The sequence below is a fragment of the Xenopus laevis genome, chromosome 9_10L (genome assembly GCF_017654675.1).
Source record: "Xenopus laevis strain J_2021 chromosome 9_10L, Xenopus_laevis_v10.1, whole genome shotgun sequence".
Lineage (NCBI taxonomy): Eukaryota > Metazoa > Chordata > Amphibia > Anura > Pipidae > Xenopus > Xenopus laevis.
Genome location: NC_054387.1, coordinates 131,007,877 through 131,079,965, shown reverse-complemented (window position 1 = coordinate 131,079,965; position 72,089 = coordinate 131,007,877). Strand labels below are relative to the sequence as shown.

The 72,089-nt window shown below is 38.4% G+C and overlaps 1 protein-coding gene and 1 pseudogene across 1 annotated transcript; both read left to right on the top strand.

Annotated features, from left to right (window-relative positions):
* Nucleotides 1–23,898: 23,898 nt before the first annotated feature.
* Nucleotides 23,899–33,628, top strand: LOC108703902 (annotated as a pseudogene).
* A 10,560-nt stretch (nt 33,629–44,188) lies between these two features.
* LOC108703879 (serine protease 33) lies at nt 44,189–61,664 on the top strand. The gene is made up of 7 exons (XM_041577002.1): nt 44,189–44,253; nt 46,728–46,757; nt 55,304–55,469; nt 56,139–56,407; nt 59,398–59,540; nt 60,434–60,690; nt 61,034–61,664. Exons 1-7 carry the CDS (start codon nt 44,208–44,210, stop codon nt 61,074–61,076), a joined length of 954 nt encoding a protein of 317 aa, XP_041432936.1. The 5' UTR covers nt 44,189–44,207; the 3' UTR covers nt 61,077–61,664.
* Nucleotides 61,665–72,089: the final 10,425 nt, after the last annotated feature.

Here is a 72,089-nt window from a genome sequence, read left to right as displayed (position 1 = left end):
ATTACAGAGAAAAAGGAAATACTTTTTAAAAATGTATTAAAAAACTCAATCCCACTGGAATCAGAATCACAAAATGTACTGTAGCACTTACTGTATCTCAAAAACGTTAATAAACAAAATACAGTAACTGCCATTTTCAAAAATACACCTCCCTTCTACAAAAGCTCCCCGGCTTTTGAGTCTTTTTCTGTTTTGTTTGTTATTTTCGCTTAATCGTGAATATTTGCTTTCGAAAAGTCAAATTGGTTAAAAATAGTCAAGATCACATTTTTTTTGCCACTAAAACTAGTATTGTGGTAAAAACTTTGTCTTGAATGTTATCTGTTATCTTGAATGTTATCTGTTGTCTGTTTTTTCTTTTCAAAAAGGCAGCTGACATACACATCATATTCAGAATCCTGATCATTTATCCAGTCTTTGAAATTGGGACTTCTGGAGGGTTACCAATATGTATATTCATTATTGTAAATTTAGGGCACTTAAAATCACGTATTTTTATTTAAAATGCATTGGTATATCTTGTTTCCACTAATTGATATATATCATCAAGCTGGTAATGATTTCGAATGTGCCATTGTCATTATATTTCCATGCATGGGACAGACGATCCATTGATGTATTGATTTATTTTTAACAGGGTGACAGTGGAGGGCCCCTTGTTTGTTCTTATGAAGGAAGCTTTTATTTGGTTGGGGTGGTGAGCTTTGGAATTGGTTGTGGAAACATGCCCTACCCTGGAGTCTATACAGTACATATGTGCCTGCATTTGGGGACTGGATTGGGAAATATGTCCCTAGTGTCTATAGTGTCTCTAGTCTACTCTCAACGAAAATAGGATTAATATCTGGATTAACACTCAAGGGCTTGAGCTTGATGTCCTTCATCCATTCTCTCTGCTGGTAAGTTTCATTCTTTATTTTACTTTTTTGTTATTGTTTTTTATCTTTCACCTGCTTTGATTAGCAATTGCCACATTTCATAATTTTTAATTGTTTCCTTGGTGTTTCTATAAGGTAAAGCAGCTGCTTCTTTCCTGCATATACTTTAATATAGTGTATAACGTAGGCCTTCAAGAAGTTCATTGATCTTATAGATATAGGAAGTTAGATATATAGTTGGGTCAACTCCTAACTGCTAATGTGTTTCAAGATGTTTTGAGTTTATTGGAGGCAGGGTTATTCTTATGGTGCTGCACTGAAAAATTCACCATTTATAAGTCTATCCGTATATTGGGTTATACAGGTCATAGACCTGGTGATACCATTGTATCATGAATGTTCAGCCTACAGCCCTCTTTAACAGTATAATGTTATATTTGCCTTGGGCAAATACAATATTAGGGGCAAATTCATCAAGGGTCTAATTTCGAGGGGTTAAATGCCTCGAAATTCGACTGGGGAATAGAATCGAATAGGCAATTCGGGCGAATTTACGCGCTGGCGAATAGTCAAATTGGCGAATATTCGCCAGGCGAATAGGCGCTCGATCGAATATTCGCTCGAAGGATTTTCATTCGATCGAATGCCTTTTTATTCGATCAAAAACTTGGAAAACAAGCCTATGGGACTTTCCCATAGGCTTTTAAAGCAATTCGGTAGGTTTTAGGTGGCGAAGTAGGCAGTCGAAGTATTTTTAAAAGAGACAGTACTTCGACTATCGAATGGGCGAATAGTCGCAGCGTTTTTACGCTCGATCCAGTACTTCGACTATCGAATGGCAAATAGTCGCAGCGTTTTTGCGCTCGATCTATTCGAATCATTCTACTCGATCTATTCGAATCATTTACGCCAATTCAATAGTCCAGAGCACAAAAATTCCAAGTTTTTTTACTTTGAATCCTTCACGCGAAGTTAGTGAATCGGCCCCTTAGTGTGCTAGTGTAAGACTAATAGAACACAGATATAATCATTATTGGTTACATTTTTTTCTCTTCCTTTTTTCTTTACAGGGTGATACTAGGAGATCTTGGGTTTGTCATAATCATTAGCATCACTACTTGGATGAGGTGTTGAGGACTGGAGTTGTTTATGAGAAGTTGCACCACTCCGGATCTACAACCGTGGAGAATGAATTTAGTATTGGTCTTCTAGAGCCTTATCTGGGGGCAAATTCATCAAGGGTCGAATATCGAGGGTTAATTAACCCTCGATATTCGACTGGGAATTAAAATCCTTCGACTTCAAAGTCGAAGGATTTTTGCACAAATAGTTAGATCGAACGATCGAAGGAATAATCGTTCGAATCGAACGATTTTAATCCAACGATCGAAGGATTATCCTTCGACCAAAAAAAGTTAGCCAAGCCTATGGGGACCTTCCCCATAGGCTAACATTGGGTTCGGTAGCTTTTAGGTGGCGAACTAGGGGGTCTTTTCTTAAAGAGTACTTCGAATAGTCGAACGATTTTTAGTTCGAATCCTTCGATTCAAAGTCGTAGTCGAAGTAGCCCATTCGATGGTCGAAGTAGCCCAAAAAACACTTCAAAATTCGAAGTTTTTTTACTTCGAATCCTTCACTCGAGCTTGGTGAATGGGCCCCTTAATGTACATATTACTTGTGGGATCTTGCAAACAGACAAGAGGTCCTCTGCACTCACCCATTATTAATATAAATAAAACATTAAGCATTAAGCTATGAAAAATGCCCTCCCATTTTATTGTATTCTATCTTTCCAATAAATATTTGAAAACATGTATTTGTATCATTTATTTATTTGGTGTATACACAACCATACTGAGCTCCAAAACAGTATCATGATTACATAGCCCCATAAAATGAAGATCACAGGTTCTGGGGTTCAGAAAGAAGTATTTCTTGTTGTGAGACTAAACTGGTCACTGCCTTAGTAGGTTTATTTGACTGAAGGGTAATGGTACACATGGCTATTCCCAGAGTTTTGACACTTACAGGTCATTATTCAGGCAAAAAGCTTGGAATCGCCCCCTCCTGTGGCCTGAATGGTAAGTGTCTGGACCCTGATGATGAACGGATGATTATGGCTTGTAAATGTTATTGCCACATTTTAGTGGGATGACCACCGGACCCACAAGAGCCCTCGTAAAATCTTGGTGATTGCCATTCAAGTGAGTGGAAGTGCTTAGGATGGCCCCTTGTGACAGATGGGATCAGGCGACCCACCTGAATCCCAATAGAACAATAGAGGATATATTTTCTCTTGGATTCACATAAACTGTTATCACAAATCGAAATGGGCAGCACTCCAGAATAAAGATAAAAATGCCTTTATTCACAAACAGCAGGGCAGCATTTGCAACGTTTCGAGCCTAGCACGGCTCTTTTTCGCATAAACTGTTAGACAATGTAAATCAAACTTCTGGGGGAAGAGGTTCATTGAAGAACAAATCTACCCAGTCAATAAGGCCCAGGCTTAGGTACAGAGTAATGAAGATATAGACAGGCATATCCTCTACAACAGGGATCCCCAACCTTTTGAACCTGTGAGCAACATTCAGAAGTAAAAGGAGTTGGGGAGCACCACAAGTGTGAAAAAGTTCTTGGGGTGCCAAATAAGTACTGTAATTGGCCATTTGGTAGCCCCTTTGTGGATTATCAACCTACATTGAGGCTCTGTTTGGAAGTACACCTGGTTTTTATACAAACAAAACTTGCCTCCAAGCCTGGAATTCAAAAATAAGCTCCTGCTTTGAGGCCACTGGGAGCAACATCCAAGGGGTTGGAGAGCAACATGTTACTCACAAGCTACTGGTTGGGGATCACCGCTCTACAAAAAGGGACCAACTGCTGCATATTCACATAAAAATATAAATTCTGAAATGGAAAACCTCCTATTTATAGCCTACCTCCAAAAACACTCAACGTTGTCCCTAGGCCTCACCTGCAGACAGGCCATTTACAGTACCTGTCTGCACAACAATCTGTCTGTATCTTATAACAGCAACATGACACCCAAGCCTGGGCTGTCTTCCACAGGGAGAGATTTAAGAAAGTTCACTACTTGTAGGCTTCTTTATGTGCAACTTCATGACCCAATGTTCTGCGAATAGCATTACACTTTCTAGAAGAGTTGCAATTATGGTGCCTCAATTGGAGAGGTCAACAAATATTCACAGTCTTTATAGCAAATGAGTTAAGTTAAAACAGCATGGAGACAATATAGGAAACAGTCTGTTGTCACATTACAATGTTTAACTTTTGAAAAAGGCACCAAGATAACAATTCCTTATATCTACAATGTCATCTTAAGAAAGTTAGCTGGTGGGTAGATTTACACAGAATAGGTTCTATTGCCTATTTCTTTTGAAGACCGATATCTCTTGCTTGGATGCCATCAAGCCTGGCTTGATAAAGGGCCCGGGTGGTCTGAAACATTGCCTTTTTTCTGTATGTGTTTGGGGTGAATAAATCTTACACTTTTTCAACATTCAGGGGCCGATTCACTAACTTCGAGTGAAGGATTCGAAGTAAAAAAACTTCGAATTTCGAAGTTTTTTTGGGGCTACTTCGACCATCGAATGGGCTACTACGACCTTCTACTACGACTTCGAATCGAACTATTCGAACTAAAAATCGTTCGACTATTCGACTATTCGATAGTCGAAGTACTGTCTCTTTAAGAAAAAACTTCGACCCCCTAGTTCGCCATCTAAAAGCTACCGAAGTCAATGTTAGCTTATGGGGAAGGTCCCCATAGGCTTTCCTAAGTTTTTTTGATCGAAGGATATTCCTTCGATCGTTGGATTAAAATCCTTCGAATCGTTCGATTTGAAGGATTTTATTGTTCGATCGAAGGAATAATCCTTTGATCGTTCAATCGCACTATTTGCGCTAAAGTCCTTCGACTTCGATGTCGAAGGATTTTAATTCCCAGTCGAATATCGAGGGTTAATTAACCCTTGAAATTCGACCCTTTGTGAATCGGCCCCCAAGTGTGCCACTGGAATTTCTCTATACACAAGTTGTAGACAACGCTATTTAACAAGTGTCTCAATGACGCTGCAATTCCTTGAACACAATCAGTCATTGTTGGTAGTGATGAGCGAATTTATTCGCTAGCCATGGATTTGCGCCGAAATTCTAAATTTCTCTATGTGCAAATATTTTATCGAAACTGCTGTGAAAATTTGCCACAGAAAAATTCCCCAAGAAAAACTGCCCATTGACTTTAATGCATTATGACAAAAAAAGTCGCCATAAGAAAAAACGCCATTGACTTTACTGCATTAGGACAAAAAAAGTCGCCATAAGAAAAAACGCTGATTGGCTTTAATTCATTAGGCCTTAAGAAGAAATGCCAACTGACTTTAATGCATTTGGAGCATGAAAAATTGTCACGTGCGTAAAAATTGACGCATGTAAAAACTGGCATTGACTTTAATGAGTTTTGTAATATTTTCACAGTTTCACGAATTTATTTTGCAGTTTAGCTAATTTTTCTGTTATACGAAATGGGACAGATTTGTTCATCACTTAGGGGCAGATATATCAAGGGTCGAATTTCGAGGGGTTAAATCCCTCGAAATTCGACTGGGGAATAGAATCGAATAGGGAATTGGGGCGAATTTACGCGCTGGCGAATAGTCGAATGGGCGAATGTTCGCCCGGCGAAAGGATTTTCATTCGATCGAATAGTCGCAGCGTTTTTTCGCTTGATCTATTCGAATCATTCTACTCAGCCGAATTTACGCCAATTCGATAGTCGAGGAGCACAAAAAACTACTCGAAATTCGAGTTTTTTCCCCTCTATTCATTCACCCGAGCTTGGTGAATGTGCCCCTAATTGTTGGTTAAAACCATGGCAGTTTACATCCAAATGTTTTGCTTTGCATAGAGTGTTGCTTTGTTAAAATATACATTATATACACAACACAATCCAACACTGCTTTGTCTAGAGTTTACTGGGAGCAACTGTTGTACGGTAACTGTATGGATTCATTGGAATCATTTCCTTAACCCATCACATGTTTGAACTACTTATTTGTCATTTTCATTACTAGTCAGGGTCAGACTGGACCGGTGGGGCACCGGAAAAAATCCAGGTAGGCCCCACTAGCCGAGATCTGCAGAATTTATTATTTAAAACATAATGCACATGCGTGGCACAGTAGCAGGGGCCGGAGGGAGGCTCTGGACAGCAGGCCCCCAGTCCGACCCTGTTACTAGTTATAACAGTATGTGATTAATAATTTCTACTTTCCAATGCAATCATTAGCTGTTTGTGCTGACATTGCCTTTTGCTGAGGTGTTGATTGAGCTGCAGTGTCATTTGTTCATAATTGTGTCTTCTATTTTCTATTTCTCCTCTTCTACCACTAATTATAGCACATGTGAATCTTCCTGCCTGACGGGTACTAAACATTCATTATTGTCTGCAGAACCTCAAAAACAAATGCATGAGAGAGGGGTGTACCCAAAACAACCAGGGTTTTCAGGAACACTCCTACATTTCTGGTCACTGGCCCTGTGTAGGAGGGGGAACATGTATCTAGCAGAGCTGCTCTAAAACTCCAAACTGATGTAGAGGAATTGCATGCATGTTATAATTACTTTGGCTTTGAGGACAGAATTATAAACACTCTATGTTTTTGCTGAAGATACTAAATACCTTATATACTCGAGTGTAAGCTGACCCAAGTATAAGCCGAGGTACCTAATTTTACCAAAAGAAAATGGGACAACTTATTGACTCGAGTATAAGCCTAGGGTGAGAAATACAGCAGCTTTCAATGCTTTCTTTAACTGGACTACAGCTCCCAGCATCCTCCAGCAACCATTCAATTATCAAATCATAGGGGGCACTAAGTTTGGAAGTGAAAGGTTTTGCGCATGGATCTCCATCCCGGATCAGCTAGGTGCATAATTTTTGTGCAAGCAGGCCTGACTCAAGTATAAGCCGAGTTAGACTTTTTTCAGCATATTTTGGGCGCTAAAAAACTCGGCTTATACTTGAGTATATACGGTAGTGACTCTAGGCAGCATTATTCCTTGGTCGCTAAAGCAAATAAAGTTCTGTCTTGCATACAAATGGGCATAAGCTCAAGGGATGAAATCATAATGTTGCCTGGTAAGGCCTCACCTGGAGTATCCAGTACAGTTTTGGGCTCCATTCAACCATTCAGACTAGAGGAACAAAACTGTAATTTTAAGGAAAGTAGATGGTCCTTCACAGTGAGTGCAGTGACGTTGTGGAATGTATAGGGGGTAAAGTTATTATAGCAGATTATTTTCTTTTTCACCCTGAATTAACAATGTCGATATGTAATCTTTGAAAATATGTTAGGGTATATAATATAGGAGTTGTAGACGAGAAACATGAGGGTGGACCAACAGTCCTATGGAAGGTTTATGTTACCTTTAACAACTAGTACTCTGGAATAGTGGTGGGCAAATTTATTCAGCAGCCATGGATTTGCTGGGGGAATTTCCGCACCTCGCCACCTGCAAATGTTTTTGTGAAAATCCTGCAAAAACTTTCAGCAGAAAAAAAAGTTGTGCGTGTAAAAATTGTCACACCTAAAAACTTTTTTGATGCCCATTCACTTTAATGCATTTAGACAAAAAAGTCACGCATGTAAAAATTGCAGTGCGCATAAAAATTGCAGTGCCCATAAAAATTGTTGCACGTCAAAATAAGTTTAACGCCCATTGGCAAATTTTTTGGAGTTTCGCTAATTTTTTAGGAGTTTGGCAAATTTGTCAGCAAAGCGAAATGCGACAGATCCGCTCATCATTACTCTAGAGTGGTGTGTAGATTAATCCAAATAAGAAAAAAGAGAGAAAGACAGGGTGGGTATAAAGAAACAGATATAGAAAGCCTAGAATGACTATAAAATTGGAACATGGTATATATTTGATCAATGAGCAAATGATTCACTGACATTCCTATGGAATATGATCAATATGGAATAAGGAGACTGAGCACACTGAAGTCAGAGAACACTGCTGTGGACAGAAGAGATCCATGAACATGGATCTTCCAATCAGTGCTTGGCTCCTGGGGATTCTGAGTACGGTAAGTGTCTTTATATATTCAGGAGTTTTTTTTTTATGAATTACAGATTTGGAAACTGACACTTGCCCTATAAATACTAATTTTATAATCATTTGAGTATTATGATTGATTGGGTGAGAAGTACAATGTTGTAGTTTATCGTGTTGAAGGGGTTAAAGGGGACCCGTCACCCAAAAAAAACCATTCCAAATCCTATTTTATCACATTAGTCAAGCAAAATGAACTTTAATTACACTATATAAATTATTTGAATCTTGTTTCTATCAGTCTGTGAACTCATAATTATAACAAGCAGGCAGTAGCCATTTTGTGGACACTGTTATTAAGACAAGTCTTGTATCATCTCAGAATCTTGTTTGTGCACCAGAATGGGGGATCTGATGTCCATCCCCATGTCCTGGTTACACAATTAAATGGTAAAGAGAACTGGGGGAATGTGTGGAGAGCAGTGACATCAAGGAAGTGCTGAATGGAAAGTGAAAGTAATTGTCTGCCCCGCGTCTATGCCCAGGGCATAGAGGAGGGGCAGACAATATTTGATTGACAGCTGAGATGTTTAAATGAGCTTACAACAGCTATGAATGCTTTAATAAAAAATAGAAATTGGATTTCATGTTTAATTTGAAAAGGACTTTTATTATACAGATTTTTGTGTCTGGATGTCAGGTCCACTTTAAGCCATACCTGGGCCTATAAACAACTGCTGTCTAAGTCCCACCAGAGATAGTTGACAGCTTATTGGCCTGGGCATGGGGACCCACTGACAAGTCTGCCCAACTGATATCTGTGCAAAAGACCATATTTTCCATAGGGGCATGTTTTCTTCACTTCCCTAATTGTACTTTGCATATTGCACTGTACATACTCATGGTGGCCATATTTCTTTGGTTTTGGAGAGCACTGCCCCACCCTGAATCAAATGGAGTAAAAAAACATTTTAATTTATTCATTCTAACTAAGTATTATGGGTAGTTTTTACTGAAACCTTTTAGTAGTGAGCAACCATTACAACCATTTATTTGAAGCTTATGAACAATATTATTTACAAGGTTTGAAAATTTTCTTTTCCTATAAAAGTATAAATTAGAAATATGATTGTTAGGAATCTCTGGAATGACTGAAGCTGCCTCAAGTAAGTGTGAGATATACAGCTACAATGTTACCAGTTTCGTTATTAACAACAATCTGTATTAAACACATTTACCGAGAGAATATCCAACATTCACCCAAAATTGTAGACAAAAACCCCTCCATAAATTCTCTATTTTTTTCAATCATTGCAAACTTACTAAATTTTACTTGAACATTTTTTTTAAATGTAGGGCCAGATTTGTTAATTTTTTTGCATTAAAAAATTACCAAGCATTTTTGTCCACAATTTATATATTTAAAAAAAAATGTTCAGAGGCTTAGGGGCCCATTCACTAAGTTCGAGTGAAGGAATAGAGGAAAAATAGTGCGAATTTCGAATGGTTTTTTTGGCTACTTCGACCATCGAATTGGCTACTTCGACTACGACCTTCGACTTCGAATTGAACGATTCGAACTAAAAATCATTCGAATATTGGACCATTTGAAACTGTCTCTTTAACAATTTCTTCGACCCCCTAGTTCGCCACCTAAAACCTACCGAGGCCAATGTTAGCCTATGGGGAAGGTCCCATAGGCTTGCTTACAGTTTTCTGATCGAAGGATAATCCTTCGATTGATGGATTAAAATCCTTCGAATCTTTGGATTCGAAGGATTTAATCACTCGATTGAAAGAATTGCGCAAAATCCTTCGACTTCGAAGGATTTTAATTTGATTTTAATTAACCCTCGATATTCGACCCTTGGTCCCTTAATCTGCTCCCTGCATCCCTAAAAATGTTGATTGCAGAAAAAAAGCACACTTTCTCAAAAAAAGATAAAAAAAAATAATTGAAGTTGTACTTCCCATTAATTTCGATGGCATAGTTTTACCAATTTGATTTGATAAAACGAGGGGAAAAATGACGGGGCAGAAAAAAAGTGGTAGTGACTAGGAACTAGAAAATAAAGTAAATATTGTCTGCGAGGTACATTGTTGACAAATTCTGGCACCCCTCTTGTTCTTTCCCAGCCTACCAAAAAAACATCAAAGTAATTTTAACCATATAATACTTTTCAAAACATTACCCTGAAAGTGGAAACGTTGTTGTAAAGTTACTGCCCAGAAGCAAGTTTATAACTATTGTTACAGGCTGTGGAATACAGTACCTCCAGTAGTTACCCACATCATGGGGGGCCAGAGGGCACCTTTTGGCAAGTGAATTTGAAGAGACCTGGCTATTATCCTTATTGTGGAGAAACGCTTATCAGTAAGAAATTGGTCGTGAAGGCAGCCGCATGCATTCACAGGTTAGAGGGGTGGTATTATTGATTTTGGGAGGACTTATTCCTATTGAATCTCATATTTCAATGTATGGAACATATGAGTGAACATAGTAACATATTAATGTAGGTTGAATAAAGTGAAGTTTTTTGCCTAATGAAACCTGCCTAACCAACTAGTCCACCCAATAAATGGAGTGAAGCAATGGCTACCCCATGAACAGACTAGGGTGGCATAACTGGCAGATGATACCCAGTAAATCCCAAAGATTGCTCTTTGACATTAGTTGCCATGGATGAAAGTAGGGGTAGACAGAAGAGGCACATGCCTTGGGTGCAAGGGTAGGGGGGTTGTTGGGCCTCTTCTGCCTCTAACTCCAGCCCTGCTCTTAGTTCTTAGTTGTCCGTTAGAAAGGCGGCAGGGGAAGAGTTGGTGGAAGAGATAGTGAGCAGGTGGCTTGAGAGTTGTTAATGGAGTGGGGGTAACCCTGGCTTGCCTTGGGCACCATTTTGGGCTATCCCAGCTCTGTTATTTGTTAATTTATATTGGCACAGCATAACTTCTTTTCACTCACATATCAATGAATCCTTGTAACCAATGTGTTATTCTCTTTTTAGCGATACTAAAAGTACTATCAAAGTTGTTCTTGGACACTATGATCTCTATAAGACAGACAAGGGAGAACAGTCCATTACATTATTTAGCCATAGTACCATGTTGGATATCTTAATGATAACATCACTCTCTTGGAGCTTGCCACAAAAATGGAAATGAGCAAAGTTATCCTACCAGTCTGCATGCCTGACACTTTTGTGACATTCCTGGAAGGCCAACGTTGTTGGATGACCGGCTGGTGTCAAGTAATGAATTTCAGTGCGTATCTGTATGTGTTGCTTGGTGACACAGCCTATTTCATTACAAATGACTTTCTTCTCTAGAGTTAAAAGGTGACAAAAGCCAAAGTCATCAGTGATACAAAGCAGTAACCTGGGGCTGGTACACTTCTACTAGAGAAAATGTCATTAGAGTGCTGAATATGTGCCATCTCAGGGTGGCGTAAGGGACCATTGGGAAACCAGAAGAAAATAGTGGTACAGTACTCCAGTCCCACGGAACAGAACTCAACAAACTGGTACCCCACTGTGACTTTGGTGTTGTTCTTTGTTCCATAATTTGACAAGGTCTGGAATTCTATTAATTTGATGGAACACCATGAGACAAATCACAAATATGTTCTGAAAAAAGTTTCATAGGTGAAATGCAAAATGTCCTGCTCATAGTTAAGACTTGATCTGATAGGATAATAAAGACTTGAATTGATAGGATAGTAATGTTGGAGCCAGGGGGATTTTTGTTTTCTCCTTCAAAGAAAAAATGGAGATACATTAACAAGTGTTGGTTATGGAGATACATTAACTAGTGTTGGTTAGCATTTCAACAAAAGGCCGAAACTGATAGGTGATTGTTTTTTCGCACTTGGATAGGAGGTAAGGTTCCAGACCATACTATGTGAATAAATGTTTTTAAATGTCCTGCCTAAGTGGAATTGCGACTGACTAGTACAGGCACATGTAATGAATTATTCAACATCCTTGATGCTAATGGCCGCAAAATTGATGACGTGATGAATGACATGATGTATACATAGTTACATAGTTAACTTGGGTTGAAAAAAGACAAAGTCCATCAAGTTCAACCCCTCCAAATGAAAACCCAGCATCCATACATACACCCATCCCTACTTTTAATTAAATTCTATATACCCATACCTATACTAACTATAGAGTTTAGTATCACAATAGCCTTTGATATTATGTCTGTCCAATAAATCATCCAAGTCCCTCTTATAGTCATTAACTGAATCAGCATCACAACATCACCCGGCAGTGCATTCCACAACCTCACTGTCCTGACTGTGAAGAACCCCCTACGTTGCTTCAAATGAAAGTTCTTTTCTTCTAGTCTGAAGGGGAGGCCTCTGGTACGTGATCCACTTTATGGGTAAAAAGGTCCCCTTCCATTTGTCTATAATGTCCTCTAATGTACTTGTAAAGTCTAATCATGTCCCCTCACAAGCGCCTTTTTTCCAGAGAAAACAACCCCAACCTTGTCAGTCTCCCCTCATAATTTAACTCTTCCCTCCCTCTAACCAGTTTAGTTGCACTTAGTCACTGCACTCTCTCCAGCTCATTTATATCCCTCTTAAGGACTGGAGTCCAAAACTGCCCCCATACTCCAGATGAGGCCTCACCAGGGACCTATAAAGAGGCAGAATTATGTTTTCATCCCTTGAGTTAATGCCCTTTTTTATACAAGACAGAACTTTATTTGCTTTAGTAGCCACAGAATGACACTGCCCAGAATTAGACAACATGTTATCTACAAAGACCCCAAGATCCTTCTCATTTAAGGAAACTCCCAACACATTTAGTGTATAACTTTCATTTATATTATTTTTGCCAAAGTGCATAACCTGCATTTATCAACATTGAACCTCATTTTCCAGTTTGCTGCCCAGTTTTCCAGTTCAGACAAATCACTCTGCAAAGTGGATACAACAGGATACAACGAAGTCGGCAAAGGCTCCTGCAATGTGAGTCATGTTCCTGGTATAAGAGATGCAGCAATATAGTAATAATACAGTTATGAACATAATTATTATGTTTCATCATACATTTTAGGTATTAGGGCACTGTGTGTTCAATAATTACATATTTTCAGGGTGATGTTGGGGGGCCCTTGGTTTGTTCTAAAGATGGCCGCTGGCTTTTGGCTGGTGTGGTGAGCAGAGGAGAAGCCAAACTGCCCTGGTGTCTACACCCGACTGGGATGGATCAGAAGAGTTGCTCCTGAAACCTCTGTGAACGTGCTTTTAATGTGTTTTAGTACAAATTAGTGTTTACTAGATCAGTGCATAGATTATTTTAAAGTCCGACACATAGATGCCATATCTTTTTTCCATTCTGACTATATCGCAGCCCATTGTCTTATAGAGTTGTTCTTATGGAGTATAGCATAAGAACAGATAAAGAACAGGACAGGCACATTTTTGTTTGTTTGTGCAACTGCAGAAAGAAAGTTGATCAAGTATTTTTGTTACCATGATTTTTATATTTAATATTTAATATAACTTGAAGAAAAAATTGCAATGTAGTGATGTGCTGGCCGGCCTGATACCAGCGGGTCAAATTGGTTTGGGCTGATCTTGGCACATTATTTGCGGGTCATGTTTGGATTCCAGTTGAACGCTGCTCTTCAGAAACCCTACCATTGTGAATATAAACAAGCTGCTGTGTAGCAATGGAGGCAATTGAAATAGGGCTAAATGGCACAGGTTAAATAGCAGATAACAGATAGGCTCTCTAGGACACCATCATATTCTATAGAGTTTATCTGTTATTTAACCTGAGGCTTCTTCACTATAGTGTTGTTTCTGAAGCACACCAGTTTCAGGGCAACAGTACATTATATTTCAATTACTTTAAAATATTTTTAATTTTATTTTTGATGTTACTGTTCCTTTAAAGGGGATAGAACCCCCCTCAGCGCCCCCTAGTTTTCTATAGAAATTGATGAAGAATGTAATTAAAGATTCCAGAAAATTCACCTATGAGAATTCAACTGATTAAAAATTTCATTTTAAATGCAAAAGAAGTGAACAATGAGAATCCTGATTCCCAGCACTTTGTCAGGCATCTTGCTGTTATGTTACATATAGAGATAATTATGTCATTTTATTCTTCATTTTTGGAATGAGACATGGGGATAAAGGACAGACTTGTTCAGTGCTGGGAAACTGGGCTTAAAGCTTCCAACTCCAGTTGCAACCCTGATGATGCTGGACTACAGCTCCCAGCATGCCTCAGCCGCCTTCATTATATGTACATTAGTCTGGGATTTGTAGTCCATCAACAACTGAATAAAGTTTGATTGAGCAGTGCAGCAGGATTGATAGGATTACTGTAACTATTCAACTATTCTGGCTCCCCTTTAGTTGTACCCCCATCCAAGCTAACTCCATCCCTTGCTCATGACTACTTATAAGTAAATGAATAAATACAATTTAGATTTTTGGTCTTTAACATTGCTGGAAATATGAGAAAAAAAACCTATCTTATTGGTGAATTTTCTTGCATCTATAATTAGGGTTTTGGTAAGTAGAATTCTATTTGGAGATTTTTAATGCATCTGTCAATAAGTTATTGTTCTATAGACAACTAAATAGTAGGGCAGAAGGGCAGCTCTTTAGTTGGGTTTAGACCCTATTTACACTGCCTATTTACACTGCCAAGGGAAAGCAAAAAACCTCAAGGACCACAGAAGATAAATCTATGTTGGACACTCTTTGGAGCACAGGACACAATGACCACTAATGCCTATTTGCACTAAATGAAACAAGGTCTGAAAAATGCAGGGGGTGTTCCAGTATCTCCCTCATTACATGGGGCTGGTTGACATCTCTGACCCAGGATTATGCTGGGAAGCATTGTGGCAGTTAAAGGTATACAGGTATGGAATCCCTTATCCGGAGCCTCGTTATCCAGAAAGCCCTGAATTACCAGAAGACCATCTCCCATAGAATCCATTTTAATCAAATAATTAAAAATGTTAAAAGATTTTTCTTTTTTCTCTGTAATAATAAAACAGTACTTTGTACTTGATCCCAACTAAGATGTAAGATTTTTAATTGGGTGGTACCAAAAGCACCTTACCACACACCCCAGGCCGGTGCTCCTATCAAGAGAAAACTGCACCGGTCCGGTTGTTCTTCCAGTAAGCACCATGGAGTGATCAGTTTACTTCTTCTTCTGTCTTCAAAATTCCCAGTGCAGACACATGCACAGTAGAACAAAATATTGACTTCTTCATTAATGTTTGGCTTTTTACGCTACTACGCATGCACACCCACACCCTTTTTGGCACCACCAAGTAAATATAGACTTTCCTTCTCCTTTAATCCTTAGTGGAGGCAAAACAATCCTATTGGATTTATTTAATATTTATGTAACATTTTTCATATGGAGAACAAAATTATGGGAAGATCCATTATCTGGAAAACCCCAGGTCCCAAGCATTTTGGATATCAGGCCCCATTTCTGTATGCAGGAAAGATAATAATGGAAACCTGCAACATAGGGCTTCAGTTAAAAGCTTTCTTATTTATTACACTTCAGTAAAAACATGCAGCATACAATGCCTGATGCATTTTGGGGCTTCCCGTCTGTAGTCATAGGCATAACAGCAAGATTGGTATTCCAGAAATATATATATAGATATAGCTGACAGTGCCATCTACTGGCGCCTTCCGATACTAATTACTAATAAACCCAATTAAGGTCAATGAACATCATACAATATAATATATATTATGTATATACATACAAAGGTGCAGATGAATATACATGGCTTACTCCTGTTGTGGGTGTCCTAGTGCTTGTTTCCCCCAAACTTGTTTCCCCCAATCGGGGTCATATGGCATAAATCTTATATACCTTTGGAGTGTGGGATTGAAGTGGGATTGAAGAGGCTAGAAGGTCTGAACGTCCATGGTCACCCATCTGTACCCACACTCCCATTTACATAATTTAAAGGGGACCCGTCACCCAAAAAAATGATTCAAAATCCTATTTGATCACATTAGTCAAGCAAAATTAACTTTAATTACACTATATAAATTATTTGAATCTTGTTTCCTACAGTCTGGGAATTCATAATTATAGTAAGAGGGCAGCAGCCATTTTGTGGATACTGTTATTAAGACAAGTCTTGTATCATCTCAGAATTTTGTTTGTGCACCAGAATGGGGGACCTGATGTCCATCCCCATGTCCTGGTTACACAATTAAATGGTGAAGAGAACGGGGGAATGTGGGGAGAGCAGTGACATGTAGGAAGTGCTGAATGGAAAGTGAAAGTAATTGTCTTCCCCGCCTCTATGCCAATGGCATAGAGGAGGGGCAGACAATATTTGATTGACAGCTGAGATTTTTAAATGAGTTTACAACAGCTATGAATGCTTTAATAAAAATAGAAATTGGATTTCATGTTTAATTTGAAAAGGACTTTTATTATACAGATGTTTGTGTCTGGGTGACAGATCCACTCAGTGTCGGACTGGCCCGGCGGGACACCGGGAAAAAACCCGGTGGGCCCCGACCCTCGTGGGCCCCCGCCGGGCCAGACCCCCTCTAATAGTATAAAAAATTTTAAAAAGTTTTCGGTGATGCGCATCGCATCACCGCTTGCGCATGCGCGCCGAGAAGTGTGCTCGCGCATGCGCATAGCGGCGTTCGAGCGGCGCAGTAGGGGGGCGGGGGGCCCTGGACCAGCAGTCCCGGTGGGCCCCGGTCCCCCCAGTCCGACCCTGGATCCACTTTAATGTTGACAACAAACTACAGTAACCATATTTTTAAGGTAAGATATAAAATTAGTCCCAATCAGCTGGAGACAACAATACATCCAAATAGACAGACCCTCATTAAAGGACCCAATGCTGGACACGATAATACAGCCCTGAGGAGATATCAAAGACTTGTGACTCTTTGGGAGGTGGTGGAAAATTGGGGTAACAGGAAATTACTGAACCAGAAAGGGAATGTCCCTTGTATCCACCACCCGCAAAGACACACCAAAACTGATAAGAACTGCCACAGGTGGATATTAATATCAGGATTATTGTATATCTTTTTTCAAAGAAAGAACTTTATCCTGACTTACATTTAGTGACTATCTAAGACCCAAATTCCTTGCCAACCTCCATAAATCTTGCTCTATCAAATCCTGAAAGGTATTCGTTGAAGGACAACGTGAATTCATAGGATAAACACAAGAATTTTGTTTCTGTTTTTGATAGTTTATCTGACCTATTTGTGTTTCTTTCTATTTCTTTTATTTTTAGTATATTTATGTGCCTTCTTGTAAGCACATACATAATATATAATGTATTGAATTGTCCTTTATTGGGGTTATTAGTAGCTAGTATTGGTAGGCGCCAGTATCTGAAGCTTGGTGATGTGGTGTACCAATATTATCTTCTCTGCATGTATTACGGCTTTGAACACCAAGGGAGAACTGCACCTTTTATAATACAGGTATGAGATCTGTTATCCAGAATGCTCAGGACCTGGCCTCTTGGATAAGGGGGCAAATTTACAAAAGTGCACATTTTCGCCTCGGAACGCTCCACCACACCTTGAGCAACTTCGACGTTTTGTCAGACGAACGCTGGCAAAGTATCATCAGGGAAAATTCGTTAGCGCTGGCATTTCTAAGTAAACTTTCTGCTTAGCAAAACTTTGTTAGCACACATGGAGGCAAATTCCCTAAGTGGCGAAAATGTGCCAGCGATAGTTTCTCAGCCATCGCAACACTTCGCAAGACGTAAATTCGCCAGGACAATGCTAATTCCCTAAGCTGCGAAGTTGCATCCAGGGCACCGAACGAAGTTGCGCTAGCTTTACTTTGGCAAGCAAAGCGAAGTTGCGCTAGTGTTGGCTAATTTGCATACGGCGGGAAGTTAAAGTTAAATGGGCGTATATTTTGCAGCAAATACATTACACTACACAAGCCCAGGGAACCTTAATAAAATAAAATAGAGTTGTTATATTGCCCTACACATGAGCCCAGTGTATAGTTTATATTATATTGTTCTTTTGCAGGCTATCACTCTGAAAAAAGGATAAGACGCCAATGTTTTTTGAGACTTGGAAAATTTTTCAACAAAAAATTGAGGAAGTCCTATCCCCTCCATTGCACTTCGCCTGGTCTGAGCTGGCGAAGGCACGTCTGGCGAATGAGGTAACGTTCAGTAAAATCCGCATCTTAGTGAAGCGAAAGTTTGCCTGTTGTTAGAGTGCGAAGCAACGCTAGCGTCTATCTCCTTCCCTAGCAAAGCGATGCCTGCACCCATTAGGGAATCAGCGTAGTTACGAAATAATGTCACCCTGGCGTTAGTCACTTCGCCCTTTAGGGAATCTACCCCTTAGGCTTATGTAAATTTGAATAGGGCAGGTACATATAGGTCGTATATATGTCTTTATTAGAGATGTTGGTGCAAATGCTTGAAGTGGCCACTTATTATTACACATGTCCAAGGAAGCCAAATAAAGACAAAAGAGATCCTATAATGCCCTAGACATGAGCCCACCCTAAAACGGTGGAATGAGGAATGAGCAATGAGCTTCAAATGATTAAAATAAATTACCAAAAAAAAAAAATTTTTTAACAGATCTTTTAAACATGATCCAACATTAAAATATGAGAAAATACCAGCGTTTTGTCTTTTTTCATGACTTTACGGCATACAGGATATGATGTCACTGACAAGATTGTTGAGGATGTAGCTTCCTCTTATCTTTCACTAGCGAATTGTCCTCTACGCCTTTTAGCAAATTGGCAATGTCCTGCGAATTGTCATTTTGGACAATTTTCGCTAGTGTCAGCAACTTCACCCTTTAGCAAATCTGCCCTAAGGGAACTTTCTGTAATTTGAATCTCCATACCTTAAGTCTACTACAGGTTTTATATATATTTAGTCTATTTACCAGAGCAGCATTCCATGCATCACTTTGTAGGGCTGATTGGGTGCCTAGGAATGAAGCCCAAGTTGTAAAGAGAGCGTATGGGTGGATTTTTGAAAAATGTTTAATCGTGCACAATTTCGAGTCCATTTTATGGCCTTGCGTTTGTATTTTTATAGTGTTACATAAGAATGCAAAAAAATATTACATAATTTTAAATGTGGGGTGGAGGGTTGTAATTGAAATTTATACCAATTTGGATCAGAATTCATGAAATTGGTGGGTGTGGGATGAAAATAAAATGCAAATATACCATGTGTTCTTATTCCCTGAACTGGATCCTGAAAATCAAGTGGTTCCTCCTGCAGGTGAAACAGGGACATTTATCTAATTATAACCCTGCTATGTGCTAATAATATTCCAGGATAAAAATATACACTACTGTTATACAGAGTGATAAGAAGGAATGCAAGGTTCTGATCAGTTCTAAGGAATAACTTATTTAATCGAACAGGGTTTAGATCGGAGATTTTCCCAAATCGCTCAATTTTTTTCGGGCTTTTAAGGAAAACAAAACTTCCAAATAGGATAGGTTTTCATTTTTTATTATTTGTGTTTTTTGAGTTATTTAGCAGTTTCTTCAACAGCTCTCCTGTTTGCAATATCAAAAATCCAGTTGCTAGGGTTCAAAATACCCTAAAAACCCTGCGTTGATTTGAATAGGAGACTACAATATGAATAAGAGAGGGTGTAAATAGAAAGAGTAATAAAAAGTGGCAATAACAATACATTTCTAGCCTTACAGAGCATTTGGTTTTAGAAGGGGTCAACGACCCCCATTTGAAAGCTGGAAAGAGTCATAAGAAAAAGACAAATAATCCAAAAACAATAAAAATCGACCTCACAAGGTACCAAACCAAACTTGAAGGAGCTTCAATTACCCTGTTTGGCCCGATTTAATTTCCTTATTAAAACAATAGCTAAAAAGTATGTTCAGCATAAGTCCAATTCATTGCACCCATGTTGCACAGGGGATATTCTGCCGCATTAAACTGATCCCTATTGTGCTGTAATAATATATTTCATTATATAAAAGGTAAGTACAATCCACATTGGGGTTATAGATGGCTAAACATACATTTGAATGCCAGCACTTTGCTTAAAAATTACATTTAAGTTTATGTCATGAGTATGGAAGATTCTTATAATTATAATCTACTTGTTGGCAGTTGCACTGGACCAATCTTCGGAGGGGCCTGGCGCACTGCAAGTCCCAACTTCCCTTCTACTAAACAGCCACTTCCTGTCCACACCCCGCCCTGCTCTGATTCTCCCCGCTTCCTTCATCCTTGTTCCCCAACCAAAGGTAAGAAAGCGGCTGGGCAAGGGGGGTTCCATGTGGTTTGCCCCCCCCTGTTCCCCAGGTGGAGTCTGCTTCCTCTATAGCTTAGCAACTGCTTTTTGCCTATTACTTTAATCTGAAAAAATCTATGTTTTTTTCTTCAGCTAAAGTTAAAGTTCTTTAAGTAGAGAATTTCCAGTGTACAACCCCTCACTTTTCCCTTAGTTGTGATTTTGTCTTGTTGGCAGGGGTTCAATTATGAGGGGGTTATCCATGTACTAGAAATTGAATTATCTACCTTGTTTGCCTTGTTTAGCTCAAAAAATAAACAAAACATAGATTTTTCTTGATTAAAACAATGGGTAAAAAGAATGTTCAGCACAAGATCCATTCATTGCACCTATGTAGAACGTAAGGGTGTATAGTTTCTTTAAGGTGTTCAGGGGCAGATTTACTAAAGAGCGAAGTGGCTAACACTAGCAACAATTCGACAGCGTTGCCATCCTCCGGGACATCGCCAATTCACTAACAGATGCAGGCGCCAATTCGCTAGTGAAACAGACTGTCGCTATCGGTCATTCTCACTCTATCGCCAGGTGACTTTTCGCTTTGGCGAACGGTCGTTACTATGCAAACTCGCTAAAGTGCGGATTTTACTGAACGTAACTCTTTTAACAGATTAGACTTTGCCACCTCAGACCAGGCAAACTGCTAAAAAGAAGCCAGATCTTCCTCAATCTTCTGTCAATGACATCATATCCTGTCTGCCGAAAAATGCATGAAAGTTCCAAAAACGCTGGCGACTTTTCCTTTTTTTCAGCGGGATTGCCTGCAAAAGTCCCAACTTAAACCTTTTTTGGGTAACTGGTTTTCCCCATGCATTTTAAAAGATATGGAACAAAAATTTTACAGTGGGCTCATGTGTAGGGCATTATATTAACTCTCTTGCCTTTATTAAGGTTCCATGGACATTTGTAATAAAAAGTGGTAACTTTAATAAGTATTTTCACCAACCTTTGTAATAATAATAAAGACGTCCAAAAAGTTGCCGTTAGTAAATGTGTCCCATAGTGAGCAATTGTCTCTTTATGATCAGGATGTTTTGGATTTGTAATACTTGGTTTACACCCATAACACAGTATATTTATAACATTGGAGATTCAATTCCATGAGAAAAAGGTTTATCACGTGAAAACTAAAGGACGAGATTCAGAATCTAAGATGCAATTCAATTCAGAAAAACCTATCTCACAGTTTATCTATTGAAGTCTATGGGAAAAAAAACTGGAATTGAATTGGAGAGAAGTCTTTTCTCCTCAAATTGAATCCCTTTCATTCGTTTTGCCGTGAAAAACCATGAGATAACTTGTTCTCATTGAATTGAATGTGGCCCTTTATCATTTATCAACCTGATTATGATTCTGATACAATTATGTAACTGAAATTCAAGCCATTTTTTAATGCCATCATTATTATAATGACTGTGATTTATCAGCATAATTAAACAAAGAAATGACTGTACTTACTCATAGGTGTGTCATGTCTTGGCTGCTACTAATAGCTCCATGTTTAAAACATTACTATATTAACATTCATGCTTTAATTCTAAATTTTAGAGGCAATGGTGCTCAGTGGATGTAGTCACCCAATATCTTCATGCATATACTAGAAAAGATATTCTTTGTATACAATCCAGTTATATTGTGAAATGTATGGGATTTGTGGATGATATCTTCATCATCCAAATTCTTACAATAGGTTCTCATCATACTATGGAGGACTCTAATCAAGAGTGGAAGTCTTTGAATGTAAAGAGGATAACAAGATTTTGACAAGCCTATACTAAAAGCCCATGGATGGAAACAATCACCCTAGAATGCTACAAGACAATAACCAGAATACCTAGAGTATTTTTCTAGCATGACATGTGGTATTGAATAAGGGATGATTCCATGGATCACCCCTGCTGGAATAAAGCTCAAAAATACTTTCATATTTACATTTAATAATTTTGACTCAACAACCCTTCAACTTGAATGGAACTCAATATGTGTGTCTATAACATTTTGACCATAGTGTATCTTTGATACTCCCAGAGACAGCCAGGATTCCAAGAGGATGACACTCCAGCCAAACCGGTCACTGTCCCTGAGGAGTGGGGGGAAAATTGTATTAAAAAGTTTTGCTCTAAAAATCCACCCCTGATTGTGTTGACATTTTAAATACTGGCAATGTTTTTGCTGAAGATACTAAATCTTAACTTCAGTCAGTCAGTGGCTACTAAAGCAAATAAAGTTCTGTCTTGTATAAAAAGGGCATTAACTCAAGGGATGAAAACATAATTCTGTCTCTTTATAGGTCCCTGGTGAGGCCTCATCTGGAGTATGGGGCAGTTTTGGACTCCAGTCCTTAAAGAGGAAATATAGTGAAAATGACAATTTTTATATAAGCTTCAGCACACTGAAATGATATATATATATCTCAAAAATCTTTTGACCAGCACTCCCTTTAAAAGTTGAATAATTTTATTGTCATTCTGTAATATCCGACGTTTCGGTCCACATTTGGACCTTTTTCAAGGATGAAAAAGGTCCAAATGTGGACCGAAACGTCGGATATTACAGAATGACAATAAAATTATTCAACTTTTAAAGGGAGTGCTGGTCAGAAGATTTTTGATACATAAATAATGTGCACCCCGCCATTGACAACAGCTTTGGAGTGTGGATACTCATTGGAAAACATATATATATATATATATATATATATATATATATATACAATATCAAAACAGGGGGGTTGTGGGAGCACTCTAAAGGCTTTAAAGTATATATATATAAGTATAATAAATGCTATTGCATATGTACCCAAATAGGGGTTATTTTGTTACAAAGTTATGATCATAAAATTGATAAGCCACCATACCACGTCAAGGTACATATGCAATAGCATTTATTATACTTATATATATATACTTTAAAGCCTTTAGAGTGCTCCCACAACCCCCCTGTTTTGATATTGTATATTTAGCCGGAAGCTGTGGCATAGCTTCAGTGGTTGTAGCACCCCATACCCCCCCTTTAAACTAGTGATGATCCTATGCTTTTAAAATTGGGCGTTTGTTTGGGAATATCTCTCCTTTAAAAGCCTGATTGCTGGCTGGGGAGGATTTAGCCCTCAGTGAAAAAACAGCGTTCAACGGACATTGATTACAGGTAATGCTAAAAGGTACATAAAATATAAAACAAGTTAGGGACCGCCATTCGGGGTTTACCTTCACGTGGTATGGTAGCTTATCAATTTTATGATCATAACTTTGTAATAAAATAACCCCTATTTGGGTACATATGCAATAGCATTTATTATACTTATATATATATATACTTTAAAGCCTTTAGAGTGCTCCCACAACCCCCCTGTTTTGATATATATATATATATATGTTGTGTATATAAGTGTATAGATAGGCATGTTTAGATATGTGTATAGAAAGACAGGGAGAGTATAAAAAGACATAAAGAAAGTGTAGAGGGCAAGTCTAAGGGATTACATAAATAGGGTGTGATGTACATGTGGTTATTAAATATATAAATAATTGAAAAAACCAGTTCACTAACATTCCTATGGAATACGAGAGATATATAAGGGAGACTGAGCACACTGAAGTCAGACAACACTGCTGTGGACAGAAAAGAACCATGAAGATGACCCTCTCAATCAGTGCTCTGCTCCTGGGGATTCTGGGTAAGTGTCTTTATAGATCCAGAAGGTTATTTATATGATGCAAAAAAAAACATGAGTTAGCACAGAATTGGAAACTGCTGCTTTAAATACTTGTTTTGTAAGGCAATTAGCAGTATATTTACTATTTTAGCCATTTAAATAGTTTGCCTGATTGGGTGATACAATATTTAGATAGTATTTTTGGATGAGAAAATATTTTGGAAGTAATTTAGTTGCTGGCTCAGCCTGTCCAGACAAAGTCAGCAGTTTTTTGGCCTGTGTATAGGGCAACTGATGGGTCTGACTCTGTCCAACGGATATCTGGCCAAAAATTGGCAAGATATTTATTGAGCAGGTTTATTACCCGGTTGCTAGTTTTGTCTGCTCAATTTAGCCCAGCCTGTGGGTGATTTTGGCTTGGCTAAGGATTAAATGTGGGCGGGTTAGGGTCCTGCCCACACATCACTAATACTCTATACATGGCAACCTGATTATCCCTTTGGATTTGTTGGATTACGTTGCCCCCAAAAAAAAGTGATGTTTTATTTCTGATCATCTTGTTTTTTAGGGATCTTTGGAATGACCAAAGCCGACTCAAGTAAGTATGAGATCAATAATTTACCATCTTACTTTTTTTTAACACATTTAACAGACAGAAATACCCAGAATTTACCCAAAATTGTAGACAAAACCTCAGGAACCACAGAAAATGAAAGGTGATGTAAAGCCGCTGTAACACGTCCCACGAGGCCGCCAAGTTTTCTTCATTATATGACACTGGAATCAGACATGGGGATAAAGGACAGCCTTGTTCAGTGCTGGGAAACTGGGCTTAAAGCTTCCAACTCCAGTTGCAGGAACAAAGAACATGGAGCCACATTGATACAGATCAGCTGGGATTCTAATTGGAAGAATTTTTTTCAATTTAAAGCAGTCACTGATTTGGGGGAAAATGTTATTGTGCAATATTGCTTTAAGAATACAACCCTGATGTTGTTGGACTACTGCTCCCAGCATGCCTTAACCTTCATTATATGTTATATTTCTCTGGGATTTCTAGTCCAGCAACAGTAAAGTCTGGTTGAGCAGTACAGCAGGGTTTACTAGCCCTTTAATCTTTATTAGGCACACTTCCAAGTACAGAGCACTAGCCCCATTAAAGCCTAGGTGTAACAGTTACTGATTGGATCTTTCCCTGGTCAAATGGCAACTTACAGGGACTGTGAAGAGCAAGCATTTCATTAGGTTAATTTAACGTAGCTGATTCCATTGGGCAAATGCACTAAAGGTCGGATTTTCGCTGGCAAGGTTCCGCCACACTTTGCGTCACTTCACCAGGTGTAAATTCATTACCACTATGCTAATTCGCTAAAATGCAAAGTTGCATCTCTGTAGCCGAACGCTGGCGAAGTTTCGATAGCTTTAATTCTTCAGCAGGAGCATTTCATAGCAAAATTTCACAAGCGTTCATTTCTGCCTAGCAAAACTTCATTAGTATGTTGAAGTGACCACTTATTATTACAAATGTCTAAGGAAGCAAAATAAAGACATAGAGGATCCTCTTATGCCCTAGTCATGAGCCCACCCTAAAACAAATGTGGCATGACCCTCAAATGGTTGGGAAAGGAATCTTAGTTAAAAAAGAAACGTTGTAGTAACCTTGCTAATTAGCAAATTCACTTCCTGGAGAGAGGAAGATGTGAAATACTTGTGCAGAAATCAATTAATAACAAGAGAAAAGAAGTAAACCCCCACCTCTTTCCGAAACACAAAACCAATTATATACTGACCAGTGCTTTGGTGCAATAAATGTCTTATTTATTATCAGGTGTAATAATGTATAAGTTAACTCAATTAATTGTGAATAATATGATTTAAAGTGCTTGTGCTTTTGTTTAATTGCGTATAGAGCCGCTATAAAACAAGCCAATTATAATTCACTTTCTGCACATTGGCAATCTGAGATTGCAATTAATTTCAGCACTAGCACTTTAATTGTATTCATTTAACAGAGTGATTTATTCATGATTGCTTAATTTAATTCTAATTAATGAACTATTATATTTATTCCTTTAGCACATACCACTTTAAAACGGCTCTATATGCAATTAAACGAAAGCCCAAGCACTTTAAATCAATTTATTCACAATTAATTGAGTAGCTGATAACTTATTGATTATTACACCTGATAATAAATAAGACATTTATTGCACAAAAGCACTGGTCAGTATATAATTTGTTGGGTGTTCGGAAAGAGGGGGGTTTACTTCTTTTCTCTTGTTATAAATTGGTTGGGAAAGGAATGTTAACACAAAAATAGTTTTAGACAATCCCAAATATGAAAAAACACCAACTTTTAGAACTTTTATGACTTCAGCATACAGGATATGATGTCACTGACATACGATTGAGGAGGATGTTGCTTCATCTTATCAGTTCGCCAGGTCTAAGGTGGTGAAGGAAACTGTGGCAAAAGAGGTAACATTCGTTTTGCCTTGAGCAAAAATGCGAATAGAGAAAGGGCGCAAAACTCTTTCGCTAGCGAATTGTCCTCTATGCCTGTTAGTAATTTGGCAATGTCCCTGGGGATGGGATTTATTGCGAATTTTCGCTAGCAACGGCCACTTCGACCCTTTAGTAAATCTGCCCCCAGATGGGCAGAGACCAAAGTAAGTACTGCTGAAGATATACCTGACCCAGTTACCCATAAGATTTTACCATTTACAGACAGAGCCCAAAAAGCACGGATTGTACGTCTTTAGCTATTTAAAAGAAGCACCATTTAATGCTTTCGCTGAAGAAAGCGAACCGACTTCATTTGAAGTTATAAACAAGGGGGTTCCCCCAAAAGGGGCTGATTTCTGAAATTTATTATAAACTGACTGACATGCCTGCTAAACATTCATACATGGAAAAATGGGATAGTATAACGTCTCCGTCTATTATGGATAAGGATTGGGCTTGGTTACCTGTACGAAGCAGAGGCAACAAATGTATAAAGTCATGATGTTCTGGTTTTATACCCCTCAGAAATTGCATATTTCCAGATCATTCTCCTCTTTGCTAGAGGGGTTGCAGAGAAGTAGGTTCACTTTTTCATTGGCTTTCCCATACACTATGGGACATAGTAGTAAACATGTTTACTACACCAAGCAGTGGATCCAAAACGGATAACACCTCAACCCTTCTACTTTGGCTGAAAAACATTTGAGAATTTATAGTGATAAGAGGGTTGAATCTGGGCATTCTGAGAACTGTTGGACTGTATCCTAGCTATTCAACACATGGCTGGCACACATGTAATACCATAGCCGATGTTCACATGTGATTGTTTTTGAAAAACTTGTTTAAATTACACATATATAACCAAACTCACCCTTTAAAGGTATCATACGTTACTTTTTTAGGTTGATATTTAAAAATTTGGCTCAATACCTATGTATAATGGCAACATCTTTTTTGTTTTTTTTTCTCCAGGCTGTGGGAAACCTTTGGTCAACAGCCATATCATGGGTGGTCAAAAGGCGGCTATTGGGAAATGGCCCTGGCAAGTGAATCTAAGGAAACCTGGCTATTATCCTTTCTGCGGAGGAACCCTCATCAGTGAGACATGGGTTTTGACTGAAGCTTATTGCGTTTTGGAGTAAGTATGTGTTTTTATAGGGTGAAAATGGTTGATTGAGTATTTATTACTAAAGAATATCAGATTTTAATGTGTGGAACCTGTGAGTAAACAGTGAGTGAAATGTATCTACCTCACCGACTAGAAGGAATCTCCCAACAGACACACAATTAGGGGGTTATTTATCAAAGTTCGAATTTATCTCGATATTTTCGGAAAAATATTCTGACCAAATCTGCATGAGTTCTTTCGGCTTATTTATTAATACACTTTACCGAAAATATTGTTTGCAGGAAAAAATCTGAAAATATAGTGAAAAATCAGGTTTTCAGGATTTTTTGCGGATTTTTCACCCGAAAACTCTTATGTTTTTTGCCCGAAAACGCTGAAAACTTCGGGGGTATTGCACATAACCCAGTGCACATCAAAAAATCATTGGGACGTACTGTGCTTTCAGTATTATGACTGTTTGACCTATCTTTCTTTGAAAATCAATAAAATGTTCAAATGAAAAAAAAAAAAAAAAAAAATCATTGGGACGTCTCCCATTGACTTATATGCAACCTTGGCAGGTCTGAGATGCCGGATTTTCTGATTCAGACTTTTCCATCCTCGGGGTTTAATAAATTCCGAAAAATTGGTTATTTATCAAAGTCTGAATTTATCTTAATATTTTCTGAAAAAAATGAAATCCAAATCCTCATGGGTTTTTTCGGCTTATTTATTAATACCCTTTCGCAAATTTTTTTTTTTGCTTGAAAGATTTTTCACCCGAAAACTAAGATTTCTTTTCACTAAGGGGGTTATTTATCAAAGTCCAAATTTATCTCAATATTTTCTGAAAAAAACTCTGACCAAATCTGCATGGGGTTTTTCGGCTTGTTTATTAATACACTTTCCCGAAAATTTTGTAGCGGAACAGATTTTTCACCTGAAAACTCAGATTTCTTATGTTTTTTTGCCAAAAAACCCTGAACATTTTGGGGTATTGCACAAAACCCAGCGCACATCAAAAAATCATTGGGACTTCTCCCATTGACTTATATGCAACCTCGACAGGTCTGAGGTGCTGGATTTTTTGATTCAGACTTTTTCATCCTCGGGGTTTAATAAATTCAGAAAAAAAATTAGATTTTTTTTTCACTAAAAATTCAGATTTTACAGCAAAAAAACACACATTTTTCGGGTTTTTGGCAGTAAAAGTTAAGTAAATAACCCCCTAAGGGTTGCCACCTGCCACAGTTTGCTGGGTGAGCCGATGATATAAGGGGGCCCCAATAACATACACACACATTGACCACCCCCACTGACATACACAATTAGTGTATAGGGGCGCTGTAAATAAAGTCACGTAATTATGTATTCTTTTTTCATTTAGTAAAACTGAAGATTCTTTTCAAGTTGTTCTCGGAGACTATGATCTTGATAAGACTGACAAGGGAGAAAAGTCAGTTGCAGTTAAACAAATCATTATTCATCCTTCTTATGATGGAAATAGTCTCGAAAACAATGAATGAATGATGGATGAATGAATGAATGTTAGATGATTGAATGAATGATTGATGAAAATGTGCAAATGAGTAAAGTCATCCTACCCGTCTGCCTGCCAGAAGCTACTGTGACATTCCCAGACGGCCAAAGTTGTTGGGTGACTGGCTGGGGTGACATAAAGAACGGCAGTGAGTATCTGAATTTGTTGCTCTTTTGGAAAATCTATTTTATATTACAAATTGTCATTAAGTGCAGTTGTAACCGATGACATCACTAAGCACGGCTATAAGGATATCATTTGAAGGTTTTTCATCACTCGTGTGGATTATAATATATATATATATAGAGATACTGTATAGGTGGCATCTAGCCTGGGTTCCCTATATGGCATTTAGAGTAATGTGCCAATCTCTGTATGGTTACCGCCAACTAATTGTTACTTTTTTGTGTAAAATTGATCTGTATGTCTGTGATGGGTCCCAGTATTTACAGGTTAATGTTAATAGTGTACATTTTTAACTTTGGCCCCAATGTGTATTTAGACAGCTGCAATTAAGACATGTGGCTCAGGTCCAATTTTCAAAGTTTCTTCTCTGGTTCTCTATAACTTTATTACTATACTAAACTGTTACCGAGACCCTTTCCACTATGAGGATATAATTTAAAGGTTATTCATGTACTATATATAGAGAGATATAGGTGGCATCTGGCCTGGGTTCCCTATATTATGTTCCCATCACTGTAGGGGTACCACTAACTTATTGTGACTTTTGATTTCCATGCTTGTGTACTTTTTGAACCTGGGCCCCGATGTATAAATCAAGACATGTGGCTCAGGTCCAATTTTCAATGTTTCTCACATGTTACCAGGGCCCTTTTCTCTATATATCGACTAATCATGCTCCCAAGCAATCAAAAATGGCTCCAAGATATAACAGATTTGAGGCAGGAACAATGGAGTGAAGCAAGGACACAACGGCTACCCCCAACTATATTGCCAATAGACAGATTAATGTACATGATACATTTCTAAATTGCCATTTCATAACCCCTGAGCTCCTCAAGATCATGAATCCAGCAGAGCACTTGGTTCCACTTTACTTGGCCCTGTACAAATATATGTGACTCCTACTAGATCCAAATTTCCTCATATAGACAGTATGTATAACGGTGGTGCTTCCAATAGAACCTGATCCAGTCATGACATTGCTAGGCCTATTCAGCAGGACAGTATCCTTCAAAGCAGAACCTTCAGCAGAACGTTACTTCAATTACTACTAAAAACTCAAATGATTACTAAATGGAATAGACTCAATCCAACGGCAGTATCTTGTAAGATTGGAAAGAGTTAATGAGCAAGGTACTGCCATATTACAAGACTGCAGGGGACTTGGGGGTTTTAACCCTGACACCAATAGCCCTCATATTCTATATAAAGTCAATTGAGTAACCAATACTGCTAATATCTTGGTTGAGACTTCATAACTGACCGATGCTTTCCCTTTTCTCTCTACTGCTTTTTCTTCCCTTCTCTAACATTTTTCTATTGTTTAATTCTTTAGACCAAGAAAAGCAATTAAAAAAAAAATCCTTATATTATTTTTGGGATGCATGAAATGCATAAAGTTGAGATTTTACCCAATACTGGGGGTCATTTATAAAGTTCGCGCAGCGCATATTTTTCGCAAATGGTTGTATTGTGCATGTTTTTTCCTGAACGCTAATATATTGCACTTCTCTGCCCATCTTTCCGGTTTTTGCGAATTCGCAGGGTGAATAAATTTTCGCAAATGGCGCGCAAATGAGACAGGAGTTTGCGCAAGCGCACCCAATGTGCGAGGTTGTTGTGCGCGAAAATAGAGTTGAGAGTAACTTAAATTCGCAGTTTGCGAAACTGTTTTGCGAATAGTTTATCCGCCACCAAAGTTTTGGCGTAATTGAGTCGCAGAGTGTGCGCATAAAGATTTGCAATTTGCGAATTGTGACATATTTATAAAGCCCCTTTAGACATTCGCATTGTGAACAAAAAATTTGCAAGTCTGTTTGCACCCTCTTATTCAGCTTTATAAATATAACCATGCGCAGGGCAAATATATTCACTTTGCGAACCAATCTCCCCTGTGCAAAGTTTATAAATGACCCCCACTGTGTCCTGGATTTCTAAATTATGTACCAAACCTGAACTACTGTTCAAAAGTTTAAATTCAGGAAACTGAATCACTTCTGAATAGTTTCTGTTCAGCTGAACAAGAGCCTGGATTGGGCGCCTCCCAATTTGTAGTACAGACTAATGGAGTTAGAAAGGATTTTATTTTTGTGTTTCTGAAACAAAATGGAGACAACTGCTACTTCATTTGGGTCAGTTCATTTAGAGCATTTGAGTAACAGGCTGAAATCTATAGGGATGCACCGGATACAGGATTCTGCCTTTTTCAGCAGAATTCTTCTGCTCGGCTGAACCGAATTCTAATTTGCAAATTAGAGGCGGGGAGGGAAATCGCGTGACTTTTTTTTTCACAAAACAAGAAAGAGAAACGTTTTCCCCTTCCAACCTATAATTTGCATATGCAAATTTGAATTCAGATTCGGCTTGGTATTCGGCCAATTGATTATAAAGTGAACGAGTGCTTAAATCAAAAATACCAATTCATCAAGAAAAATTCATATACTTGCTCATATTATATGAAGTAGTAGGAAAAAGGAAAATAATAGTAGTTGGAGAAGTCCCGTTTAGACTTTCCTATCTTTTTTCTACCTTCAGGAACCCAGAAAGCTGGAGAAGTCAGGGCTTCTTGGACTGTGGTCTCAGTATTACCTTATCTAACTTATGTAAGAGCTAGCTATCCTGCAAAACCACAATTCCCAGAGCGCTAACGAGAGAAAGCAGATTGCTTAGATTAAGAAATAGATTTTGAGCAAGTAATAAAGGAAACAGTTTCCAAGATTTTTTAAAACAAACCCCCAAAATTAAGTTAAAGTGGTATAACCGTCTATATACAGTATGTTGGGTCCCGAAGGTACAAAAAAGATAAGACTTAAGTCTAAACGGGACTTCTCCACCTACTATTATTTTCCTTTTTCCTACTACTTCATATAATATGAGCAAGTATATGAATTTTTCTGGATGAATTGGTATTTTTGATTTAAGCACTCGTTCACTTTAAAATCAATTGGATAATTTTTAAATAAGGAGAGAAAATTAATTATTAACTATTTAAAGCTGCTAACATTTTTTTTATTTAATTGCAACAAGTCACTTTACATCTTAATTGCACTAAGGCACTTTAAGGGGCAAATTTACTTAAGGTCGAATATCGACGGTTAATTAACCCTCGATATTCAACTGTCGAAGTTAAATCCTTCGACTTCACTCACAAGTCGTTCGATCGAATTGAATTTCTGTCAATACAAAGAGAATTCACCAATACAAAGAGAATTCACCAATGCAGAGCTGGCGGTGTGGTTGGCATATTTTAAATGAGCTTTTTTTGGCTCCATGGCCTTTTATCCGGTCTTAATATAAATGTATGCTATTGAAGATACAAATACATATATACAAGTAATACAAATATATACAATTGGAGTGTGATATTTTCTGGTTTAATATGTTATATTAATGTTAATCTTTCTTAATAAACTAATTTTACTCTCACAGCTACTCTGCCATATCCTCAAATTCTAAGGCAAGTGGAGCTGAAACTGATTAGTAATGAGAAGTGCAATGATTTACGCAGAATTCCGTATAAAGATGGCTCCACAATGGCAAACAATGTTACAGACAACATGATGTGCGCAGGATACGCCAAAGGGCTAAAAGACGCCTGCAAAGTAAGTGATGTTCCATGTCTGATAGATAAAAGGCAATAACTGGAGCAGTGCCTATTGTATGTCAGGATCTAATCAATTACTGATCAGCCTTATATTATAACTTTTATATTATATATACAGTATATTATGAGTGGCTCCCTAAGCTCAGGTAAGTGACAGCAGCCCAGAGCATGAGCAAAGGATTGTGGCTACCTTGGGCTTGTACCAAACCTCAACAAATAATAATATGCAGCATTTCTACCCTAATTCTTTGTTAAGTTTTAGCTATCCTACAGTTTAACAGTTCAATTTTCTGTTTTCATGGTGATGGTGGGGGGCCCCTGGTTTGTCCTAAGGATGGCCGCTGGTACTTGGCTGGGCTGGAGAGTGGAAATTATTTTTGTGGGCTGCCAAACCGCCCTGGACTCTACACCCGACTGACTTCCTATGTTGATTGGATCACAGAAACTGCCCCCGAAGCTGCTGATAATGTGCTTAATGTAAAATTTTAGTGAATATCAATGTTTGCCCTTAAAAAGGCTTATCGCCCCCACCAGATTCTGCCTTTAATTCCCATTGAGAGATCTTGTATCTTACTTGCCATTCTAGCAATATCTCATTTATCCGTATCCCATTTATAACTAAACGTGTGTTGGTTGCAGTGCTTGGGAAATGCAGTAGTTATACAGTATGTGCTATTATTTCTGTATCAATGTGTAATGTCATGTCATCACATGCGGTCAGTGTTGGACTGGCCCACCAGGATACCATGCTGCTAAATATTTGGCCTATTTCATGGTCATTTCCTAGTTCTATGAGAACAAAGAGGCTAAATAGATGGAATAATAGATTATAGTATGTAAAGACGAGAGACTAGGAGAATAGAGGTTGAGTGAGGAAAGGAAGAATAATAGTACTGAGAGTGGGCCCCTGGTCTAAGGTTTTTTGGTGGGCCCCTGGTGTCCCAGTCAACATTGCATGTGGTTATTTCAATAATTGTGTCTATAGACTGGTAATATTGTCAGAGAAACAATAAAGTCAATGAAAAACAAGAACATAACTTGCAATTTGATGTATCTATTTATTTTGTATGCGACCCACTGAGATAAGGGGCTGATCTACAAAGAAAGGTGCAAAGTAACACAAGTACAGTTGTCCATAGCAATCGACCCAAAGGGGGTCATTTACAAAGAAAAGTGCTGTGAGCAAAGTGCCATTGTGACTGCACTTTTTACCCACAATGCAGCTTTTCCAAGAATGACATTATCATTGGAGGTGCAAGGGGGTGTTGTGCCTAGTACAATTATGTAGCACCTAGAGCAATTGTGGGTGATCTGCGCATCTGTGCATGCACTTCAAAGGTTTTTTGAGCTTTGTAGGTGGCCACAGTGACACTTTAAAAAAATGCGGTAAGAAAACACAAACAATTTGATTCGATCGTGGGGTTAGAAGTGTTGGGTGTAGAGTAAAGGTGGCCATAGACGCACAGATAATATCGTGCAAAACTAATTTTCGTACAATATTCGGTGCGTGTATGGTGGGAAACAAGCTGTCCGATATCAGCAGAATACTTGGATATTGGTCGCTCGTCGAAAATTTTGATCAGGCGCATTTGAAGGCACCCAAACATCGCCATTGTTAGTGATAATTGTTACGTCTATGGCCACCTTATAAGACAACGTACACACAGATCAGAGAGAAAGCATCCAGGAGAAATGCCCAACAAACAAGAAGAGTCAAAGACAGAATTAGTTGAGACATTTTGGTTGAAACTGAGAGAGGAGAGAGACATCTGACAGATGAACACTTGCATGTATCCTTACTGATCACACACACTCCAATAATATCTTCCTCTTTTAATTGCATGAAATAATGTGGGTGGGTCTGTAAACAGTTTGCCATATACAGACACATTTTGGACCAGTGCTGCCCCTGGCACCGGACAACACACCGTGTCCTTGCCTTGCCAGTCAGCAGCACTGTTTGTACATGTGCCAATCACCAGATTAAGCTGCAACAGTGGGTTGTGTTTTTAATTCTAACAATTTAGGCACCTGAGAGCTTTTTGTGGATCTCGCTGCAGTAGGATAGGATTCTGTAGATAAGGGCCACATTGCAGCAGTAGAGAAAAGATACCCAGAAGGCTTCCTGTAGTGCCATGTAGGTGGAGGAACCTTGATGTGGATCAGGAAGGTTGGAGATCTATGGGGCTACTGACAAGTGAGTAGGAATGGGAAGAAAAAGTATTTCCCACATACCCACCCTGAAATGAGATACTAGGGGCTGTGATAATGTTGTCACAGCTGAAGTGGAGGGGCTGTGAAATGCGTATCTAGGTCAGGTTTTAGGCCCTGGTATAAAAGGTAATTAGCCACATGTGGGTTTGGTTGCATGCCCAACCTAGGTGTCCCCACTGCCCACAAACTATGCGCCATTTAGACATGCAAGTAAGGGGGCATCAGGCGTTGCAGCCCACATCAGTCCCCTGATCTTGCATTTGTGTTGATTGATAAATGACCCCCAATGTAGAACTGTGATACAAATAGTTACATAGTTAAATTGGGTTGAATAAAGACAAAGTCCATCAAGTTCAACCCCTTCAAATGAAAACCCAGCATCCATACACACACCCCTCCCTACCTTCACATAATATTTATCAAGGGTCGAATTTCAAGGTCATGGGAGTTATTTAAAACTCCCATGAACTCGAAATTCAACCAATTGCAATTTATTGAAAAAAAAACAAAACGAATTTTTGAAACTCGGGTGAATAGGATCGACTGGCAAACTAAAATCTAATGCCAATCTAATTCGATTTGAGCTTTTTCTCTGAAAAAAACTTGAATGTCAGGAATGCTACAAACAACTCCAAATTGATCCCAGGATGTCTTTCATAGGCTAAAACAGCAATCCTGCAGGTTTAAGGTGGAGAACAGTCAAATTTGAGTTCTTAAAGAGTCAGGGGCAGACTTACTAAGCTCGAGTGAAGAATTCTAATGAAAAAAAATTCTAATTTCGAAGTATTTTTTTGGGTACTTCAACCATCGAATTGGTCAAATTTGATTGAATTTGATCGAATGGAATGATTTGAACCATTCAATAATCTAAGTACTGTCTTTTTAAAAAATACTTTGACTTCATACTTTCGCCACTTTAAACCTACTGAGCTGTAATGTTAGCCTATGGGGACTTTCCCCAGCACTTTTATAAGATTTTTTTGATTGATTAAAAATCCTTCGATCGATTGCTTAAAATTGTTTCTATCGAATGATTTTTATTCGATCGTTCAATCAAAGTATTTGCGCTAAATACTTTGAATTCGATATTCGTAGGATTTCACTTTGAGGGTCGAATTCGAGGGTTTTTTCATCTTTGAAATTCGACCCTTGATAAATCTGCCCCTCAGCGTATGATAAATTTTGAAAATTAAATTTAAAAAAAAACAACAAATTTTCCCTCTTTAGGGTTTAAATCGATCCAATCAAAAACGGAGTGAACAAGAGAGAGAGCAGAACAAATGCTGTTAAAAAAACCCAGAATCTTTCTTTCTTTTCTAATTATATTTATTGGCATTAGAAAATGCACAGTGACAAATAATACCAAGCATCATAATTGCGCAACAAAAGTAAGTTAAGATACTGAAGATGGATAAAAAGAAATAGATTACAATGCAAAGTAAAATGGAATATAGAAAACATTGCAAATTTCTGCAAATGATTTTTTTTTTCAAACTGAATAACCCTTTCCTCTCTCTCATAAAAAGAAATGAATGATGAAAACATAAGTAACCTATGGAACATTGAATTTAAAGTATCTAAATAAGGGGACTAATTGCTCGGAAATTTCTTTTCAATTGCAAAATTTCCATATCTAAAACCGACAGCATCCTGTAGACAGAGAGATCTTAGATATAGTAACATAGTAAGTAAGGTTGAAAAAAGACACACGTCCATCAAGTTCAATCTTTTCGTTTTTTTTTTATCTGCCTAACTGCCAGTTGATCCAGGGGAAGGCAAAAAATCCATCGGAAGCCTCTCCAATTTGCCTCAGAGGGGAAAATTCCTTCCTGACTCCAAGATGGCAATGGACCCGGCTTCCCCCCTACATTTTCTAACAAATGGCACATAAACTATACACTGGGCTCATATGTAGGGCAATATAACAACTTTATTTTATTTTATTAAGGTTCACTGGACTTGTGTAATGTAATGTATTTGCTGCAACATATACGTTCATTGTACTTTAACTTCCCGCCATATGCAAATTATCCAACGCTAGCGCAACTTCGCCAGCGTTCGGCGCCCTGGAATCAACTTTGGATATTACTGAATTAGCGTTGTCCTCGTGAATCTACACCTGTTGCACTGTGAGCGAAGCCCTCGCTGGCGAATTTTCGGAGGTTAGTGAATTTGCCCCAGTAGGTGCAAGGGTTGTGTGACAAGTAAAATATTCTCATATTTAAATTTACACTTTCAAAACAGACCGTGCTTAGGAATTATATCTCATTCATGGGTTTATAAATAAGGCCACAAATGTTCAGGCGTGGGAATTTTGTCACTAACAACTAGCTTGATTCTATCGATCAAAAACATCGTTATAAGAAAAAAAGTGACCAATGAGAACGCTGATTCCCAGCACATGTCAGACATCTTGCTGTTATGTTACATATAGAGATAATTATGTTATTTTATTCTTCATTATATGACACTGGAATCCGACATGGGGATAAAGGACAGACTTGTTCAGTGCTGGGAAACTGGGCTTAAAGCTTCCAACTCCAGTTGCAGGAACAAAGAACATGGAGCCACATTGATACAGATCAGATGGGATTCTCATTGGAAAATATTTTGCATTTAAAACAGTTGCTGACTGGGGAGCAGAGAGGTTTGGGAAAAGCTTTATTGTGAAATACTGCTTTAAGAATGTAACCTTGATGTTGCTGGACTACAACTCCCAGCATGCCTCAATCTTTATTATGGGGCAGATGTATCAAGGATCAAATTGAAAATTAGAATTTCGAGTTTATTTTAGTGTAATTGGACTTGGGAATAGTCCAAATTCGATTCAAGTTAAAAGAAAATTGAAATTAGAATTATAAAATGTATCATGTACTGTCCCTTAAAGAATTCAAATTTGACTATTCGCCATTTAAAACCTGCCAAACTGGTGTTTTGGAGAACGGGGGACCTCCTACAATCAATTTGGAGTAGTTTGGTGGACTTGTGAAATATTTTTTTTTTTTTGTGAAATAACACAAATCAAATTTGATCGAATTTCATTTGAGTTTACAGGTCGATCCTATTCCCCCGAATTTAAAAAAAAAAAAAAAAAAAAATTTGATTGGTGTTTTTTTATTTTATTCTGAGTTTATGGGAATTTTAGAAACTCCCATAAACTCGAAATTCGACCCTTGATAAATCTGCCCTTATATGTTACATTATTCTGGGATTTGTAGTCCAGCAACAACTGAGTAAAGTTTGGTTGAGCAGTGCAACAGGGTTTACTACTCCTTTAACCAAGGTTGAGTAATCTACAAGCAAATGGACTCAAGTGCAAAAACCTTGGGTAGAAATGTGGGAATCCATTATTGAGGCGCCTTGTATTGTCGTTTCCAGTTGTGTAATACAAGAGCTGTGTTGGAATGTAACCGCTGCTTTGGTCCTGAATTCAGAATCTATATTTATCTGCCCCTGGAAATAAATAATGTTGAACTCTCTATTCTCTGACCTGGATGCCTGGGAACAAGGTACTTCCTTCTAAGAGACATGTCTCCTTCTTATACATGATAATTATAACCCTCCCAAGTGCCATTAACATTCCAGCATAAAAATATCATTATCTGATAATTACCATTATGAACTCAAGCTGGTTTCACTTTCATTATGGAAAACAGCCACAGATTTAAGACGTTTTCAGCAAAATGACATTGGAAATCCGAACACTGGGTTTATTTGGAAGTAACCGTGTAGAGATGGATTGAGACTGAGACAGGAGAGAGACATCTGACAGATGAACACTTGCATGTATCCTTACTGATCACCAGGGCCGCCATCAGAAATCGCAGGGCCCCATACGACAAAATTTCCTGGGCCCCCTGGGCTGCACCCACTGCAAGCCCCACCTACAGGTCCGCCCCCCACCACACAGTAAAAAAACAAAAAAAATATTGGTGGCTAGGGTTCCCAAATGTTAATAAAAAATAAAAAGGTATTGGTGATCAGAGCCCCCCCCCCCCCAAAAAAAACATTTGGGGCCAGGGCCCCTCATTAAAAAATATTGGTGGCTAGGACCCCACATAAGAAAAAAAAAATTGGTGGCCAAAATTGGTGGCCAGGGCCCCCCCACATTATGAGAAAATTGGTGGCCAGGGCTGCTTAAACGTCCAAGGCCTCCCGATGTCAGCAGCTCTCAGAAAGATGGGGGGCCCAGCTAATCAAGTAAGTGTGGCGTGTCCGCCCCCCCCTTACTCTCGGGCCCCCTACAACTCTCCCCCCTGATGGCTGCACTGCTGATCACATACACTCCAATAATATCTTCCTCTTTTATTTGCATGAAATAATGTGGGTCGGTCTGTAAACAGTTTGCCATATACAGACCCATTTTGGACCAGTGCTGCCCCTGGCACCGGACAACATACCGTGCCCTTGCCTTGCCAGTCAGCAGCACTGTTTGTACATGTGCTAATCACCAGATTAAGCAGAAGAGAAACTATACCCAGAAGGCTTCCTGTAGTGCCATGTAGGTGGAGGAACCTTGATGTGGATCAGGAAGCCTGGAGATCTATGGGGCTACTGGCAAGTGAGTAGGAATGGGAAGAAAAAGTATTTCCCACATACCCACCCTGAAAGGAGATACTAGGGGCTGTGATAATGTTGTCACAGCTGAAGTGGAGGGGCTGTGAAATGCGTATCTAGGTCAGGTTTTAGGCTCTGGTATAAAAGGTAATTAGCCACATGTGGGTGTGGTTGCATGCCCAACCTAGGTGTCCCCACTGCCCACAAACTATGCGCCATTTAGGCATGCAAGTAAGGGGGCATCAGGCGTTGCAGCCCACATCAGTCCCCTGATCTTGCATTTGTGGTGATTGATTAATGACCCCCAATGTACAACTGTGATACAAATAGTTACATAGTTAAATTGGGTTGAAAAAAGACAAAGTCCATCAATTTGAAAACCCAGCCCCATACACACACCCCTCCCTACTTTTACATAAAATGTATCAAGGGTCGAATTTCAAGTTCATGGGAGTTATTTACAACTCCCATGAACTCCAAATTCAACCAATTGCAATTTATTTAAAAAAAAAAAAAAAAAATCAAATTTTTGAAACTCGGGTGAATAGGATCGATTGGCAAACTAAAATCGAATTCCAATGTAATTCGATTTGAGCTTTTTCTCTGAAAAAAACTTGAATGTCAGGAAGGCTACAAACAACTCCAAATTGATCCCAGGACGTCTTTCATAGACTAAAACAGCAATCCGGCAAGTTTAAGGTGGAGAATAATCAAATTCGAGTTCTTAAAGAGTCAGGGGCAAAAAATACTTCGACCCCCTAGTTCGCCACCTAAAACCTACCGAGGCCAATGTTAGCCTATGGAGAAGGTCCCCATAAGCTTCTTAACAATTTTCTGATCGTTCAATAGTGCTAAATCCTTCGACTTCAATATTCAAAGTCGAAGGATTTCAATTCGGCAGTTGAATATTGAGGGTTAATTAACCCTTGATATTCGACCCTATGTAAATTTGCCCCTTAGTGTATGATAAATTTTGAAAATTGAATTTAAATATAAATCAAATTTTCCCACTTTAGGGTTTAAATCGATCCAATCAAAAACCAAATGAACGAGAGAGAGAGCAGAACAAATGCTGTTGATAAAAAAATAAAAAAACAGAATCTTTCTTTCTTTTCCAATTATATTTATTGGCATTAGAAAATGCACAGTGACAAATAATACCAAGCATCATAATTGCGCAACAAAAGTAAGTTAAGATACTTAAGATGGATAAAAAGAAATAGATTACAATGCAAAGTAAAATAGAATATTGCAAATTTCAGAACTAACAGCAAATGAACAATTTTTCAAACTGAATAACCCTTTCCTTTCTCTCATAAAATGAAATGAATGATGAAAACATAAGTAACCTATGGAACATCGAGGGGAGTGAATAGAAGGCTCTCCGGGAGTCACATGAATTTATTAATAAGCATCTCGTGGACAGAGAGATTTTAGATATGATAAAATGTCTTTAAATCAGGAGATTTCTCTTGAATCCAGTACAAGAATATTGATTTACGAGCTGCTGCTAAAAACCAGATTGGTAAAAGGTTCATTTTTCCCAATGCTCTTTCCCTTAGAACAAGTTGCAGAGTTAATGTGTAAATCTAATAAGGCAAGTTCAGGAGATAGATTAAAAACAATATGCAGTTTCTTCTTAAGGAAACTGACAAGATTTTCCCATGAAGAAAAAATAGTTGGACATTTCCACAGATAATGAAGAATTGAGATATTATTTCCCTTGCACTTAGGGCAAATAGAGTAAGTTGAAACATCTGAAAACAGAATCGAAATAATCATGAATATAAATCAGCCTTGGCACTTTCAGCAGGCTAAATACTATGGGGCAAATTTACTAAAGGGCGAAGTGACAAGCGCGGGCGAAAAATTCACCAGTGTGATGTCATTTCGGTACTTCGCCAATTTCCTAACGGTCGCTGGCGTAACTTTGCTAGCGAGGAGACTCCAGCGGTACTAACGCATGGCGAATTTGCGCTCTGGCGAATGGTAGTAACTACATAAATTCACTAAGATGCGGATTTTACTGATCGTTACCTCTTGCACCAGACTTGCCTTCGCCACCTCAGACCAGGCGACGTGCAATAGAGTAGATAGGACTTCCAAAAAAAGTGTTAAAATTTTAAGTCCTAAAAAACGCTAGAGTCCTTTCCTTTTTTCAGGGTGATAGGCTAGATTATAAATTTTTTCTGGGGTAACCGGCTTCCCCTCTACATTTTCTAACATATGGCACCTAAACTACACTGTGGGCTCATGTGTAGGGCAATATAACAATTTTATTTTATTTTATTTAGGTTTCCCGGGCTCGTGTAGTGTAATGTATTTACTGTAACATATACGTTCAACTTTAACTTCCCGCCGTATGCAAATTATCCAATGCTAGTGCTGTGAGCGAAGCCCTCGCTGGCGAATTTTCGGAGGTTAGTGAATTTGCCCCAGTAGGTGCAAGGGTTGTGTGACAAGTAAAATATTCTCATATATAAATTTATACTGTCAAATCAGACCGTGCTTAGGAATTATATCTCATTCATGGGTTTATAAATAAGGCCACAAATCTTCAGGTGTGGGAATTTTGTCACTAACAACTAGCTTGATTCTATTGATCAAAAACATCATTATAAATGCAAAAGAAGTGACCAATGAGAACGCTGATTCCCAGCACTATGTCAGGCATCTTGCTGTTATGTTACATATAGAGATAATTATGTCATTTTATTCTTCATTATATGACACTGGAATGAGACATGGGGATAAAGGACAGCCTTGTTCAGTGCTGGGAAACTGGGCTTAAAGCTTCCAACTCCAGTTGCAGGAACAAAGAACATGGAGCCAGATTTATACAGATCAGCTGGGATTCTCATTGGAGGATTTTTTGCATTTTAAAGCAGTCGCTGGCTGTGGAGCATAAAGGTTTGGGAAAAGCTTTATTGTGCAATATTGCTTTAAGAATGTAACCTTGATGTTGCTGGACTACAACTCCCAGCATGCCTCAATCTTTATTATGGGGCAGATTTATCAAGGATCAAATTGAAAATTAGAATTTTCGAATTCAAATTTCGAGTTTGTTTTAGTGCAATTTGACTTGGGAATAGTCCAAATTCGATTTAAATTGAAAAAAAAAAAAATCTAAATTTAGAATTTATCATGTACTGTCCCTTAAAGAATTCAAATTTGACTATTCGCCATTTAAAACCTGCCAAATTGGTGTTTTAGCTTATGAGGGACCTCCTACAATCAATTTGGAGTAGTTCGGTGGAATTTTTTTCTTTTTTTGTGAAAAAACTCAAATCGAATGTGATTGAATTCGATTTGAGTTTGCAGGTCGATCCTATCCTCCCGAATTTAAAAAATGAAAACTGGTGATGATGGGTGTTTTTTTTCTTTCTAATTTTGCGTTTATGGAAGTTTTTAGAAACTCACATAAACTTGAAATTCGACCCTTGATCAATCTGGCCCTAAATGTTTCATTATTCTGGGATTTGTAGTCCAGCAACAACTGAGTAAAGTTCGGTTGAGCAGTGCAGTGCAGCAGGGTTACTACTCCTTTAAGTAGAAGAAGGTTCACTGGAGAGCTGTATTTTCAAGTGATTTTATTCAAGTTGCAAGCACAACATGTTTCGGACCTCAAGGGTCCTTCCTCTGGTGCAGAACCAGAGGAAGGACCCTTGAGGTCCGAAACATGTTGTGCTTGCAACTTGAATAAAATCACTTGAAAATACAGCTCTCCAGTGAACCTTCTTCTACATGATACTTTTCTCTGGATTTGGCAAAACCAGATCACTGTATGATAGAGCCACCAACTGATGCCTGAAACAGATTGTGGATTCAAAAATATTTGTTTTTGTCTGGACATTACTACTCCTTTAACCAAGGTTGAGTAATCTACAAGCAAACGGACTCAAGTGCAAAAACCTTGGGTAGAAATGTGGGAATCCATTATTGAGGCGCCTTGTATTGTCGTTTCCAGTTATGTAATACAAGAGCTGTGTTGGAATATTACTGCTGCTTTGGTCCTGAATTCAGAATCTATATTTATCTGCCCCTGGAAATAAATAATGTTGAACTCTCTATTCTCTGACCTGGATGCCTGGGAACAAGGTACTTCCTTCTAAGAGACATGTCTCCTTCTTATACATGATAATTATAACCCTCCCAAGTGCCATTAACATTCCAGCATAAAAATATCATTATCTGATAATTACCATTATGAACTCAAGCTGGTTTCACTTTCATTATGGAAAACAGCCACAGATTTAAGACGTTTTTTCAGCAAAATTACATTGGAAATCCAGACACGGGGTTTATTTGGAAGTAACCGTGTAGAGATGGATTAATAAAACATTATTAAATGAATAAAATAAATCAAGGTCCATTACTTTACACACACAAAGAGATGGAGAGAATGATTGGTCCTCAAACAAACTGGGCCATTAGGGAGCGATTTACATCTGATCATTTTAATTGCAGAGATTCCGATTTTGTAAAACCCTCCCACAACAGTTGATATATAAGCAGTGGGCAAATTATACAAATATATATATATACAGTCAGAGAATAAGGAAGAAGCATGAAGTCACTACATTTAATCAGCACTGTGTTCTTGCTGAACCTGGGTAAGTCTCTCTGTAGTACATAAGAGAAAGATACGAGAGCTACTGAACATAGGCATATATATATATGTGTGTGTGGGTATATGTATGTACAGTATGGGGGTTATTTATGGGGGTCCAAATATCAAAAACTTGAAAAATTCGAGTTTTTTAACTATAAAATCCAAATTTTTAGTGGAAAAAAAAAAATCTAAATTTTTTTCGAGATTTATCATACCCCAAGGATGGAAAAAGTCTGAATCTAAAAATCAGACTTTTCAAGGTTGTATATAAGTCAGTGGGAAAGGTCCCTATTTTTTTTGGAAGTTTATTTTTGTTCTGAGCTGGAATTAGCCTGAAAATCCAACTAGTTTGGACTTTTCGGGCAAAAATCCAAAAAAAATTCTTGCTGTTCTTGCTGAACCTGGGTAAATTACATAGTTAGTTACATAGTTAAATTGGGTTGAAAAAAAGATAAAGTCCATCAAGTTCAACCCCTCCAAATGAAAACCCAGCCCCATACACACACCCCTCCCTACTTTTAATTAAATTCTATATACCCATACCTATACTAACTATAGAGTTTAGTATCACAATAGCCTTTAATATTATGTCTGTCCAAAAAATCATCCAAGTCCCTCTTATAGTCATTAACTGAATCAGCATCACAACATCACCCGGCAGTGCATTCCCCAACCTCACTGTCCTGACTGTGATGAACCCCCTACGTTGCTTCAAATGAAAGTTCTTTTCTTCTAGTCTGAAGGGGAGGCCTCTGGTACGGTGATCCACTTTATGGGTAAAAAGGTCCCCTGCTATTTGTCTATAATGTCCTCTAATGTACTTGTAAAGTCTAATCATGTCCCCTCGCAAGCGCCTTTTTTCCAGAGAAAACAACCCCAACCTTGTCAGTCTCCCCTCATAATTTAACTCTTCCCTCCCTCTAACCAGTTTAGTTGCACTTAGTCTCTGCCCTCTCTCCAGCTCATTTATATCCCTCTTAAGGACTGGAGTCCAAAACTGAACTGCATACTCCAGATGAGGCCTCACCAGGGACCTATAAAGAGACATAATTATGTTTCATCCCTTGAGTTAATGCCCTTTTTTATACAAGACAGAACTTTATTTGCTTTAGTAGCCACAGAATGACACTGCCCAGAATTAGACAACTTGTTATCCACAAAAACCCTTAGATCCTTCTCATTTAAGGAAACTCCCAACACATTGCCATTTAGTGTATAACTTGAATATATATTATTTTTGCCAAAGTGCATAACCTGCATTTATCAACATTGAACCTCATTTTCCAGTTTGCTGCCCAGTTTTCCAGTTTAGACAAATCACTGTGCAAAGTGGCAGCATCCTGCATGGAACCTATAGTTCTGCACAATTTAGTCTCATCTGCACAAATAGAAACAGTACTTTCAATGGCCACCTCCAGGTCATTAATAAACAAGTTGAAAAGCAAGGGACCTAGTACAGAGCCCTGCGGTACTCCACTAACAACACTGGTCCAATTAGAAAATGTTCCATTTACCACCACTCTTTGTAGTCTATCTTTTAGCCAGTTCTCTATCCAGGTACAAATACTATGTTCCAGGCCAACATTCCTTCATTTAACCAGTAATCTTTTGTGTGGCACTGTATCAAATGCTTTAGCAAAGTCTAAGTAAATCACATCCACTGCCATCCCAGAATCGAGGTCTCTACTTACATTCTCATAAAAAGAAATTAAGTTAGTCTGGCAAGATCTATTACGCATAAAACCATGCTGGCACAAACTCATAGTATTATGATTTGCTATGAAGTCCAGTATCTTATCCTTTATTAACCCTTCGAAAAGCTTTCCAACCACTGATGTCAGACTAACTGGCCTATAGTTTTGAGGCTGTAGTACATGAGGGAAGGATACGAGAGCTACTGAACTATATATGTATGTGCACTTGTATCCCCTTGTGTGTGTTTATGTGTGTGTGGGTAAATGTGTTTACAGTATGGGGGGTTATTTATTGAAGTCCGAAAGTCAAAAAGTTGAAAAACTTTAGTTTTATAACTAAAAATTTTTAGTGGAAAAAAAAACCTTGAATTTTTCGAGATTTATTATACCCCGAGGATGGAAAAAGTCTGAACCTGAAAATCAGACCTACCAAAGTTGTATATAAGTCAACGGGAGAGGTCCCTATCCTATTTAGAATTTTATTCAGACTTTTCATGCAAAAATACAAAAAATTCAGGCTTTTCAGGAAAAAAAGCCTAATACAATTGAGCGATTCGGATTTTTGCTCAATTTTTTCAAGTCTCTGCCTGATCCAATTAAATCGTGATTTTTTAATACTGTAATAAACAAGGTCCAATCGTGGATTCTAGTTGGGTCAGACTGTTTTCATTAAAATAAACTGAAAAATTCAGACTTTGATTAATAAAGTCCCCCTTGTCTACATATACAAACATAAACAAAATCACATTTGCTTCATTTGGTGTTTTTACTTCTCCTTTAGGGATCTACCAGTTTACTGAAGCCCAGAATAGTAAGTATTAACTGGTCATATAAACATTTTTATGGCTAATATTGTTGCCCAGTTGGGTATCTTTTACACGTGGTCAGTCACATGTTCAGCCATCTTGCATTCTACAAACTGATTTGGAAATGGGTGTAGGAAGATCAGTGTAGAAAATACAGTATATTATTTACAGTATATGCTTAATGGGGTTGTTCATCTTTAAATTATCTTTTAACATGATGTAGAGAGTGATATCCTAAAACAATTTGCAATGGTTTTTAATTTTTTATTATTTGTGTTTTTTTGAGTTATTTAGCTTTTTATTCAGCAACTCTCCAGTTTGCAATATCATCAATCTGGTTGCTAAGCTCCAAATTACCCTAGCAACCACACACTGATTTGAATGCAAATCAGTGTGACCGATGAGACCGGAATATGAATAGGAGAGGTATGAATATAAAGCAATAAAAAGTAGCAATAACAATAAATGTGTAGCCTTACAGAGCCCTTGTTTCTAGATGGGGCCAGTGACCCCCATTTGAAAGCTGGAAACAGCCAGAATAAAAAAGAAAATAATTTAAAAAACTATAATAAAATAAATAATGAAGGTCAATTGAAAAGATGCATCGAATTGGCCATTCTATGATATACTAAAAGTTTACTTAAAGGTGAACCACCCCTTTAATAGGGAACTTTTGTGAAAATGTAATAAAAGCTTCATCATACTGAAATATATGCAATCAATTAAATATTCTGTACCCATTTCTGAAATAATCAAGTTCATGTTCACGTATGTTCAAAGCATCAGTTTCTCTTCATACAGCAGTTGGGTGTCAGATATTCATTGACAGTAAGATCCAATATATCTTATAGGGGGGCTCCTTTCCTAGCAGATGTATTAGAGCTCACTCAAATAACTGATTCCAGTACAAACAACATCTAACAAAATAACTGCATTTTGCACAAATTCTGCATGTAGAGAGAAATAGGAGCTCATTTATAAACAGTGGGCAAATTTGCACCTGGGCAGTAACCCATGGCAACCAATCACATGATTGCTTTCAGTGCTCAACCTGCAGCTGTTTTAAAAAAGCTAAGCACTGATTGGTTGCAATGGGTTACTGCCCAGGTGCAAATATGCCCAGTGTTTATAAATGAGCCCCATGATGTCTGGTGAGTTCAATAGAATGAGCTCTAATACATCTTCTAGGCAACAGTAGCTTGTACTTAATCCAAACTAAAATATAATTAATTCTTATTGTAAGCAGGACCAACCTATTGGGTTTATTTACTGTTTACATGATTTTCTAGTAGACTTAAGGTATGAAGATCCAAATTACGGAAAGATCCATTATCCAGAAAGCCCCAGGTCAGAGCATTCTGGATAACAGGTCCTATACCTGTATTACAAAATGTCACCAGGTGCAATCAAACTTCACTTCACATCATGGAGAAATTCTAATTCTAAACATGAAGGGGTATATTATCATTCAACGATCCTTTTCGTATCAAACATTGGGCCAGATTCAATGCAGCGAGAAAAAAGTTGTTGTGGTCTATCGCGTGAAAACTCAGATCAGATCAGATTTCATTTGAGGAGAAAATGATTTTCTCCAAATTCAGTGCCATTTTTTCCCCATAGACTTCAATGGAGTTTTCCCGTGATAAACCGTTAGATACATTTTTGTGAATTAAATTGCATCTCAAATTGAATCTCATTCATTAGTTTTCATGTGAAAAATCTGTTTCTCACTGAATTGAATTTGGTCCAATGTTTACTATGAAAAGGATTTTTGGACAATATTCCAAGAGTGACATGTGCGATTAACAGCTGCAACTAGTATTGAAAAATGTTAAATTCCACTCACCATTGTAGTATTGGCAGCAATTTCCCCATAAATCATGTCCTAACTAATGACACATTTAGCCGTGTTGATTTCTTTCTTTCTTTCTTTAGTTCATGGCACAGCTTGTTGCCAATAATGTCCGAATGAGAATATTTTCTTGCCAAGGTACAGATTTGGAGCAGTTTCTCAATTGTTAAAATTTTTTGCAAATCTCATTGACTCCAATGCATTTTATTGTGTAAAAAACAACCACAGACTCCATTTCATTTAGCACAGGAAAAAAATGGTAAGAAAATACACTCATTAACTTTTTCCAAATTTGAGCAAATTTCCTCCAGTTAATTGCGCTTTAAGTAGCAACTCCCCCTGGCGACTGAAAGAACGCTGGAATAATAACTGAATGCGGCAGAAACTGCACTTTATACACTGCACTTGTAGTGATAAATGACCCAAGAAAGTTTTATTATGTAGGTTGGATAAGACCTGAACAAAGTCTGACATAAGTAGTGATGGGCGAATTTGGGGCGTTTCGCTTCACCGAAAAATTTGCGAAACGGGCCCGCATCTCGTTTTTGACGCAGGCGTCCATTTTTTTTTACACTGGCAAATTTATTTTTATTATTAGATTGCCAAAAAATATGCAACTTGTAGATGGCCAAGGATGCGCTACATTTCTCAGTGACAAAACAAGGACTATGCATATTTCTGTTTTGCCAATGTCCCTAATAAAGTGGCAGCACAAACAAATATACTGTATGCTTCAACATCATAATATCTACTTCCCACCACTTATTATCTTACATTAAGAATTTCAACTAACGTGAAAGTTGGCGAGTTCAGCATTTTAGATTGATTTACCTAAGTTATAATGTATTTTAGTTGACGAATTCACAAGGTATTACCTTCCGCTATTGTCCATAATGCTTCTATGTTCCACTATATGGGGAGTGCTCCCTCAATTCCCACTTATGGAAAAAACGTAGACGTTCCCTGAATGAAAAATTGAACTTGACCTGAACTTCATTGAATTTGCATTTCTTGATTATCAAGTTATTTCTCAAACGAATCTTATTCCTAACAATAAGGGGCAAATTCATCAAGGGTCGACTATCGAGGGTTAATTAACCCTCGATATTCGACTGGGAATTAAAATCCTTCGACTTCGAATATCGAAGGATTTTTGCGCAAATAGTTCGATCGAACGATCGAAGGATTATCCTTCGACCAAAAAAACTTAGGAAAGCCTATGGGGACCTTCCCCATAGGCTAACATTGAGTTTGGTAGCTTTTAGGTGGCGAACTAGGGGGTCGAAGTTTTTTCTTAAAGAGACAGTACTTCGACTATCGAATAGTCGAACAATTTTTAGTTTGAATCCTTCGATTCGAAGTCGTAGTCGAAGGTCGAAGTAGCCCATTCGATGGTCGAAATAGCCCAAAAAACACTTTGAAATTCGAAGTTTTTTTACTTTGAATCCTTCACTCGAGCTTGGTGAATGGGCCCCTTAGTGTTGGGATAAATATAAAATTTTATTACCCGTAAACAGTGAATGGCCGAAAAATCTGCTAATTTCCTGTGAAATTTGTGGGACGTAATTTCAACACCGTTAAGTCAATGGGCGTCCGAATAATGTTGATGCGTGATGGTTTTGATGCCGACGTGCGTCCCAATTTTTTTGTTGCCGGCAAATTATCGCAACAGTTTTGCATTTTATCCACTGGCGGCGAAATGCGGAAATTCGCAGAGAATTCCTGCCAGGCAAATTTATTCATCCATTACTCCCACGTAAATCTATCTTTTTTGTTTTGGATTCAGGAAAACTCCCCAGATTTAAAAGTTATTTTATCTTATCTTAGATCGCTCTGTATAGATGAGGCAGAAGGTTAAGATTTGGTATTATTGGTTTTAGAGAATTTTTTTTTGAAACTTTGGTCTCCCTACTTGAGTATAGTGATAGAGATACTATTGAAAAGTTCATGTATAATTCTGACGAAGACGTTTATCCACACACCCATTTATGTTCCTACACTTATTGAAAGTATGATAATTACCCAATCAACTGGGTAGATGAAATGTTTATGTTTCATTCATAATTCACAATGTTTGAGAGGAAGTTTATATTTTATTTCTTTTTGATGATTGCTTATTTGAAGTTTGTATTTAATATTTTATTTTCATTGACATCAAAGTAGGTATTTATATACAACAATTAAAATGTGTGTATTTAAAACGTTTGCTTCTTCCATGTGTTGTTGGGGTGCAAAGATATTGCATCTTAAATCTAAATGCCACATAAAATTGACATTTGGCAGCATCTTATATCCAACATGTTCTTGAGTACAGTGAATAATCATATACAAATAAAAAGTCCCCGGGGGACGTGGTCTGGCCATGACCGGGAACAGTCACAAGTGAAACTAGCTCCAGGGAAAGAGCCAATAAATTTGTTATATTACTGACCCAGATAAGCTACGCTAAAGATGGGTGGATCCAGAAGGGGAAAGAGATGCCAGGGGTCACAACAGACATCACAAAAATCTCATTTAAAAAGATTTTTCCAGAAACGCTCTCCTGCTCCAACGTGCGCACAGAGCTCCAAAACAAGGCACCATCTTGTAACACATCACAACATGCAGAAGGAGACACACGGGCCTCTGAATCCTTGGACGAGGAATCTCGCCCTCAAATGGGAAGACAAGATGACTCGCAAACCGCAACTGCAGATTTTCCATGCTGGGAGAGTGGTGACGAGTAGCAGCCATCTTCCCCATCTAGAGCACAACAACAGAAAGCACAGTTTGAGGAACAGGCGGCACCATGCAAGTCTGAGATTGTGAACGGGCGGGACGGTCCTCTCCTCATGGCGTACAGAATGGACTTAATGGTGATTACAAAATCGCATTGATGACCAGGAAAATCGCTCAAAGAGGATTAACATAAGGCTCAAAGTCTTCCTGTGTCGATAGGCCCACAAGAACTACCAACAACGCTATGCAAAATATTTAATGCCATGCTGGGAAAACCACCAGAACACCAAATAATTATTGACAGAGCACACAGGGAGACGGAGACATTAACTCTGATTCCCCAAGAGACGTTATTTGTCGCATTCACTTCTACACTATTAAGGAGGCCTTAATGTTAAAAGCGAGAGAAAAAGGGGACTTTGATTTTGAGAACTCAAAACTAAAGTTTTTCAAGACCTCTCGAGAAACACACTATGACAGCGCAGGGCATTAAAACCGATTCTTGATCTGTTAAGGAGAAAAGCTATCAGCTATAGATGGGGATTTTCTTTTGCACTTATTGTGCTGAAACAAGGGAGACTGATCACCATCAAATCTCCTAAAGATATTCCATATTTTCTGAAATCACCAGATCTTCCTTCTTTGGCAATTGAGAATCGGGAGGCTGCAGTTTGGGACACCCCCATTGATCTTAATCAACCAGGAACAGTTCATCCACTGTCACTTCCAGACCACCTCTAGAAGCAAGATCTCCACAAGCACACAATTTCCTGGCTTGACGACCTGAGGACTTGCACTTTTTTCAGTCTTCATTTTTCATGATTCTCTACAAGTCCAGTTGTTTTTTTTTTTTTTTTAGATTGACCTATACTAGATATAAGTGTAACAGGGACCCTCTGGTGTGAGAAAATTCCCCACGGGGACAACCCTAGGATCCCAACATTGTTCCTTATTGAGGGTCTTGGGGATATATTACAACAAGCCTGTCGTAAGTCTGTCAACTTGTAAGCCTGGTACCAACCTATGCCCCCACATTGGTCCATAGGTTCTACAAAGAACACTTGATATCAAAACAAACATTCTTACCTGATGGGTACAATTTACTATATGTTATGGCTATTTTGTTTGTAACTCTGTTATTTTTAATGGATTTGCTACACTACCGTAAATTGCTGGTGAAATGCTCAGATAAGTATTATAACTGTATAATATGCTCTTATAATACACAAAAGCCATGAATATCTTGTAAATTATATCCTTATAAACGGTGAGTTCTGATGTCACATGACTCACTGAAACTTGTGTATTATAATAAATAAAGTACCCCCAGTTGTAAAATATGAGGATATTAGAAGTTACCTCGGAGTTCCATGACCTGTATAAAAACACTCGGCCTTCGGCCTCGTGTTTTTATATGGTCATGAAACTCCTCAGTAACTTATAATATCCTTATATTTTACAAGAGGGGGTACTTTATTCACTATATAAAGTCTGGGGACTTAACTCTCCAAACAAGAGATCCCAGTTATTGACAGGTCTACAAAAACAGAAAGTCTCAATAGCTTTATTGCAAGAGACCCATTTTTAAAAGGATAATAGACCCCAAATGTCTCATAGATATTACCGAAATTGGCTATTCAGTGATAACCCTGAGGGGAAAAGCAAGGGAGTGGCAACTGCCTTTTATCTACAACTCCCCTATACGCTGTTAGACACGTTAATTGACCCTTTTGGTAGATATATCTCTGCTAAAATTTAACTATATAAGCAAATTAAGCAAATTATAACTGTTGTGAACTGTTATGTGCCAAATACTAGCCATCAGGTATTTTTGGAACAAATACTAACAAAATTGGAAAATTTTGCGGAAGGGGCTATTGTGTTGGAGGGGAGGGGGTGAATTGAATATTGCTATAGACCCACACCTAGACACTTCAACGGGGAAAACAAATCCTTACATAATGCTCAGCTGATGGATACATGGCAGATATGTCACCTGGCAGACAAAGATTATACATATTATTCGCAAGTGCATCAGATGTACAGCAGAATAGATTATTTATATATCTCCTGTCATGCACTGGAGTGGGTTAGAGAAAGTAGGATCGGGCTGCAGATACTCCATCTTATACTCAGAGGTTCACAAGGTGGACCCATCCCGCCCCATTGTAAAATAGGAAGCGTTAAAAGCGGTCCTTAGGGGCATCTTAATTACGCATGGCACCAGGATTAAAAAGGCAGGGGCTGTATACCTTTTTGGTTTAACAAGCAAAACATATGAGCGAGAAAAAGAACATAAAAATTATACGCATCTTCCTTCATCCATGCCATGAAAACCAAAAATGATAAAATAGTATATAAAACTATATAAAAACTATATAAAAATATTCACAAATATTACACTGAGCTTTATAACTTGTGAACCCCACAGGGTAAGGAGGCAGATCCCCCCACACATAAATTACTACAATACACTATAACAGACAGCTCTCCCCACTTTGAGCATAGATGCCAGTAATAGCTTAGAAGAACCTATTACATCCCAAGAGTTAGCTGAAGCTCTTAAATATACCCTGAGTGGAAAAGCACCTGACCCAGATGGGTACCCGGCAATTTTTTTTACAAAACTCTTCAAAAAGAGTTAGCTGATCATATGCTACAGGCTTTAAATAACCTTGATTCTGGCCCCGCAACATTTCTAATTTACTTGAAGCCCACATTACGCTGATCCCAAAACCAGGGAAACATCCTCTAACCTGCTCAAGCTGTATGTCTATCTCTTTGCTAAATGCTGACTTGAAATTATACACCAAGATCCTGGCTGACAGAATGAAAAACTTTCTTCCTAAAAGAAACCCTCACGCAAATAGGCTTGGGTCCTAAAGCACTTAGCAAAATCATGGCTTTATATCAGTTCCCACGGGCCAGAATCAAGGTTAATGGTTTGCTTTCTGAACCGATAAAAATAAATAATGGCACGAGACACGGCTGCCCACTCTCGCCCATCTTGTATGCATTAGTGATGGAACATCTGGCAATCACAATAAGAAACAACCAAAATATTAAGGGAATACAAATAAAAAACTCCCGTCTATATGTAGACGACTTACTGGTGTTCATAACCCAACCTCATACTTCGCTTCCATCTCTTATGCATGAGTTCAGAGAATATGGGACCTTCAGTAACTTTAAGATATACTTTGATAAGTCTGAAGCCCTTAATATTTCACTACCAGCAGACAACCTAACCCAATTAAAAGCCAACTACCCATTCATATAGAGCACAACATCTATAAAATACCTAGGGATTCACATACCTTCAAAATTGTCCCAGCTATTCAAGCTATACCACATGCCCCTTGCAAAACAAAAGGCACAGAACCTACACAAATGGCAACTACCTAATATTTCCTGGTTTGGCCGAATTAGCATATTTAAAATGAATATACTACCGAGAGTTTTGTATCTGTTACCTACCATTCCTGTGGAACCTCCAAGGCAATTTTTTGATATACTTCATATGGCTATACAATCTGGTATAATTAAGGGTCTCCTTGGGGACCCAAACCCAAAAATTTCCAGTGATAACCCTTTGCAATGCCAGAGCAGTATTGCAACACTGACCAACAGCAATACTTGCTAAACATAGATGATTTCTTGACGTTTCCTTTTATGTTTACAGAATCGCCATAAAACCAGGTGTCACAATTTTTAGGGCAAAAATCCATATATACTCATGCTGTAAACATACTGTACGATTTGAGCACAATAATGTGTAATCATTCAAATGGTTGAAATAATTCAAAAGTGTTCTGCAGTCATTACGTATTTTCTCAACTGTAAGCAGTTGCTGAGCAATATGGTTCCACAATGTGAAATCCTTTAGGCTTCTCTTGATCCTTGAAAATTCAAGGTTTTCTTAAATTCAAGAACCAGAACTCTGTCCTAACATCAACGTAATATTTTTCTTCCTTGTTGCAGCCTGTGGAAAAAATGCAGGGAATTCCAATCGGATTGTGGGAGGGCAAGAAGCAATTCAAGGCAGGCACCCATGGCAGGTGTTTTTGTGGCATCCTGGTTTCAGCCTATGTGGTGGCACTCTCATCAGCAACAACTGGGTTGTGTCAGCAGCTCATTGCTTAACAAAGTAAGTATTTCTTATATGTATGTATTTAAATATAGAGAGTAATTATTTACTTTGCAGAGGGAAGTCATTGTAACTGTGTATGTCATAATAAATTTAAAAATTTGAGGTTTAATAAAAGTTGGTTTAGGCCATGCCTTAATCCATCAGGACCCCTGTCATACCCACCACTAATTGACATCAATCCCCACCCACGTTCATAAACCTGGTCTCTTCTGGCGTTTGAAATTTTACTAACATTGGAAATCGGGAGTTGGATTTCTGCTCATGTGTTTATGTCTGTAGTGAGGTATCCCTACAGCAGGAGTGCCCATATTACTAATGTGAGGTCTACTTTTAGTGATATTGTCCCATTATGATCTACATCCATAAAAGCATTGCTAGAATTCTGTTTTATGGAAAATATTACTGAAATATTATATTGATTTATGAGAGAATTTATATTGCTTTATTTAACAACTATTTCTTATGTAACCATAACGTAATACATATCTGAATGAAAAACGTGAAATAGGAGGGTGATTTAGACAAGCTGTTTGTTGACATTGTCTTGAGATCTACTGACCACCAGCTAAAGGTCTACTGGTAGATATTGAGCTACCTTTTGGGCACCCCTACCCTACTGTATTAATCAGATTCTTTTTTCTGTCTGACTTTTTTCTTTTTTTATAGGTTAAATGCTTCCTCTCTCATCGTTATTCTGGGGGCACACAACCTAAGTGGAAACAACAATGAGGAAATTTCTGTTCCAGTGAAAAGGATTATTATACATCCTAATTACAATGAAACAACTATTACTAATGACATTGGCCTAGTGGAGCTGACAAAGAACGTATCTTTTACAAACTACATCATCCCAATTTGTCTCCCTACACCTTCCATTGTGTTTCCCCCTGGAAAAAGTTGTTGGGTGACTGGCTGGGGAGCCACTGAGTACAACAGTAAGTTTATTTTCTCTTTTTGCCTCAGAAGCTAACCTCTGTAGCACAGAAGATATTCTATAATTCCAGAATTGTTATACATGTTTTAAGTCTTACTATTATGTAGATGTGCTAAAAATATATCATTTTATGAACAAAATGATTCCAGGGTTTTTCATGGTACCCAGCAAGGAATTGTCTGTCTGAGATGAAGTGGTCACATATACTCTTAACCACGTACTTGTAAAGTTAATGAAGACACATCAGGCACTGATTGGTTGCTTTGGGTTACTGCCCAAGGGCAAACATTCTGGACCACAAGTAATGTTTTGGGTGAAATGCTGCAGCTTTTAAGTAGCAAATTTATATGAATAAACATTGACTGTATATTATATATTAAAGTCTAATGCCACTGTATTATAATCATGATTATAATCATGCTTATGGAGCTGACTTAAGCACCTTCCACCACTTGTCAGCATTACCCCTGCCATGCTCTATACTGTAAAACCCTATAACCATCTCCCCCCCCCCAGGGGAGCAATGTCAATGCCAACCCCAAAGCCAATACACTTCACCTCACTGCTCCAACTCTGGGTAGGCTGGAAGGGGGATGTTCAAAGTATAAAAAAAGGAGCACCCACTTCCCTTCCCTTTGTGTCTAAACCTTTCCTGATAGCCTAGTGTAAAACATGACTATGAAGATTTTCATTTATCCAAGTCCTGGTACTGTATATCTACTATAAGTAATTCTCAAACTTACTGAGTAATCATTGAAGATTTTTCACTACTCATCCGAGCAGCTTCTTCAGTACAACTGATTGGTATGGGAAGTCCTTGGCATATAAACTCTTCCATTTATCCAATCACAATGGCACATTGTAACTCTTCAAAGAGAGGTGTTGATTCTGTGTAGTTACTGTGATAGGATTATCCAATGTGTCATGCAACTCCTAGATACAGGTGTTACTTGTGAGAGTTGCATGAATGGGTGTGTGAAGTGTTCTAAAACCCCCGGGTACAGATGTTAGAACAGCATTGTATGTAGCAGACAGGTGTGTCGAAGGCCCCCGCCTCCTTGTTCAGGGGTGGTATGTATGTACCATGACTGTGGCTACCCAGACTGGGTCTTTGTCAAAATAACAGAAACACCAAAAAAAATAACCGCCTAGAGACGCATACTGTAGTAGGCAAAACATAATTATCCCATATGTAGCTGGAGTCTCAGGAGTATTTTCAAAAAACACCACGTCCCTGTGTTTCTCAATCCTAGCAACACACTGAGACAAAAACTGGTGCACCCGAAGAACCAACACCTAAAGAAAAACAAAGCAATGTGGTATATGGAGTCCAGTGTCTTCAGAGAGGTGACATCTAAAACTCACAGAGGTGTTATTTCTGTGTAGTGTCATTCATGCAACTCCTAGAAACAGGTGTTACAAGAGTTGCATGAATGGATGTGTGAAGTGTTCTGAAAACCCCCGGGTACAGATGTGAGAACAGCATTGTATGTAGCAGACAGGTGTGTCGAAGGCCCCGCCTCCTTGTTCAGGGATGGTTTCCTTGACATGAATCGCCTCTTTCACGCCTCGTTGAAACCAGCGGTCTTCTTTATCCAAGATTTGGACCTTGCTTTCATCAAAGACGTGTCCCTTGTCTTTTAGGTGTAGAAAGACAGCTGAGTTTTGCCCTGTAGAGTTCTCCCTCCTATGCTGAGCCATTCGCTTGGTGAGCAGTTGTTGTGACTCCCCAATATATAGATCTGTACACTCCTCGCTACACTGGACTCCATATACCACATTGCTTTGTTTTTCTTTAGGTGTTGGTTCTTTGGATGTACCAGTTTTTGTCTCAGTGTGTTGCTAGGATTGAGAAACACAGGGACGTGGTGTTTGTTGAAAATCCTCCTGAGACTCCAGCTACATATGGGATAATTATGTTTTGCCTACTATGTGTCTCTGGGCGGTTATTTTTTTTGGTGTTTCTGTTATTTTGACAAAGACCCAGTCTGGGTAGCCACAGTCATGGTACATACATACCATCCCTGAACAAGGAGGCGGGGGCCTTCGACACACCTGTCTGCTACATACAATGCTGTTCTAACATCTGTACCCGGGGGTTTTAGAACACTTCACACGTCCATTCATGCAACTCTGACAAGTAACACCTGTATCTAGGAGTTGCATGACACATTGGATAATCCTATCACAGTAACTACATAGAAACAACACCTCTCTTTGAAGAGTTACAATGTGCCATTGTGATTGGATAAATGGAAGAGTTTATATGCCGAGAACTTCCCACACCAGTCAGTTGTACTGAAGAAGCTGCTGGGATGAGTAGTGAAATGTCTTCAATGATTACTCAGCAAGTCCAGTTGTTTTAGAATCACTTATATTAGATACTAGTGCAAACCACAACACCCTTAATTCCTATATTTCAATTGGTATAAGTGAAGTAGAGCCAGGCACTTGCAAATGCCTGGCTCTACTTCACTTATACCAATATATTTGCCTTCTATGGACAAAGGCAGGGCAGAAGGCACATAAAAGGTAACACTTGGAACCAGTTATTTATACAGAATTCCTATATTCCAACTCTGCCTCCTAACCCTGTCATGGCTCTGTTGTTCCCCCAGTAAATTGTATTGGTTATGAATAATAATATGGATTTGAATAAGAGACTGGAATATGAATAGGAGAGGCCTGGATAAAAAAAGACAATTAATAAAAAGTAGAAATGACAATACATTTGCAGCCTTACAGAGCATCTGTTTTTAAGATGACCCCCATTTGAAAAAGTTGGAAAGAGTCAGAAGAAGAAGGCATGTAATTCAAAAATGATAAAAAAAAACAACCAATTGAAAAGTTGCTTAGAACTGGCCATTCTATAACATACTGAAAGTTAGCTTAAAGGTGAACCACCCCACTTGTCATTCATTGTATGGTCATTATTCTTCAATAAGATTTATTTGCTAATTAAACATTTGATTCCATTCTCCCTTCTTCCAGGTAGCAAGACATTACCGAACACTCTGCAAGAAGTGAAAGTCCGTTTGCTAAGTGCAGAGCAGTGCAAGCCTTATGACACAGGTAGAATTAAGGAAACCATGATATGTACAATGGACATCAAAGGTGGAAAGAGCCCCTGTAAGGTGGGTGATATTACCCTGAAGTTACAGTAAATGATAGTGGTGAATATATTAGGTATCATATTGATTGATATTCCTTGGCAACTACAAGATAAAAAATAACACATCCTTATGGTGGGCACATCAATGGCTAAGACAAAAAATATCCACTTTTAAAATGGTTAGAAGGGTATTTGCATTTTGTCCAAATTATTGGTGAGCACAACTTTTCCTTGTTTCTTATAGTTTATACAGGAGCAGTGACCAGCTCCATGTTGTAGCTCCCACCCTTCCCAACTATAGTCAGGTGTCTAATAAAAGGGCAGCCAAGTTTGGGAGTTTTACTTTGAAAGCAGGTAAAACTTAGTCCCTGTGTAAAATGTATAATGAAGCAATAGAACGGGTGCCGGCGTCAAAAACGGGCGCTGGTGTCAAAAACGAGACACCGGCGCTGTTTCGCGAATTTTTCGCCGTTTCGCGAATTACGCGCGAAATCCGCAAATTTTCCGGCGAAACAGCGCAAATTCACCCATCGCTACTTAAATATATAGATAATGGGTTGAGTGCAGAGGACTATTTGTCTAGAAATAAAGAAACCATAATATGTACAATTAACAGTGGAAAGAGCCCCTGTTAGGTGTGTAATATTCCCCCACATTACAGTAAATGCTAGTGGTGAATATATTAGATATCATATTGATTGATATTCCTTGGTATCTACAAGATAAAAAAGAACACATTTTTATGGTGGGCACATCAATGGCTAAGACAAAAAATGTCCACTTTTTAAAAAGTCAGAAGGGTATTTGCATTTTGTCCACAATTCCCTAAATATGGCTTAAAATGTTTTTGATATGTGTGTGTGTATATAATATAATGTATAAAGTTTTAGTATTACAATGTTATCTTTTTTATAGGGTGACAGTGGAGGGCCCCTTGTTTGTTCAGAGAACAATATTTGGTACTTGGTCGGAGTGGTGAGCTTTGGATATCGTTGTGGAGTGGAATATGACCCCAGCGTGTATACGTATGTTCCTGCCTATAGGGACTGGATTGGGAACTTTGTCTCTACCAGTGTCTTTAGTGTCTCTAGTGGCTCAGCAAGTATAGGATTCACATCTGGACTGTCACACAAGAGCCTCAGCTTGATGCCCTTCATCTTTTCTCTCTGCTGGTAAAAAGCTTTTCTCTTATTTCATTTGTACATATCGCATGTATTTGCTTTCCCAATGTCTATCCCCTTTCATACCACCAGCAATATCTCTATAAGTATATGGCATGACAAAGTCATTATTGAATTATAAAACCCCACAAGGGAGACCAGATCAGTAGTTATTAATGTTTACTCAGTGATGGGACTTTAGAAGAAAGATTTTCTAGTAGGGCGACTCCTGTGAATGGATAAACAGAACAGCAAGTGGCTGTTAAAATGGCAGTTGAATATGGATATTGGGAATGATAAGTATTGCTTAGCTATAACCTCCTTCACTTAATTTATGTCTTGCTTTTTTTTACAGTGTGCTGCTGGGGGATCTTTGGTTTGTTCTGAGGTTTGGCTGAGGTCGAGAAATTTGGAAATGGATCATTACACTCTCCTAAATGACCATGAAAGATAATTTAAAAAAGAAAAAACAACCTCCCCCGGAGTTTTACTGAAGTGTCTAAATTCATGTGAACTCTTAATTCAGACATATGTATTAATGTAACAGCAATATTTAGCGGTTTAGCAGAATATTAATGTACACATGACATCATTTTACTAACAAAGAAGCGATTCCTTGTGTTACCTTTTCCTTCTTGCCAATTCATATTGTGCCCCCAGGCCCTAGCCATATACCTCTTTCATAATATGCTTCCGTTCCCTTGATATATCTGAATGTTCCCCATGGAATTTGGTTGCATCTTGGCCATAACTGCCTAACCCCAACTCTGCCCTCATTCTGCAACAGCCCATTCTCTGCCATTCTTTCTGCTCAATATCTGAGGACATAGGGTGACGGTTCTATGAATTTTAATGGAGTAAGTAAGTAAGTAAGTAATCTTTTGGGTGACAGAAGGTGATAAACCTGTTACTAAGGGTGACCAGGTCAGGGTGACAAAAAATATGTTTTTTATCTTTGCATATTTACATTTATCAGCTGGTTACTATTAGCATTGCTCCATGTAACTATATTATATACATATCTATCATATAAAGATGTATGGAAGTTTGCTTGGGTGTGCTGGCTACTTTTTTCAGATAATACAAGTATATTTGATAGGGATAAATGCAATTAATATCTACAGTCAATATGGGCCCCTGATAAATTGAACCGGTTCATATAACATGAGATATTTTCATATCAAGACCTAATGAAACTCATTGTAATATGCCTATTTATTCTGTAAGGGCAGGACTCAATGATGCACTTGGACCCGACACGTCGCAATGCGACTAAACGTATGCAACGTGTCGGATTCTTTACATGAAACGGAAGTGAAGGAGAAATTGCATGTTACAACTACATTGATCCGACTGTCGGATGAAAACGCAGCGGGCCGGCAACGCGACTAGGCTAGGAACAGGGTTGGGGGCAGTGAAGCAGAGGCAATTCCCAGGTGCCCAGGAAGAGCGGGTGAGCAGCAAATAGGGGCTGCTAAAGGCAAGCAGGGAGCAGAGTAGCCCATGGGCGAGCCTGTGAAAGGCTGAGGGATTTGCTGCTCGGCAGAAGAAGGGACGCAGGGAGTACAGGCCTGGGGGAAGTCAAAGCATTAAAGGCTGGCCCCATCCCAGCAATTTTTGGACCTCTGTAATCCCCAACGCACACACAGGGCACCAGGAAAGCTCCAAGTACCCTGCATGCGCATCTTTTTATATAAAGTGAAGAAAGATTAAACACCCCAACCCAAGGTCACAGCAAAAACCTGGATGCCTAAGTAAATATAATTTACTGTTACCCAGATATTATCCTTATACCAAAGAAGCTACTAGGAGGGAAAACTCAACTATATTAAAAAATAAGGAAGTTTGGAAGGGGGGGGGCAATATTAAACTCTAAAGACACTTTTGAATTAACCCCTGAAGCATAAGGAGGATTGAAATAAGGGCCCATATTCACAATCGCTGGGCAAGTAGGGAAAGGAGAGGAGGATAGGCAAATCAAAAAAGCCAATGGGGAGAAAGAGAAGACCCAAGAGAAAAAGCAACTATATGGGCAAACAGAAGTAGCTCCCTGGTTTAAGAAAGGAAAAGTGGATTGGTTACAAAGTAAAATGATGATGGCCAAGGGCCAAATGGACGTGTAGGGATGTGTAAGATAGCCATCCCCAGTATTATTTAGCAGGCAGTTTTCCCTAGTGTTATAGACACCTAACTGGGTCCTAAAACACAGATGGGAGGGGTAACTGTTTCCTATTCCTGCTTTAAGCTATGACCCTTGTTGTTTCTCACAGTGACCAGCAGATGACACTGTGCTAGAGTATAAAAGCCTCTGAAGCCATGCTTTCAGGGTCCATCTTGTGTTGGCTCTAGCCTGAGCAGGCAGGCAGAGCTTGAGTGGAACCTAGACAGGTCAGGTCTAGTAAGGATAGGCTACTCACCTTTATAGGTCACTCTAGGAGTGACAGACAGTCAGGATATTTAGTCTGAGCATCTTGAGGCTCCTCAGAGGATTGTGAGTGGGATTAAGATCCCGGGTACTAATTGCCCAGAAGTAGGGACTAAGTGTACAGACCTAGGGTAGAGAGTATTCCCCTTGAGTTCCACTTAGGGAAAAGGCTGAAAGCTGGGTGAACCTCCTCAAAGCTGCATGCATTGTTCTTGTTCACGAGGAGAATCATATTGACCAAAGGTGCTGTGAGTATTGCCTATCCAATGTTGATCATGTACTGTATGTGCTGATTGTCCAAAAATCAAAATCAGCACCCTTGAATGCAGCAAGGGACATCGTATGCTGTATAAAAGGTTTTGCACTAAAGGAAGAAATACTAGTGAAGGCAAGAGAAAGAGGTACCATTACCTTTGAAGAATCATTATTGAAACTATTTCAAGACATCTCATGGAACACCTTAAATAAATGCAGATTACTGAAACCACTGACTGAGGCCTATCTAGATCTTTCAGGATGGACGATTGAAGAACCTTGCCCAATTGATTGGGCAACAGAAGGTAATCAAAAAAGACAACGAGTACTCCAAAACCCAGAGATTACAGTGGGATTATAGTTGGGAACTATAGTCAGGTGATCCCACTGGTGTCTAATAAAAGGGCAGCCAAGTTTGGGAGTTTTACTTTGAAAGCAGCAAGGTAAAACTTAGTCCCTTTGTAAAATGTATAATGAAGCAATAGAATTCTTAATGAATCAGATGAAAATTGAGCGTAGGACTGGCCAGATATGGGATGACTTTGATGTAATTGTTCATCTTAAATATATTGCAATATATGGACAAACAATCCCTGTTTTGTTTAAAGGGTAAGGCATTTTTCAGTAGCAGTATGCACAAAATGTCTCTGTCTTAAATATATTGATAATGGGTTGAGTGCAGAGGACTCTTGTATTTGTCTATATGTATTTTATGGTCACAGCCTCATTGCCCCCCGCCTAATGGTTTTTAAAAATTAGTGGTGAGCACAACTTTCCCTTGTTTGCATGGCACAAACTAATCATCTAGAGAGTAATACACCCACCGCCTTAGAGGATGGGGCTAGGGGGAAGATCATGCATATGCACATGTTGGCAGCAAGACTTTTCCAGGCAACTATTATAATTTCACACAAATTGTAATTCACATACACATATATGGAAGATGAACTTATATATATTTGGGCACACATAGTATAGAAGGATAATTAATACACAAGTAACACCAATTATTTTCAATTTATTGTTAAAAAGAATTCAACTCACATTGCAGGACTATTACAAAGACAGATATAGACACATACACAAAGACCTCAGCATTTGGGTCAGAATAAATAACTGTTGTTTGACTGAGTTTAATGTAATATACACATTATATAAGGTTAATTCACACTTCGAACCTGGGGAAGATTGCTTCCGAGGATATGTAAGCAGGGATCTCTCTCTTTGTATGAAGACATGACATCATCTCTATAAGAAAAAAATGCAATGGTTCATATGGTTAAAAGTATTTCTCTGTGGTCTAGTTGGTGTTCAAGGGAATGAAGGTAGCATGGTCCACCAAAATGTAAAAATTATTAGTGATGGGCGAATTCATGCGCCAGGCGCGAATTCGCGGCGAATTTGCGCAATTCGCCGCCAGCGAATAAATTCCCGAAATGGGCGCGAAAATTCGCAGCAAAAACGTTCATTGGCGTCAAACAAAACGGGCGCCAGTGTCAAAAATGAGACGCAGGCGCCATTTCGCTAATTCTTCGCCGTTTCGAGAATTTCGCGCGAAATTCGCTAATTTTTCGGCGAATCGAAACGGCGCAAATTCGCCCATCACTAAAAATAATCTTTGGGAAAAGGGTCAGAACAGACAGTAAATTTTAAAAAATATATAGTAAAACGTTAAAGAGCAAGGCCCTGGCAAGTAGGCTAAACTGGCTTAGGTCAAATATGTATAACAACTTAGTTGTCTCCGGAGGGAGATAGCAAATAGGCAACCATAATATCCCACAGAAGTGTGTCTAGGCACATCTCGCTGCCCCTAGGGAACAGCCAGAGGAATTATCCTCTATAAGTCTGCGGCAGCATATTAATTCTCACCAAGACGGCAATTTTTTTTGCTACACTTTATTTTCTATTCTGTTCTTTTCTCTTTAATTTTTGACTATTTTGTTTTCGTTTTTATGTTCTATTTTTTTCCTTTTCGCTTTTTAACCTCAAAAGTAGATAATATAGGACAAGAAGGAAAAGGAAATAATGGAGCATGCTATAAAAAGATATATTTAATTAAATGTGTTTAGAGTATTAAGTTATAATGTAAATGGGCTGAATGAACCTGTTAAAAGAAGTCAGATTATAAACACATGCAAAAAGCTCCAAGCACGAATAATACTGATGCAAGAAACCCATTTTAAAGAAGGCCATAGCCCAACAATAAGGGATAAACACTACACACAGATATATTATAGTTATAATCCACAGAAGAAAGCAACAGGTGTGCTAATAATGATACATAAAGACTTACCTTTTGTGCTACAGGATAGTAAAATAGATAAAGAAGGCAGATATGTTATAATAAAAGGTAAAATAGGGGCATTAAAGATAACTATAGCGAATAAATATGTGCCAAACCAAGCTCAAGTGAAATACAGTATATAAATACGTTTTTAGAAGAATTAAATACCTTCAAGGAGGGCATAGTAATAATGGGAGGAGAACTCAATTTGACAATGAATCCGACAATAGACTCATCAAATGGGAAAAGCCATATATCTTTTAAGGGGATAAAAAGGATAAAACAATAAAACAAAGATTAGCAGAAATATGTTTGGTAGATACATGGAGAGTCTTATATCCTTAGTCAAAGACTATACCCATTTTTCTAAAACATATCAAGTCTATATGCGTATAGACTACTTATTTATATCATAAGCGTGGCTTCATCGGGTTACCGAGGCCAATATTAATATGAACCTGTTTTCAGATCATTTTCCAATAACTTTTAAGATGGATATACTCCAAATAATTGAAAGAGAATATACTTGGAGATTTAATCATTTATTAATACACAGAAAGGACACAAAAAATAAAATCAGGGATATGATACAACAAATTATAAGAGAAAATTCAGGCCCAGATATGAGTCCAGCGACGATCTGGGAAACAAAGAAATGTAGGCTTAGGGGTCAATTGATTGCTTTCGGCAGTAATCTAAAGAAAGAAGAAAAACAAATTAATAGTTTAATTAAAGAAATATCTATATTGGAACAAAAGCACAAACAAAAATAACGGAGGATATGACATTACAACTTGAAAATAGAAGATTGCAGCTGAAAGCAATAATTGACCAATGTACATATAAGGCCTACAGGAATAGCAAACAGAATTGCTCCCACATATAAGACATGGTATAGAAATAGAATAAAGATGAATTTGTCTAAAACCCCCTTTATTCTACAACCAATTGTTCATTCCTAGCCTAGAGCAAGGTGCATTTAAAAAATGGCAAGAAATAGATGGTAGACCTACAAGAATTTGTGATTTTTTTTTACAGAACAACAAAATATATTATTATCATTAGAAGAAATCCAAAAGAAATGGGGAAGTCATCCCAGAGATATCTGGAATTATTGCCAATTACAACATTATATTTATAAAAATAAAGATGCAGATTGGAACAGAGAGTCAACAAAATGGTAAGTTATGTTGGAAAGTAAAGAAATTCTTACTAAAGCTATTTCCACCATATATAAATTATAACTATCAAATATCTCCCCAGTAAAAGATACAGCGCAGAGGGAGTGGGAAAAAGACATAAACATCATAATTACCCTCCCCCCCTAATGTGGAATAAGACCCTGGCTTCATCTAGAGCAGCAAGAGTAGGAGAAATGAATTACAAACTAGTAACAAGATGGCATTTAACTCCAGTTAAATTGAAAAGAATATTTCCAGAAAATTCAGATATCCGTTGGAGATGTGGCATAGAAAAGGGGACACAAGCCCACATATGGAACAAATGTATGGTCTTGAAAGAATTTTGGGGAAAGATTTTTGAAAGTAATAATGGAGTTAATGTCCATAAAAATCAATGTGGAGGATTTGTCATTAATCTTGATAAGCTTAGGAAGAGATAAAAATGAAATATTGTCTGATCCACTTACCTTGCACTTATTGAATGCAGCCAGGACAATAATTCCAAGACAGGAAGGAATCAGCTCCCCTGAGTTATATGGAATGACAGCAGTTAGTTGATGAAACTAGGAAGCTGGAAGAAATAACCCATATACTTCAGAATAAAAGCAAAAGATATTGGAAAATATGGGAACCATGGTTACTTTTTCTCAACAGATAGATTGATATAAATGGGAGGATTGGTTAAAACTGGATTCATAGTAAGACTTCGCTCCGTAATATAGAGGCCAGTTGGGGGTGTTGCAGTCATACAGGTTATATAACAGCAAGCACCATGGATTTATAATTATAACTATATGCGCTTCTTGTCCTTTGTGTATTTTGTATATTTGATTGTGAAGAGAATATTTTTGTACCTATGTTATCTATTTTTATTTTTCTGTATTCCTGCAATTTAACGAACTATGAAAAATGTTATATTAACTAAAAAATGTTTTACACAGCATGATAAATAGGCCCCTTAAGAGTTCCTTCACTGGTTTAGCAATTAATTTACCGAGGCCAGTGTCCTATGGGCTGCACAGCTACAGGGCAAAACATGTCTCATGCACATTTGCGTAAAGCTATTCTAAAAACTGTTGCAGATTCCAGACACAATGCTACCTTATCTACCTCATAGAGAGCAAACATGGAGTAGCTACAATTCCACCCGCCACCAACCCCTGTAGGGTTTCGAATTATTCTAAAAAGGTAGCAACCCTATCAGCCAATGAATAGTTGGACAATTGTAATACTGATCTTAAGTGATATTACTTACACGACAGGTACCACTTTCTCCATGGATGTCCATTGCACACGTTAGTGCTTTCTGTAAGTATACTAGTTTATACTATAAGTCTCTGCAATGCTCTAAACTTATCAACGTCACTTCCACCTCTTGAAGAAACATAATAACAAGAAGAATAAAAATGCAGCCTTAAATAATTCTGCCAGGTCAACATAAAATTCAATTTCACCCCTAGCATGAGATCTTCTCAACAATGGAAATGCAAGTTGCCTAATAACCTGCGACTTCAAATGGAACCGACTAACACATAAGTAAGGTGTCAAAGGATGTTTCACATGATGGCACTCTCTGCTAACTAATGTAGCAACAAATAATACATTAATATAAGACTATTAACTACAGTATGGATGATAAGATGATAAAGACATCTATCTGACAAATGAGGCAACAAAAACACCCACAGTTTGTTGGGGAAAGAAAAAGATTATTATAATGCATTACATTTTGAAGACAACAACAGACAAATTATGACAAATCTCTAACCAGAAGAATGAACAGTCCCATAGAAAAGATCACCACAACAGACCAGACTTTTAGACTAGAAGAAAAGAACTTTCATTTGAAGCAACGTAGGGGGTTCTTCACAGTCAGGACAGTGAGGTTGTGGAATGTACTGCCGGGTGATGTTGTAATGTTGATTCAGTTAATGACTATAAGAGGGACTTGGATGATTTCTTGGACAAGCCTACAGTAATATCCGAGGCTATCCTGATACATGGGACCTCTTATCTAGAATGCTCAGGACCTGGTGTTTTCCAGATAATGGATCTTTCTGTAATTTGGATTTTCATACCTTTAGTCTACTAGAAAATCATGTAAACATTAAATAAACCCAATAGGCTGGTTTTGCTTCCAATAAGGATCAATTATATCTTAGTTGGGATCAAGTACAAGTTTTACAGTTTTACAGAGTTTTACAGAGTAAAAGGAAATCATTTTTAAAAACATTGATTATTTGGAAACAATGGAGTCTGTGGGAGATGGCCTTTCCGTAATTCGGATCTTTCTGGATAACGGGTTTCCGGATAACAGATGCCATACTGTACCTGTAATAAAATGATCATAGATATGTGTATATATTAAATTAAACCAATTAATTAAAACAATTAAATAATTAAAACCTAATTAATAATTAAATTAATGAATAATCAAAACCTAATTAAAGCAATAAGTAAAACACAAGACCCATTCATTGCACTCATGTTTAACGCGAAGGTATACGGTTCCCTTTAGCAAATTTCTCTTTAGGATCATGTAGGATCTATAATATTTGGTTTTCACCCATAATAAAGTGTATTTATAACTTTGGAGGCTTTATCAGTTATTTTGATACAATTATGTAACTTACAGTATCATTAAACATAGAATCAAGTGACCGGACTTCCTCCTGGTTGTGTTATGTCTTATAGTCGTCCATTTTTCACTTTCACATCCAGTGTTGTTTTTAAGTAAGAAATTCTGATAAATTTGATGTCAATCAAACAATTCAGTCCCACTTTTTGTCATGGATGTACCGGTATGAGATTTGTTATCAGGAAACCCATAATCCGGGAAACTCTGAATTGAGAGACGGCCATCTCCCATTGACTCCATTTTAGTGAAATATATTTAATTTAGAAAAAATTATTTCCTTTTTTTCTCTGTGATAATAAAACAGTAATTTGTACTTCATGGTAGCTAAGATACATTAATCTATTTTGGTGGCAAAATATTCCTTTTTTGGGTTTATTTTATTTTAAATGACATTTTAGTTGACAAAGTACTGTATGGTGATCCAAATTATGGAAAGGTCCCTTACCTAGAAAACCCCAGGTCCCAAGCATTCTGAATAACATGTCCCTTACCTGCATGAGCATTTTTTAACTCGGCATACATATTTAAACAAACTATGTCAAACTGCACCTAGGTGCCAGAACAGAAATGATTATTTCTAGTAGCACCGATATTCCAGCAAGCTTTGACACAAGATCATTTCTACCAGCCATCCAAAATGGGGATATTTGCTCAAAGTTACCTGACACTATGGTTGCCAGTTGGTTAGTTTTTCACTAGTCTAGCTGGCAAAACACCTCTCTGGGTGTGGGCTCTGCATCTCACCACTTCTCAACCAGGTATGTCCAAAATCAGTCCCATGATCCTCCCCTTGGTGTTATAGCCCGCCCCCTTTGTGTCATAACCCATGTGAAGAATGTTTTACAAGATTGCATAGGCCATTATTGATTTTTTAAAAGATGGTAAGCATACCTTGCAAAATGGGCCCATTAGTTCTGGGTAAAGCAGTTTCAAAGCTACATAGACATGAGGGTTATATAAAGGACAATATATAGAAGATGAAGAGAATTACCATCTGAGTGAGGACTACTGGCAACCGGAAACACAGGAGGCATGCGGGATAGAAGAGTATCAAGTACTTGCCCAATGCGGAACTGCTGGGCTTCATAATCTTCCATACGGGACGCTACCCCCGAAGCAATCTTCCGACATCAGGCGCCGCTTCCTCAGTGATGTCCATGACCCTATTATAATGTTAGGGGGCCTATCAACTTCCAGCAGGGAAGTCAGGACCAAGCCGGAAGCCCAGGGGCAGAAGTCCAGGTCGTGGTAGCCAGAGGGTTAAACAGGAGTCAGGCAGGAAAGGGGCGTAGTCAGAAACAAAGCAGGGGTCAAAATCCAGGATACAGTCAGTATATATATAATAGAATAGCACCCAGGTACTTCACAGAAATAATAGGGCAGGGAATAGGTGATCTAGGCACCCTTTTATTACAAATCCCGGCACCAGCAATGACGTCATCACGCAGCTCACCGCGCTGAAGAACCCACGTGTCCAGCATGGGCGCCACCATCTTGGATTTTTGCTCCCAGCAGTCCTGACAAAGGCCAGTTAGGGGGAGATTTGGTGAGTGATTATTTGTGTCCTGGGTACCCAGGCAAAGTATGACACACACAGGGAGCATAGGGTTGGCAGAGTATGGCACATACAGGGAGCATAGAACAGGCAGAGGATGGCACATACATGGAGCATAGAACAGGCAGAGGATGGCACACACAGGGAGCATAGGGCAGGCAGAGTATGGCAAACACAGGGAGCACATGGCAGGCAGAGTATGGCACACACAGGGAGCATAGGGCAGGCAGAGTATGGCAAACACAGGGAGCACATGGCAGGCAGAGTATGGCACACACAGGGAGCATAGGGCAGGCAGAGTATGACACACACAGGGAGCATAGGGCAGGCAGAATAGAGTAGGAGACAGTGAAACCTATCAGGACAAGTCTAATATATACTACATACTGTACAGTGACGAAGTGCTGGTGCACCATTAGCATTTTGAATAAGGTGTGAACATGTGAACAATGTGGGCAGTTTCAGTCTGGTGGAACTCAGGTGGAACAGTACAGGGTTTTAGGGTGTGAACAATAGAGGTGTCACAAGTGTGAACAATGCAGGGGGAATTACATGTGAGAACAATACAGGAGATTACAGTCTGATTTGGAGGTGTAAACAATGCAGGGGTCACTTAATCTCTGCACTGATACCTTTTAAAGATTTCACATGGTAAGCAAACACAGCAGTCAGACTTTCATGGGGGGGGCACACAAGGCAGGGTCACAAACCGCCAGTTGGACAGCACTGCCCTAGATTATAAAACAATATAGAACACAGGACCCTGTTTTAGGATCATCCAAGGCAAGCCCCTACCCTCTGGTGAGGAGAACAGGGATAGTGGGTCATTGAGCAAGTCATGGCAAGTGAGTATGATGAGCAAGTGCTGTAGAGGGATTAAGTGGTGAAACAATTCATGGTGGTCAAGCAAATAGCCACTTTTTCATCTGGAAAGGGGGCTTAAATGATAGAAGGCCAAACTAGGGGCATGAACATGGGGTATGTACCAGATACTCCCCTCTGTTGTGCCCAAGCCACAGCAAATGTGTAATTGTGGCCATGCTATAATGGGAATTGATTGAATGTATACCCAA

Coding starts and splice junctions, on each gene's coding strand:
- LOC108703879 (XM_041577002.1), top strand. CDS start 44,208: ATGAAGTCACTACATTTAATCAGCACTGTGTTCTTGCTGAACCTGG. Junction 44,254..46,727: donor TGTGTTCTTGCTGAACCTGG/GTAAGTCTCTCT, acceptor CTTCTCCTTTAG/GGATCTACCAGTTTACTGAA. Junction 46,758..55,303: donor GTTTACTGAAGCCCAGAATA/GTAAGTATTAAC, acceptor TCCTTGTTGCAG/CCTGTGGAAAAAATGCAGGG.